The following is a 72,089-nucleotide window of genomic DNA, read 5'->3' on the forward strand; positions in this document are numbered from 1 at the left end:
TTTGTTCCATTTTTTCCCCTCCTTCCCCCACCCCTTCCCACAGATGGCAGGTTGACCAATACATGTTAAATATATTAAAGTATAAATTAAATACAATATAAGTAAACATGTCCAAACTGTTATTTTGCTGTACAAAAACAATCAGATGTGAAGACCGTGTATTTTTAAATCAGCAGGAGTCAGAAATTCAGGCTAGAGGAAAATCGTCAGTCTTTATTCTCAGTGAAGAAGGATCAGAGGTGGAAGAGAATCGGCGATAGCAATGTGTGCAGCTTAGTCAAGAAGCTAGCTGGATCAGCAGCCACATGACCAGCAGCTAGGAGAAAGGACCCCAGGCCCAATCTCTCCCAGCTTCCCTTCCTGTCTCTCTCTCTCTGCCTCCACCCACCAAAATCATCATTTCTTCTACAACACATCAGGACTTGCACGGAGAGAGGGCAGGGACCATTCTTTATCCAATCATGTATATTAATAGAGTATAGCCCAATTACTATTTAGCCTCACCTACTTGAGACCTCAGTGCATCAACTCAAGCCTCAGCCCATTACATCTCCTGCTTTCTTTTGTTTTAGAACACAGGTGGTCATGCCATCCCTGACTCCTCAGGGAGGTCAGAGCCCCCAAGGGGAGGTGATCACAGCCTCCCTAACTTCTCAGGGAAGGAAGTGAAAGCATCGAAAGGAGGGATCACAGCCTCCGGACTTCTCAGGAAAGGCAGAAAGCACTAAAAAAGGAGATGATCACGCTCCCTGACATCTCAGGAAGGAGATGAAAAGCACCAAAGGGAAGTGGGGTTGTAGGGGTTTCTGGGCTGAAGGCTTTATGCCCAAACCCATCAGCATTGGAGATATTACTGAAGCAATAACGCAGGGCTATTAGGGTGACTCTCCCAAGTCAGTACAGGCTCGATGTGGTGTAACAAACATGAAATTGTACATGCAAGTAGTGGCATAGCAACAATATAAATCAACATGGTGTTTAAAGATCACCAGAAGTCCTAGAAGGAGGGTATGTAAACAACAGTCACACATACCCTTCTTCAGCAGCAAGAAGATAGTCCAAAATCAATCTATTGTCCATTGCTTCACATGTCAGGGAATCCAATGATCCCCCTGAGTTTTTGAAGTCCTGCAAAAGTCTTTTTATGTGTTAGGGAATCCAATGATTCCAGCAGATTTTGAAGTCCTGTCACAGTCTTATCATTTCTCAGAGAATCCAATGTTTCCTGAGAGTTTTCAAGTCCTATTTCTCAGAGAATCCAATGATTCCTGAGGGTTTCAGATCCTATGTCTCAGAGAATCCAATGATTCCTGAGGGGTTTGAAGTCCAACAATCTTTGATGTCCATGAGTCAAACGCCATAACTGCCACACTCTTTCAATGGTGAGCACAATCAGCAACAGAACCATCCGATATTTCTTGGGTCTTCTCCTTTGTTTCAAGGGTCTGCTCTGTCTCTCTGCAATGGACAAGGCAAATAGGCTCATTGGCACCCATCTGATTCCTTCTCCACCTGTAGAGATACAAACAAACCCTCTCCCCCAAACAGTTAGCCTATCTGGTCCTTTCCATTCACCACTTTCTGGGTCTCTCCACATCACCTGGCGATTATCTAATGATAGTGGAGCTGCTCGCACTGGATACTGACCTTCTGTGGTTATAAAACCTGTCTTCCGAGCCAGTGCATCTTTTGTCAAAAATCAAGAAGTTAATACTATAAAGGGTTAGATTTAGAAGTTCTCTAAGGTTACCTCTGGCTCCCCTTTCTTTTGTTTTGGGAGTGTCTTAATATCTCTGTTTTCCTCTCCACTATTGCCTATCCTTGAGGATTAAAAGGTATGCCTGTGGTGTGTAAAATTTATACTGTGCACAAAAGTGTCAAATGTTTCGAAGTATAAGCAGGACCATTGTCTGTTTTATTGCTTGTGGACACCCATAATGGCAAATGCTTGTGTGAGGAATTCAGTGACACTTGGACTGTCTCTTTTGCTGCTGGTATTGCAAAAGTAAATCCGAAAGGTGTCCTACCACAACGTGGATGAAAGACAGACGACCAAAAGATTTATAATGGGTCAATCAATTTGCCAGATTTATTGGGTCTCAAACCACAAGGGTTCTTCCCTGGAGGCAGGTAGAGCATGGAAAGGAAGGCAAGCCATACAGGCTTTTACTATGCTCCTGGCTTCCTCTCTTGTTATTCCAAATTGTAAATGTAAAGCTCGAGCAGCCTGTAGATATTTAAAATGAGATGCCTGGGCTTCTTGGAACAAAGGGATATTGACCAACATAGTTAGAAGGCTATCTGCCTTTGAATTGCCATCAAATATGGGACCTGGAATTCCAATATGAGATGGAATGTATTATAGATCTTACCTGGATGTTTTTCACTTGCTCTTGAAGTTTCTTAAAGAGCTGATATATATTAGAGGCTGCAAATTTTATTTGGGCTGTGGCAATTCTTTGTACCACTCTTACTGAATAGGCCGAATCAGATATTATATTTATGTCTCCTGGATAATAAGTAAGAGCTAGAATGATCCATACAATTCATTCTGCTGAGTGGACTGAAAAAGTTCTGACTACTCTTTTATAGTTAGATCATGAGAGTAACAGCACAAATATTATGTTTGTATGCATCCATAAGATAGTTGGTCCTTTAAGAGGAATTTAAAAACTTTTCTTGAAGTAACCATCACCAATTATGTAATAGTCAGTTATCTTTAATGGAGACCATGTAAAATTTGGAGCCAAGTAAAAATTTGCCACTTGGCAAACATTAATTGTGTATTGGTATAAAGGTGTATATCTTGTCAGGTCTTTTCCCAGATAATTGTACTCACTTAGTGGCCTTTAATAAAATTCTAGCCACAAGCACTGGTAGGGTGTAAGCCTTTGTTCTGGCTGTGCCGGGAGGTTCACCCACCTCTATCACACTGTCTCCTTGATGAAGGACTGCTGTGGGTGCCTCTTGTGTGGCAAAACTGATATTCCAAGGGTTTTGAGTGACCAGTTCAACTTCTCCAAGCCTTTGAGCTTCTTTGTAAGCTGGCGTGGTGAATTTAAAGCACTATCTCCTTAAATGTCATATAACGGTTGTAACTGATAGGTAGTCAAACCTAATACTGGTCGCATCCATTGGATATCTCCCATCAATTTTTGAAAATCATTCAATGTGTTTAGCTTTTCTGTTCTTAAGGACAGTTTTGAACTGTAAGCACCTTAGGGTAAACTTCATATCCTAAATATTGAAAGGAGCATGTCTTTGAATTTTTCTGGTGCTATGTATAATTTGTAATTCCTTAGTGTTTCTATGGTCTTTTGTAGACATGCTTCTAACATTTGTTCCTCAGGTGCACATCTCAATATGTCATCCATGTAATGTAATAGCATAACTTTTGGGAATGCTTTTCTTACTGGAGCAAGAGCAGCAGCAACATACATTTGACACATAGTAGGGCTGTTTTTCATTCCCTGTGGCAAAACTGTCCATTCATATCTTTTATAAGGCTCAGCTAAGTTAACGCTGGGCACTGAAAAGGCAAATCTTTTCATATCCTCCCTTATCCAGAGGATAGAATAGAAACAATCCTTAATATCTATGACCCAAAGAGGCCATTCTCTAGGCAACTGAATAGGAGATGGAAGTCCAGGCTGAAGAGTTCCCATAGTTTCCATCTGTTCATTCACTTTTCTTAAATATGTTAACATCCTCCATTTTCCAGATTTCTTTTTCACAACAAACACTGGGGAATTCCAAGGATTTAGAGAAGGTTTTAAGTGTCCTTGTTCAAGCTGCCCCTGTACTATATCTAATAAGGCCTGAATTTTATCGTTACTTAAGGGCCACTGTTCTATCCACACTGGTGTATCAGTTTTCCATTGGATAGGAGCACGTGAAAATGTTGGCAGGCCTTCAACAGCAGCCCTGCTTAAAATCCGAAGTACTCATTTTAACCTAATTGCTGTAAACGTCTCTTCCCCACAGATTGATGAATTTTTCAACTATAAAGAGTAAAACTCCTGTTTTGCCTTCAAAAGCCCATCTCATAGGGGCAGCACTAACTTCAGCTGATATTGATCCTCCTACGCCAGAAATGTAGGTGTCTGCTTTAATCTTTGGCCAGTGACTGGGCCAATTGGCACCTCTAATGACCATCCGATCTGCACCAGTGTCTACCACTCCTTCCAATGGAAGGCCATTTATATAGATCGTGAGCATAGGTCAGTCAGTTGTTACAGCTGCTGTCCAATATATTGCTGGATTTTGTGATCTGAAATCGGAATCTGGGTGAGTATCACCAAGCTGCTTATTAGGATTCTGTATGAGTAAATCTGATGCTACTATTTCTCTGGGGTGATAAGTCACAAATTGTCTGCCTGTATTGGTGACTGGGATATTATCTACACATTCCCCAGTTTCCCACATCAGTGTGTGGATGGACACTGTTTTGTACGTACTCTCAGGAGGTGAAATGATCAAGCCTACTGTGCCTGGAGGCAAGGGATCCATAGGCTGGCGAGGAACATATTTCACCTCTCCAGGGGTATCTCAGTTGTCTCAGCTGCATACAACTCTATTCTCCCTAATTGTAATCCTTTTCTCCCATCATATGGCTTCCTGGCTGATTGATCATGCCTGGGTATTGGACTTCTAGGCCCTCTCTGGGTCCACCATTGGCTGCCATCATGCCCCAAGTGTTTTTTGCCTGGGGCCCTGGGGCTGGGCCCTCATCCCGTTTCCCTGAACCTGTCTACATTCTGAGGCCCAATGGAAGCCTCTGTTGCATTTTTGGACATGGGTGCTGGGTCTTGTTCTCCCACCCTGCTTTCTCCTCTGCCTCTAACCAACATTGAGCTTTCAGATGCACTACTTTACCACACGAAAGCATTGACGTGTCTCTCTAGAGTCCCTTGCCAGAAGGACCCTGTCTACCATGTTGGGATCTTGGGAAGTCTGCATCATAAGTCTGGGTATAAAGGCATTTGTGCCCACTGGGGCACAGCGTCTTATGAACTCCTCTAAAGGAGCATCCTTGTGCAGTCCTAGTATAATCCTTCTGCACACCTCATTAGCATTCTCCTTAGCAAGTTGCCTTATTAAAACATCTGTTGATGAATTTTCCCCATTAGTTCTTGTGATAGCAGTCTGCAAACGTCCCACAAAGTCAGCAAACGGTTCATCTGGCCCTTGTTTTATTTTGTGAGGCCTCACCTTTGTCATTTTTATTGTGAATCGAAGTCCACGCTTTGATAGCATTAGCAGCATTGTCATATGCTGCTACTGAATTAATCTGTGCTGTGACATCTGCATATGGACCTATACCTGTTAGTAGGTCATAGGTGATCGCAGCATGAACAGCATTTTGACCATTTTGTTGGGCTTGTATCCTACAGAGCTCACGATTTTCAGAAAGACACATGTAATGTTGTCCAGGTTCTAGGCATACCCTTGCTATAGATTTCCAGTCATTAGGAGTCAAGATTTCAAAAGCCAAATTCTGTAATAGCATCTTAACATAAGCTGATGTAGCCCCATAAAGAGTGTAAGCCTTTTTCAGGCCTTTGATGATTTCTATGTTAAAAGGAGCGTATCTTCGCCTTTCTTGACCGGAGACATTAAACTGGGAAATTACAGGAAAGATATGTGGCTGGAGCTCCCTGATGTCCATGCCCTTTTCTTTGGCATTCATTAAGCCCTCTTGTAATCTACTCATAATTGGATACTAGGGATGCTGGGGGAGTGCTGGTGCTGTCATTGCCCCACCCCTGCCCCTCCTCCCATCCTGGAGGGTGGAGTTGATAGGAGATTCAATCACTTGCTCTGAGGTGGGGCTGAAGCTGCCTCCTGAGGTGAAAAGTCACCACACCCTTGCTCACTTAAGTCTCCATGCCCTGTGGGGATATGGTCATTAATCTCTTCATTGCCTTCCTCCTTAATATTAGGCCTCCCTCTTTGGCTACTCTGAGTGGGAGCAATGGGTTTTTCCTTTTCTAGGGATAGGGTTTCTTAATGCTAACTGAATTATATTGTATAAATAAAATACCTCGATGGAAATTGAATGAGGACTGTTTTCATTGTAATATGCAGACACTGTTGTCCAACCAGGGACCAGATCTCTCAAGAGATCTGCTCCTGCTCTACGAACCAAGGGGAGATGTGGTTTAATGTACCCAGAAGGCTAGCTACCTGTTCCCAAGTTATAAGTAGCCCTTGTCCTTCTATCAGCTTAAGCATGCTTTCTATAGCACCACTCATGGGTGGGGTTGAAGGGGTTGAAGTGGTCGGGGGCGGGGATGGAGAGTCTTTAGCTAGCATTTGTCTCATTTAGCCAAAAAAAAAAAAAAAAGATTACTGGTTTAGTTTTTAAGAAAATAAGTTCCCTGTTTGTCTATTAACAATACTCACCCAAGTTCCTGGTCACCAGGAGACTTCTTCAGTCCTTGGTTCCCACCGTTGGGCACCAAATGTGAAGACCATGTATTTTTAAATCAGCAGGAGTCAGGAATTCAGGTTAGGGGAAAATTGTCAGTCTTTATTCTCAGTGAAGAAGGATCAGAGGTGGAAGAGAATTGGCGATAACAATGTGTGCAGCTGAGTCAAGATGCTAGCTGGATCAGCAGCCACATGACCAGCAGCTAGGAGAAAGGACCCCAGGCCCAATCTCTCCCAGCTTCCCTTCCTGTCTCTCTCTCTCTGCCTCCACCCACCAAAATCGTCATTTCCTCTACAACACATCAGGACTTGCACAGAGAGTGGGCAGAGACCATTCTTTATCCAATCATGTATATTAACAGAGTATGGCCCAATTACTATTTAGCTTCACGTACTTGAGACCTCAGTGCATCAAATCAAACTTCAGCCCATTACAATCAGACTTTGAAATAGTGTACAATTAGCCTGTGTAGTGGTGCATTTTCATCTATCTCCCAGAGTTCTTTCAGTGGGTATAGCTGGTTCAATTCATTACTGCTCTATTTGAACTGATTTGGTTCATCTCATTGCTGAAGATGGCCATGTCCATCAGAATTGATCATCATATAGTATTGATATTGAAGTATATAATGATCTCTTGGGCCTGCCCATTTCACTCAGCATCAGTTCGTGTCTCTCCAGGCCTTTCTGAAATCATCCTGTTGGTCATTTCTTACAGAAGAGTAATATTCCATAATATTCATATACCACAGTTTATTCAGCCATTCTCCAACTGATGGGCATCCACTCAGTTTCCAGTTTCTGGCCAATACAAAGAGGGCTGCCACAAACATTCTTGCACATAGAGGTCTTTTTCCCTTCTTTAAAGTCTCTTTGGGATATAAACCCAGTAGTAACACTACTGGATCAAAAGGTATGCACAGGGAGGAAGAGAAGTGGGAAGGGCAGTGACACTATCAGCACCACCCATGCAGCAGCTTTGTCCAGCCCCATGACATGATTACAAAAGATACTAATTAAAGCTACATCTGATTTGAGAATAGAAACATACCCTGTGTTTAAAGAGTTTGACTCTTCAAGTCAAGAAAAAAGAAAATACACTCCTTTAATCTGGAAATTATCAAAGATATGTAAAAGGCTTATATTCTTTATGGGTGTACATCATTTTATGTTGAGATGTTATTGGTGAATTTGGCTTTTGAAATTTTAACCCCTAATCATTGGAAATCTATAGCAAGGACATGTTTAGAATCTGGACAAAACTTGTTGTGGCTTTCTGAATATAGTAAACGCTATAGAATACAAGACCAATGAAATAGGCAACCTGGAGTTAATACATCAGTCACCTTTGACCAACTAACAGGTGTAGGTCCTTATGCAGACACTTTAGCACAGATTAATTACACTTTGGTAGCATATGAGCAAATTGTTGTTGCTGCTATCAAAGCATGGGACACCCTCCCAGGAAAACAAGATAGAGAGGAAGCCTTCATGAAAATAGCACAAAGTCCAAATGAAAATTGCTGATTTTATGGGATGTCTGCACACAGCTGTCATACGAACTATTGGTAAAAAATATAGCAACAAAAATTATAAGAAAACTTGCTAAGGAACATGCTAATGAGGTCTGTAGAAGAATTATACTAGGACTACACAAGGATGATCCTTTAGCTGAGCTCATAAGACGCTGTACCACAGTGGGCACAAATACCTTTTATACCCAGGCTAGGATGCAGACTTTTCAAGTACTGAACATGGAAATTCCAGGGTCCCTTTTGGCAAGGATCTTCCAGAGAGACTTGTTAATGCTTTCAGTGTGGTAAAGTAGGGCATTTGAAATCTCAATGTTGACAAAAAGATAGAGTGAAAAAACAGGTTGGGAGAACAAGACCCAAAACTCCATGTCCAAAATGCAACAAAAGTTTCCATTGGGCATCAGAATGTAGATTGACTCAGCGAAACAGGAAGCGGGCCTCAGCTCCAGGCCCAGGCAAAAAAAAAAAAAAAAAAAACTTGGGGCATGGCGGCCTTTAAATGACTTTCAGAAATTGATAGGAGATGTCCAGTGTTAGGCTTAACTACTTATCAATTACAGCCATTGCATTTTAAGTAGAGATACTGCTTTAAACTCACCACATCAGCTTACAAAAGAAGCTCAAGAGGATTTGAGAGAGATTGCACTGGCTTTATTCAATTTAATTGAAAGAGTTACTCAAAAACCCTTGGAAATAACAGTTTTTGCTACAAAAGAGTCACCCTCAGCAGTCCTTCATCAAGGGCACAGTGTGATAAAGTGGATGAACCAGAACAAAGCCTTATTCCTTACACAATGCTTGTGACTAGAATTTTATTAAAGGGTATTAAATGAGTAGTACAATTATCTGGGATAAGACCTGACAAGATATATACCAATGCACAAATTAATGTATGCTATAAAACCACCCAGAATGGCATATTTTATTAGTTACAGATGCAAATTTTACACACAGGTCTCCATTAAAGATAACCCTACTATTACATAATTGGCAATGGATTTTTTTTTTTTTTTTTTATTTAATAGCCTTTTATTTACAGGATATATACATGGGTAACTTTACAGCATTAACAATTGCCAAACCTCTTGTTCCAATTTTTCACCTCTTACCCCCACCCCTCCCTAAATGGCAGGATGACCAGTAGATGTTAAATATATTAAAATATAACTTAGATACACAATAAGTATACATGACCAAAACATTATTTTGCTGTACAAAAGAATCAGACTCTGAATTATTGTACAATTAGCTTGTGAAGGAAATCAAAAATGCAGGTGTGCATAAATATAGGGATTAGGAATTCAATGTAATGGTTTTAGTCATCTCCCAGAGTTCTTTTCTGGGTATAGCTAGTTCAGTTCATTACTGCTCCATTAGAAATGATTTGGTTGATCTCGTTGCTGAGGATGGCCTGGTCCATCAGAACTGGTCATCATCTAGTATTTTGTTGAAGTATATAATGATCTCCTGGTCCTGCTCATTTCACTCCGCATCAGTTCGTGTAAGTCTCTCAGGCCTTTCTGAAATCATCCTGTTGGTCATTTCTTACAGAACAGTAATATTCCATAATTTTCATATACCACAATTTATTCAGCCATTCTCAACTGATGGACATCCATTCAGTTTCCAGTTTCTAACCACTACAAAAGGGCTGCCACAAACATTCGTGCACATACAGGTCCCTTTCCCTTCTTTATAATCTCTTTGGGATATAATCCCAGTAGTAACATTGCTGGATCAAAGGGTATGCACAGTTGGATAACTTTTTGAGCATAGTTCCAAACTACTCTCCAAAATGGTTGGATTTGTTTACAACTCCACCAACAATGAATCAATGTCCCAGTTTTCCCACATCCCTCCAACAATCATCATTATTTTTCCTGTCATCTTAGCCAATCTGACAGGTGTGTAGTGTATCTTAGAGTTGTCTTAATTTGCATTTCTCTGATTAATAATGACTTGGAGCATCTTTTCATATGACTAGAAATAGTTTCAATTTCTTCATCTGAGAATTGTCTGTTCATATCCTTTGACCATTTTCAATTGGAGAATGGCTTGATTTTTATAAATTAGAGTTAATTCTCTATATATTTTGGAAATGAGGCCTTTATCAGAACCTTTGACTGTAAAAATATTTTCCCAGTTTATTGCTTCCCTTCTAATCTTGTCTGCATTAGTTTTGTTTGTACAAAACTTTTCAGTTTGTATAATCGAAATTTTCTATTTTGTGATCAGTAATGATCTCTAGTTCTGCTTTGGTCATAAAGACCTTCCCCTTCCACAGGTCTGAGAGGTAAACTATCCTATGTTCCTCTAATTTATTAATAATTTCATTCTTTATGCCTAGGTCATGAACCCATTTTGACCTTATCTTGGTGTACGGCGTTAAGTATGGATCAATGCCTAGTTTCTGCCATATGGCAATGGATTTTTGAAGAAAAGGTTTCTAAGGTTCCTCTTAAAGAATCATCTGTCTCTACAGATGCATCCAAACATAACATTTATGCTGTATACTCTCATGACTTAACTATAAAGAGAGTAGTCAGAACTCCTTTTCAGTCCACTCAGCAGAATGAACTCTATGCGATCATTCTAGCTCTTACTTATTATCCAGGAGACATAAATATAATATCTGATTTGGCCTATTCAGTAGGTATGGTACAAAGAATTGCCACAGCAAATACAATACAATTACAAATAAAATTTGTAGTTTCTAATATATATATATATATCAGCTTTTTAAGGAACTTTAAAAGCAAGTGAGAAAACATCCAGGTAAGATTTATATTTTGCATGTCCACTCTCATAATGGACATCCAGGTCCTATTTTTTATGGAAATTCAAAGGCAGATAGCCTTCTCTCCATATTAGCCAATACTCTCCTATTTCAGGCAGCACAAGAATCTCATTCTAAATATGATTTCCTTTCCATGCTTCATGAGGCGAAGAACCCTCATGGTTTGAGACCCAATGAAATTTCACAAATGGATGAGACCCATTATAAATCTTTTGGTCTACTGTCTTTTATCCATGTTGTAGTAGACACCTTTTCAGGATTTACTTTTGCAGTACCAGCAGCAAAAGAGACTGCCTGAGTAGTTACTTAATTCCTTATACAAGCTTTTGCAATCATGGGTTTGTCAGAAGCAATATAAACAGATAATGGACCTGCATATACTAATAAACATTTTGCATATTTCTATGCACATTATCAGATTTTACACACCACTGGCATATCTTTTAATCCTCAAGGACAGGCAATAGTAGAGAGGAGAAACAGAGACATCAAGACACTCCTACAAAAACAAAATAATGGAGGAACCACAGGAAACTCTAAAGAACTTTTAAATTTAGCTCTTTATGCCATTAATTTTTTGATTTTTGATAAAGATGCACTGTCTCTGGCAGACAGATTTATAACCCATCTGGAAGTGTAGTGTCCAGTGCAAGCAGCTCCATTATCTTTAGATAATCATCAGGTGATGTGGAAATATCCAGAAAGTGATGAATGGAAGGGATCGGATATAAAGTATAGGCTAGCTCCTGGAGAGCTTCAGGGTCAGCCAAAATCAGGATAAATCAAAGACCTTGGTCTTTAGGGAGAGAAGAAAAGGAGGCAGGAAAGCTGCCACATGGCTTGCCAAAGATATATCCTGTATTCTGGAGTCCAGAGTCTCTAGCCTCTCTCCCCTTTATCTTGCTGCCAAGTGACTCTGGCTTCTCTCCTGTGAAGACCGCGTATTTTAAAATCAGCCGGAGTCAGGAATTCAGGCTGGGGAAAATCGTCAGTCTTTATTCTCAGTGAAGAAAGATCAGAGGTGGAAGAGAATGGGCAATAGCAATGTGTGTAGCTGAGTCAAGAAGCTAGCTAGACCAGCCGCCACACGACCAGCAGCTAGGAGTATGGAACCCAGGCCAATCTCTCCCAGCTTCTCTTCCTGTCTCTCTCTGCCTCTACCCACCAAAATTGTCATTTCCTCTACAACACATCAGGACTTGCACAGAGAGTGGGCAGGGGCCATTCTTTATCCAATCATGTATATTAATAGAATGTAGTCCAATTACTATTTAGCCTCATGTGCTTGGGACCTCAGTGCATCAACTCAAGCCTCAGCCCATTACATCTCCCACTTTCTTTTGTTTTAGAACACAGGTGGTCATGCCATCCCTGACTCCTCAGGGAGGTCAGAGCCCCAAGGGGAGGTGATCACAGCCTCCCGGACTTCTCAGGAAAGGCAGTGAAAGCACTAAAAAGGAGATGATCATGCCCTCCCTGACATCTCAGGAAGGGAGATGAAAAGCACCAAAGGGAAGTGGGGGTTGCTAGCGGGTTTCTGGGCTGAAGGGTCTTATTATGCCCAAACCCATCAGCATGGAAGATATTACACAAGCACATGGCAATAACGCAGAGGCTATTAGGGATGACTCGCCCCACAGTCAGTACAGGCTTGATGTGGTGTAACAAAAATGAATTGTACACACAAGTAGTGGAATAACAAACAACATGGTGTTATAAACGATCACCAGAAGTCCTAGAAGGAGGGTATGTAAACAACAGTCACACATATGCCTTCTTCAGCAGCCAAGAGATAGTCCAAAACCAATTTATTGTCCATTGCTTCACATGTCAGGGAATCCAATGATCCCTTTGAGTTTTTGAAGTCCTGCAAAAGTCTTTTTATGTGTTAGGGAATCCAATGATTCCAGCAGATTTTGAAGTCCTGTAACTGTCTTACCATTTCTCAGAGAATCCAATGATTCTTGAGAGTTTTCAAGTCCTATGTCTCAGAGAATCCAATGATTCCTGAGGGTTTTCAACTCCTATGTCTCAGAGAATCCAATGATTCCTGAGGGTTTTCAAGTCCTATGTCTCAGAGAATCCAATGATTCCTGAGGGGTTTGAACTCCAACAATCTTTGATGTCCATGAGTCAAATGCCATAACTGCCACAATCTTTCAATGGTGAGCACAATCAGCAACAGAACCACCCGATATTTCTTGGGTCTTCTCCTTTGTTTCAAGGGTCTGCTCTGTCTCTCTGCAATGGACAAGGCAAATACGGCTCATTGGCACCCATCTGATTCCTTCTCCACCTGTAGAGATACAAACAAACCCTCTCCCCCAAACAGTTAGCCTATCTGGTCCTTTCCATTCACCACTTTCTGGGTCTCTCCACATCACCTGGCGATTATCTAATGATAGTGGAGCTGCTCGCACTGGATACTGACCTTCTGGTGGGTTATAAAACCTGTCTTCCGGAGCCAGTGCATCTTTGTCAAAAATCAAGAAGTTAATACTATAATGGGTTAGATTTAGAAGTTCTCTAGGGTTACCTGTGGCTCCCCCTTTCTTTTGTTTTTGGAGGAGTGTCTTAATATCTCTGTTTCTCCTCTCCACTATTGCCTATCCTTGAGGATTAAAATGTGTGCCTGTAGTGTGTAAAATCTTATACTGTGCACAAAAGTGTGCAAAATGTTTCGAAGTATAAGCAGGACCATTGTCTGTTTTTATTGCTTGTGGCACACCCATAATGGCAAATGCTTGTGTGAGGAATTCAGTGACCACTCAGGCTGTCTCTTTTGCTGCTAGTATTGCAAAAATGAATCCCGAAAAGGTGTCTACCACAACATGGATGAAAGACAGACAATCAAAAGATTTATAATGGGTCACATCCATTTGCCAGATTTCATTGGATCTCAAACCACAAGGGTTCTTCCATGGAGGCAGTGTAGGAGCATGGAAAGGAAGGCAAGCTGTACAGGCTTTTACTATGCTCCTAGCTTCCTCTCTTGTTATTCCAAATTGTAAATGTAAAGCTCGAGCAGTCTGATGATATTTAGAATGAGATACCTGAGCTTCTTGGAACAAAGGGGTATTGACCAACATAGTTAGAAGGCTATCTGCCTTTGAATTGCCATCAAAAATGGGACCTGGAAGTTCACTATGAGAATGGACATGTAATATATAGATCTTACCTGGATTCTTTCTCACTTGCTCTTGTAGTTTCTTAAAGAGCTGATATATATTAGAGGCTGCAAATTTTATTTGGGCTATGGCAATTCTTTGTACCACACCTACTGAATAGGCTGAATCACCCTTGGTTCCCACCATTGGGCGCCAAATGTGAAGACCATGTATTTGAAAATCAGCAGGAGTCAGAAATTCAGGTTAGGGGAAAATTGTCAGTCTTTATTCTCAGTGGAGAAAGATCAGAGGTGGAAGAGAATGGGCAATAGCAATGTGTGTAGCTGAGTCAAGAAGCTAGCTAGACCAGCAGCCACACAACCAGCAGCTAGGAGTATGGAACCCAGGCCAATCTCTCCCAGCTTCTCTTCTTGTCTCTCTCTGCCTCCACCCACCAAAATCGTCATTTCCTCTACAACACATCAGGACTGGCACAGAGAGTGGGTGGGGGCCATTCTTTATCCAATCATGTATATTTATAGAGTGTAGTCCAATTACTATTTAGCCTCGTGTGCTTGGGACCTCAGTGCATCAACTCAAGCCTCAGCCCATTACACTCTCCCCCCACCCTACAATCCTTGCCTACAATTATCTCAACACCAAATATTCAGCAAGCACCAATGGTGAAGAGAGCCATCGCATCACTATCTCATCTAAATATGTGTATAGAGTCATGGTCTCACATAGAATAAGTAATTAGTTCCAGTTGTCGGATTCACATATACTTTTTGGAATTTCAGCCCTCAACAACCAGATAAGTTAACTGTTTGGGAAAGAGGGTTGGTTTGTATCTCTACAGTTAGAGAAGGAATCAGATGGGTGCCAATGAGCCATATGCACTCTGTCCATCAGAGAGAGATGGAGAAAATCCTTGAAACAAATGAGAAGACCCAAGAAACATCGGGTGGCTCCATCACTGACTGTGCCCACCACTGAAAGAGCATGGCAGTTATGGCAATTAACTCATGGACATCAAAAATTGTTAATGAGACTGATGCAAGACTTCAAAAACCTCAGAAATCATTGGATTCCCTGAGACATGATAAACTACTACAGGAAGTCAAAACTTGCAAGAATCATTCAATTCCCTGACAAATGAAATAATGGACAATTGATTGGGTTTGGACTATTTCTTGGCTCCTGAAAGAAGTGTATGTATGATTGTTCTTTATATAACCTCCTTCTAGGACTTATGGACATGCCTTGTTTGTTATATCACTATCTTTATTCATGTTGTTTGTTACATCATTACTAGCTGTGTTATATTACTATGTGCTTGTATAATACCTCCCATGCTGATAGATTTATGTATACCTGTTTCAAGTAAGACCCTTCAGCTCAGAGGAAACCTGGTAACAATATCTGGTTTAACTCCCTATTTCCCTTTGGTGTTCTCACCTCTCTTCCTGAGAAGTCAGAGAGGGCATGATCACCTTCTTTTGGGGGTTCTCACCTCCTTCCTGAGAAGTCAGGGAGGGCATGAATACCTGTGTTCTAAAACAAAAGAAGACATAGAGGGCCAGAACTCTGAAAAAGTATATTTGAATCAAGGATAGCATGATGTTTATAGTACACCTACTCATTTTGTGAGATAATGGTTCTCTAAACATATACTTAATGTGATTTGGTTATATAATGGTTGAACATGCTCAGTGTGTTGTAGTAATGTAATCATACTGGAGTATTTAAGGACTGGGAAGACTGGGAATGAGCCTCTCAGCCACAGACACAGAGAAGACTCGAGACTCCAGATTCCAGATTCCAGACTCCATCTTTGTCCAGCCTCATGGTGGCCCTCCTCTCTCCTTTACTCCTCCCCTAAGACCAAGGACTCGGGCTAATTCAGAGGTCCTCCAGAGAGGTATTCTGGACATTGCATCCATGGGTACAGTGGAATTAAGTAAAAGTAAGATAAGTTAAAGGGCAGAATTAAAGGAGAAGAGTTATCAGGAATAGTAATGAAGAAATATCCACAAACACTACAATAAGAATCAGAAGTAGAATTTATTAGAAAGAAATAGTATGGCTAGCAATCATTGATCTTAGACAAGTTAAACTTAAAGAATCAATAAAGAGAAATCTTCATTATATGGAAGCCATACTAACATTGTTTTAGATGCATGTTTACATGTGGGTAAATGTGTATCTAAGTATATGTAGATATGTATTCATGCTGCTCTGTGTATATGTAGACATGTATAAGTAAGTCAGTGAGTACATATGAATGTGTGTGTGTGTGTATGTGTGTGTGTGTGTCTAACCATTGTCTGTTTAGGAGAAGTGGGGGGATAAAAGTAGGAAAAAAGGATAAAGAAAAATGCCCAGCAGAAAAAAATGAGCAATTTACAAGTAATCAAAGATAGACAATCATGAATATACTTTCTTTTACTATTATATATCTTTTCAAGAAAATTAACTGATAATTTATTGTTCTATATTTTGAATCTTCCCCTGATTATCTGCTAGGAAATTAATAATGTTTTGTTTTGTTTTCCTTTTATGATTTTCTTTTTTAGTTCTGCTTTTTAATAAAAATTAATTTTTAAAAGAGAAAATACAGTTTGGTTAGCTCAACCTATTCTTGTTTGTTTTCAGTGAATTTTTTGTTTGAGTTTGAGATTTGTTTTGTTTTGTTTTGTTTTGTTCTCACAGGAAAAAGAGGGCCTTTATCTCTCCGTCATCCTCATTCAAATTTATTTTCCTCCACTAACACACTTCACTGCCAGTTTTGACAATGACACCACTTACCAGTAGATCTAATTTATGTTTGGAATGACAAATGTCATATTAATACCATATCAACTGGTAGTACAGGAAGCCAAAATCAGAATTGAGGCAAATGACTTGTCATAGATGATAGTAAATTGTCTGCCTGTCATTTAAATAGGCAAAATCATTCCTGGCAGTTTTGGTCTCTGACACTTTTCAAGTAATTAAACACATTCTTTAGCTTTCCAATAGTATGTAGTCTTCATTCTGGTGTGAATGTGACTGTGCTGGTGCTTATATAGAAGCAATATCCCAGAACGAATATGGTACTGCAATTGCAAATCTATATTGTCTATGCAAATTTAATACTCAAAGTAGATTCTTGTTGTCAACTCATATCATTCCTGGAAGACACAAAAAAGCCTTTTTCATCCCCTTTCTTCATAAATTTCCATTAAAAAGTAGAGTGGAGCAGTAGAAAGAGTAAGTTTAGTTCCTTGACTTTTGACCATATGACTTTGAACCAATACTTGATCTCTCTGAGCTCAACATTCCTCAACTTTTAAAATCAAAATCAATGTAGCTCAGTGGGTATTTTTGAAACCAGGGGGGAAAAATTGGTTCAAGTGCCACTTCTAATATATATTTGCCTTATGACTCCAAGAAGCCACATTCTCTCTTAGTACTTGAAATAATATTTTAAAACTGTAAATGAAAAAAAAAAGTTACTGATCTTCATTGGTAGAAAAATTCTACTCACCCAGAAGTTCCCTACAGCAAAAAGTGGCAATCTATTCCCTATCACACTATCCATTCATATAGCTAAATGAAGTATGGCTATAGAAACCCAGAGGAATCTTGACAATATAGGAAAAAAAAGGGAAAAATAATTCTATTAAATAAACATTTATTAAATGCTGACTCTTCCAGACTGTGCTAAACTTGTCTATACCATCAACTGTTATCACTAAGTCTATGAAGGCTCTGATACAAAGGCATTTTTGTAAATTTATATTTGCCAGTAGTTGGCATTGGTATTCACTGTATTGGTTTTGCTTACTAGGAAGGATCATGCACTTGAGGGTATCAGAATTACCAACTGTATAGCCATTTTTAGGCAGAAGTACTGAGGAAACATATTGCTGCTTGTTTCTCTGTGGTTCTTACCCAGTGGACAAACTTTATTACATCAGGCTCATATCCCTCCATGACAAAAGATATCATCTATAGCTCAGGAGACATTTCATTCCAAGACAACCTAAATTCACACATCCTTGAATTCATCTTGTGGGCCTGACCAACAATGCTCTTTTTCTATCTCACTGATAACTCAAATTAGATTTTGCCAATAAAATTTAAAACATAATATTGCTTATATTTAGGTTTTTTTCAAATGTAAGTAGCAAGTTTTCTACATGAAAAACTAACTGTAAAATAATAGATATTGGGATTTTAAAAATTTATTCTGCAACAACTTATTATTTAGAACTGAAGTTTTCTTGAGGTTTATCATCATACCTTATTTCAATAATTGCATTTCAATAGAAGAGAAAGCTATATGATTCAGTGGACAAAGCACTGGCTCTGGAGTCTAAAAGACCTAAGTTAAAATCTGCCCATAGATAATCACTAACTATGGGACCCTAAGCAAGTCACTTACCCTCTATTTGCATTACTCCACTAGAGAAAGTAATAGTATGTGATGACTGCGTTTAGCACTCAGAGTATTTTAAAATCAGCCATAAGGGAACATCCTTCTTCTTTATTCTTTGTGGAAGTGAAGGGGAATGGCAATATGAAGTGAGAGCAATCACAACAGGAATCTGGCCAGCAGTGCCTCTGTTTCTCATACTCCACCCACCAAATACTCTACTCAGTTTCCTATACAACACATCTAACTTGCACAGAGAATGGGCGGGGCCATTCTTTCTCTAAGCATATATTAATAGAGTATTGTCCAATTGCTAATTAGCCTCAAGTGCTCAGGACCTCAGTGCATCTGCTCAGAGATTCAGCCCATTACAATGGCAAACCACTCCAGTATTTTTGCCAAGAAAATGCCATGTGGGTTCAGAAGAATCAGATATTATTAAACAACTGAACAGCAAGCTGTTATGTATTAACAATATATTTTTATTCTGATAAAGAATCCATAATTTTCAACAGGCTATAAATGGGATCATACTCCACCCAAAAAGATTTAAAACCACTTATGTGAAGTGGGTTATTGTAGATTTACTCACTTAAGCATGCACCACACTGTTTTTTGATTTACATTATTTCAAAACTCTAGATTTGTAATCTTGATATATTTGAATCAATTGCTGATAAAAAAATTAAAATTTTTGTTAATATTGCACTGTATTTTGTCATGAAATCAAATAAATAAAACATAATAATAATAAAATAATATATAATTGAATGTCCAAAGTTTGACTGTAACTTATCTACAACTTGTGCTGTCACTTAACAATATATTGGCCTTTGTGGATTTGAGAGGTCTAGGAAATGCTATTTTTATTTGGCTTTGGGCTCATGGTCACTCTCTTCTAGAAGGCAAATGAATCTAGACACTTCATCAGAGCTAACAACTGATAGTCAACTCACACACTCAGCAAAGTCAATTATCAGTTGAACATTCAGGTATAGTACAGGACCTGCCCCAGGATCCAATGGCAAGTTAAACTTTAAAATGTTTTGCTTTTGGTATCCTGAGCAAATACTTTTGAGTAATTCTTGCCCCAACTACCTGTTCATTGACAATAAAACTCCAAATTTCCCATATCTTTAGTATCAACATTTTACAAGTCAACCTTAAGTGCAGAATTCGATTTGTTTAGAATATAGATGCCTTCCACTATGCCCTTTCCCCATCTCTTTTCCCACTATTTTTTTTTTCACATATTACTATATCTCTATACCTGGAATACTTAACTTTGTCACCTGAACTTTTATTTATTTTTATTTTTATTTTCTTTTGTATATTGGCAAAAATATCAACAGTTACAATTGTAACTATACAGTACGTTAATTTACTTTGTAAATATATGCATTTTATTTTGTACATTTAAAAGCATTATTTTGAGGAGGCAGAGCCAAGATGGCAGAAAGGACACACAATTTCTTCTAACCTTCTTCCATGACCCTCAGAATAATTAGCAAATCAAGCCTCTGAATTAGTTCTGGACTGGCAGAATCCACATCTCACAAAGAGGCAAAGAAAATTTATTATAATTGAGGGAAAGAAGGGAGGTGTGAATCTTATTCTCATCAGATTTGGCTTAAAGAGAGAATGTTAGACATATTTGGTTACATAAACAAACTTCTCACATATTGTAGAGAGTTGGGAGGAAAAAGACAAAAAGGGAAGGAACAGGTTAATAGCGAAAACAAATAGTAGGGGAAAATGTAAGAAAGGGAGAGGAACTCTAAAAGGGTTTGGCTGCTTGAGGTAAATGGTACTCATAAGCAAAATACTGGGGAGGAGGGAAAGGGGAAAAGGAAAGAGAAAAGTTTAATTTGGGGTAAATAAGATAGTGAGAAATAGAGAATTTGTAGTTTTAATCATCAATATGAATGGGGTGAACTCTCCAATAAAGCACAAGCAGATAGCAGACTGAATTAAAAACCAGAATATTGCAATAAGTTGTTTACAAGAAACACATTTAAAGCAGAGTGACAATGCAGAATAAAGGTAAAAGGCTGGAGCAGAATCTATTATATTTCTGTTAAAGTAAAAAAAAAAAAAAATCAGGGATAGCCAAACTGATATCAGATCAAGCAAAAGCAAAAATAGATCTAATTAAAAGAGATAAGGAAAGAAACTATATCTTGCTAAAGAGCACAATACATAATGAAGCAATATCAGTACTAAACATATATATACCATATATATACATATATATAACATATATATACCATATATATACCAAGCGGTATAGCATCTACATTCCTAAATGAGAATTTAAGAGAGATGCAAGAAGAAATAGATATAAAAGTTGGAGATCTCAAACTTGCACTCTAAGAAATAGATAAATCAAATCACAAAATGAATAAGAAAGAAGTTAAGGGATTAAATAGAATACTAAAAAAACTTAGGTATGATAGATCTTTGGAGAAAATTGAATGGATACAGAAAGGAGTTCACTTTCTCCTTGGCAGTTCATGGAACCTATACAAAAACTGACTATATATTAGGTCATGAAGATCTCAAAATCAAACGCAGAAAGACAAAAATAGGAAATGTATTTTTTTTAAAGATCACGAGGCAATAAAAATTGCATTCAATATAAGGCCAAGAGAAAATAGACATAAAATAATTTGAAACACAATAATCTTTTCCTAAAGAAAGAAAATCTAGACATAATAATTCAATGCAAGAGACTGACAATAATGAAACAGCATACCAAAATTTGTGGGATGCAACCCAAATGGTAATAAGAGGAAATTTCATATCTCTAGATCAGTGGTTCTTAAAGTATGGTCTAGAGAATCCTGGGAATCTCTGAAACCCTTTTAGAGGGCCTACAAATTCAAAAATAGTTTTTGTTTCCAATATGGTAAATGTCTATAAATATAATCCAGATAAGCAAAAACTCTTTGGAGAGATTGTCAATAATTTTTAATAGGATAAAGATACTGAAAACAAAAGTTTGGGAGCCACTGTTCTAGATGCTTACTTGCATAAAATAGAGAAAAAGAAAATCAATGATTTGACCTTACAACTAAAAAAGATGGAAAAAGAACAAATTAAAACCCTCAATCAAATACCAAACTTGAAATTCTAAATAAAAGGAGAGATCAATATAATTGAAACTAAAAAACAAAAAAAAAAAACAAAAAAAAAACTAATTGAATTCAACTATTGAAGAATTGGTTTGATGAAAACAAATAAATAATCCTTTAATTAATTTGATTAGAAAAAGGAAAGAGGAAAATCAAATTGTTAGTCTCAAAAATGAAAAGGGAGAACTATCCACCAATGAAGAGGAAACTAGAGCAATTATCAGGAGTTACTTTGCCAAACTTTATGCCAATAAATTTGAAGTGAAATGGAGGAATACCTACAAAAATATAGATTACCCAGATTAACAGAAGAGGAAATAAATTACTTAGCCCCATTTTAGAAAAGGAAGTAGAACAAGTTATTAATCAACTCCCTAAGAAAAAATCCCCAGGACCAGATGGAATTACTATCCAATTGAATGGTACCAAACATTTCTACCAAACATTTAAAAAATAATTAACTCAAATGCTATATAAACTATTTGAAAAAATAGGGAAAGAAGAGCTCCTATCAAACTAATTTTATGACACAAACATGGTATTGATATCTAAAGCAGCTAGGATGAAAAAAGAGAAAGAAAATTATAGACCAATTTCCCAAATGAATATTGATACAAAAAAGTTGAGTAAAATATTGCCAAAGAGATTACATAAAGTCATCCACAGGATAATACAACCTGATCAAGTAGGATTTATACCAGGGGTGCAGGGTTGGTTCAATATTAGGAAAACTATTAGCAAAATTAACTATATCAATAACCAAACTAACAAAAAAAAAGTATAATCATTCAATAGATGCAGAAAAAGCATTTGAAAAAATCCAACACTGATTCCTATTAAAAAGAGAATATAGGAATAAATGGACTTTTCTTTAAAATAATCAGTAGGATTTCTTTAAAACCATCAGCAAGTATCATATGTAATGGGGATAAACTGGAACCATTTCCAATAAGATCAGAGAATGCGAGGTTGCCCACTATCACCATTACTATTCAATATTGTATTAGAAATGCTAGCCCTGGAAATGAGAAGAAAAAAACTGTTAAAGTAATTAGAGTAGGTAATGAGGGAACCAAATTATCAATCTTTGCAGATGATATGATGGATACTCAGAGAACCCTAGAGAATCAACTAAAAAACTATTAGAAATAATCCACAACTTTAGCAAACTTGTAGGATACAAAACAAATCCACATAAATCATCACCAATTTTATACATCACTACCAAAATCCAACAGCAAGAGATACATTGAGAAATTCCATTTAAAATAATTGTCTATAGTGTAAATATTTGCAAATCTATCTGCTGAAAGTCAAGAACTACATGACCACAACTACAAAACACTTTCCACACAAATAAATTCCGATCTAAAAAACTGAAAAAAAATGTAAAGTTCTCTTGGATAGGTCAAGTGAATATAATAAAGAATTAGAGTACTACCTAAACTAATCTATTTACTTAGTGCTATAAAACAATCAAACTCCCAAGAAACTATTTTATCGACTTAGAAAAAAATTTAAAAATTCCTCTGGAAGAAAAAAAAAAGTCAAGAATTTCAAGGGAATTAATGAAAAAAAGTCAATGAAGGTGGCCTAGCTGTACCAGATCTAAAACTATACTATAAAGCAGTGGTCATCAAAAGTATTTGGTATTAAGAAATAGAACAGTTGATCAGTGGAATAGGTTAGATTCACAGGACAAAATAGTCAATGACTATAGCAGTCTACTGTTTCACAAACTGAAAGACCCTAGCTTTTGAGACAAGAACTCTCTATTTGACAATATCTTGGAAAATTGGAAATTAGTATGGAAGAAAGAAGGCACTAACCCACACCTAAAACTATATACCAAGATAAGATTGAAATGGGCTCATGATCTAGACATAAAGAATGATATAAACAAAGTAGAAGAACATTGGATAGTTTACCTCTCAGATCTGTGAAGAAGGCAGGAATTTGTGACCAAAGAACTGGAGATAACAAAATGGATAATTTTGATTATATTAATTTTAAAAGGTTTTGTACAAACAAAACTAATGCAGACAAGATTAGAAGGGAAGCAATAAAGTGGGAAAACATTTTTTACATTCAAAGATTCTGATAAAGGTCTCATTTCTCTGAGCAGAACCAGGAGATCATTATATGCTTCAATAAGAATACTGTATGAGGATATATTCTGATGAAAGTGGATTACTTTGACAAAGAGAAGACATAACTTAGTTTCAATTGATCAATGATGGACAGAAGCAGCTACACTCAAAGAAAAAACTGGGAAATGAATGTAAATTGTTTGCATTTTTTTCTTCCTGGGTTACTTTTACCTTCTGAATCCAATTCTTCTTGTGCAACTAAAGAACTGTTTGGTTCTGCACACATATATTGTATCTAAGATATACTGTGACATATTTAACATGTATAGGACTGCTTGCCATTGGAGGAGGGAGTAGAAGGAGGGAGGGGAAAAGTCAGAACAGAAGTAAGTGCAAGGGATAATGTTGTAAAAAATTACCCAGGCATGGGTTTTGTCAATAAAAAAGTTTTAATTATTTAAAAAAAAAGTCTCATTTCTAAAATACATAGAGAACTGACTCAAATTCATAAGAATTCAAGCCATTTTCCAATTGTTAAATGGTCAAAGGATATGAATAGACAGCTTTTAGATGAAAATTTGAAACTATTTCTAGTCATATAAAAAGGTGCTCTAAATCACTATTGATCAGAGAAATGCAAATTAAGAATACTCTGGGATACCACTACACACCTCTCAGATTGTCTAAGATGATAGGAAAAGATAATGATGAATGTTGGAGAGGATGTGGGAAAACTGGGACAATAAAAGATTGTTGATGGAACTATGAATGGATCCATCCCTTCTGGAGAACAATTTGGAACTATGCTCAAAAATTTATCAAACTGATGTAATTAGGTGGCACATGGATAGAGCACCAGCCCTGAAGCCAGAAGGACCTGAGTTTAAATGTGGCCTCAGGCACTTAACACTTCTTAGCTGTGTGACCCTAGACAAGTCAATTAACCCCAATTGCCATAGGAAAAAAAATGTTATCAAACTGTGCATATCCTTTGATCCAGTAGTATTGCATAACCTTTGACCCAGAAGTGCTACTATTGGGCTTCTATCCCAAAGAGATCTTAAAGAAGGGAAAGGGACCCACATGTACAAAAATGTTTGTGGCAGCTGTTTTTGTGGTGTCAAGAAACTGGAAACTGAATGGATGCCCATCAATTGGAGAATGACTGAATAAATCGTGGCATATGAATGTTATGGAATATTATTGTTCTGTAAGAAATAATCAGGAGGATGGTTTTAGAGAGCCCTGGAGAGACTTATATGAACTGATGCTAAGAAAAATGAGCATAAGCAGATCATTATAAAAAGCAACAAGAAGACCATACAATGATCAATTCTGGTGGACATGGGTCTCTTCAACAATGAGATGATTCAAACCAATTCCAATTGTTCAGTGATGAAAAGAGAAAGGACTATGGGAACTGTGATTCATAACATAGCATTTTCACTCTTTTTGTTGTTGCTTGGTTGCATTTTCTTTTGCTTTTTTTTTCCTTGTGAAGCATGATAATTTATAAATATATATGCATATATTAGATTTAACATATATTTCTATCATGTTTATCAAATATTGGACTACTTGCCATCTAGGGGAAGGTATGGTTGAAGGGGGGAGGGGAGATTGGAACACAGGGTTTTGCAAGGGCTAATGTGGAAGAATTGCCCATGAATATGTTTTGAAAATTAAAAAGCTTTAATATTTAAAAAAAACATTATTTTGAGTGGTACTTCATATACCATTAGATTAGCCAATGGACCTATGAAACAGATAAAGTTTACAAACCCTGTTCTATACCATATAATCATTTAACACATTCTTACATCTCACAGAAAATTCAACTCAGATACATCAATATGTGATCAGTTCAAAATCCAAGATCCTGGTATTTTCTGACATTTCATTTAGATATCATTCAGTGCTTAAATTCCTGTTTTCATTTCTTTTCTCTTTAATTCATATAAAATGAGATTCCAAGTTCACCATCTTCTACCTTTTAGATTACTTTTAAAATCCATTTTTATTATATCTTTATTTTCATGCTTTCAATATTTCCACATTTTCCCATTGTCTTGTCTCACTTGCAAATTTTCCATTCTTCAAAAACATAACACCAAGATCATCTGTTTTCATTCTCTCTATGATCTCATTCTACTCAAATGACTTCAGTAGAATTTCACTGTTTCTAAATTACACTTAAATGTATCATCCTTTATTTCAAAGACTACTTATGTACACTGACACTCTCCTATTTACTCCAGTCTCTCCACACAATCCTTTCTCATTATTAACTCTATCCTTACCTGCAAGAGTAAAACGAATCTTCTGTGATATGGGTGAATGCCTATATGTAGATGAATATATTTGTATGTGGATATGTATATTGTATATACATATTTATGACAGAAGATTTGCATAGAAATCAATCTATCTATACAAATGTATAGTTACCATTATAAATGTGTGCATAGTATGTATATGTGTATTTAAACAAGCACAAATATTTTATATATATGCATATAGCATATGCATGTGATATGTGTATCCATGTATAAGTTTGTGATTATATACATATATAGTTTTATACCCTCGCCATAGTAATTATCTATTCTTTAAATTTCTTTTCAAGACCTATTTCTTAATTTGATAACTCTCTTGGGTTATAGCTAAACTTTCCCTGATATTAACATTAGATCAATAAATCTATTTAAAATTTAGTTAATTTGAATAATTGATAACAAATAATAAAGCATTGGTTTATTGACTCAAATATTTCACTTTCATGTATTTGTATAAACTTTCTTTCTGCTTTCAACACCCTCCATTCTTCATATTGGTTCTTTCTCAGTAGTATAACTCCAAGAAAAAGTGCATTTCATGAATTTCTAATTACCCACATATACAAACCATATACTGATATTTATTTAGTCTACTTTTGTTTAAAAGTCATAAATTGTTTAAAACTATTTTTATATTTGTACAGATGTGATCTTATCAGGGTAGGAAACCCATAACATGGGGGGGAAAATCTTTCTATGGCATTATATTTATAGAGACAGAAATATGAAGTTGTCTATGGCACTGAGAGCAACAACAGCAACAATGACAATCACTAACTTTGTATAGTACTTAGAATATGCCAGGAATACAATACTAAACATTTCACAATTATTATCTTATTTGATCTCACAACCCTGCAAGATAGATTCTAATTCTCACAATTAGGGAAAATGAGATAAGCAAAATTTAAGTGATTTCCCCAATCCCACACAGCTAGTAATTCTCTAAGGTTGAATTCAACTCAGTTCTTTCTGAATCTACTCCTACTACAATATTAACTGGGCAATATAACTGCCCATGATCATACAACTTGTCAATGTTGTAGGCAGATCTTAAATCCATGCTTTCCTGACTGCTATACTGATTCTATCCATCATACTATGCTGTCTTAAATATTATGTTTAATATATTTCCATTGGATAAAATGTCATTTCATTTGTATATTATTGCATGTAAACCTTGTTAAATAGGTCTATATCTGTTGATAGTATCTTTTATTATTATTATTATTATAACTTTTTATTGACAGAACCCATGCCAGGGTAATTTTTTTACAACATTATCCCTTGCACTCACTTCTGCTCCAATTTTTCCCCACTCTCCCTCCACCCCCTCCCCTAGATGGCAAGCAGTCCTATATATGTTGAATATGTCGCAGTATATCCTAGATACAATATATGTGTGCAGAACCAAACAGCTCTCTTTTTGCAAAGGGAGAATTGCATTCAGAAGGTAAAAATAACCCAGGAAGAAAACAAAAATGCAAACAGTTTACATTCATTTCCCAGTGTTCTTTATTTGGATGCAGCTACTTCTTTCCATCATTGATCAATTGAAACTGAATTAGGTCTCTTTGTCAAAGAAATCCACTTCCATAAGAATACATCTTCATACAGTGATGTTGTTGAAGTATATAATGATCTCCTGGATCTGCTCATTTTACTTAGCATCAGTTCATGTAAGTCTCTCCAAGCCTCTCTGTATTCATCTTGCTGGTCATTTCTTACAGAACAATAATATTCCATAACATTCACATACCACAATTTACCCAATCATTCTCCAATTGATGGGCATCCATTCATTTTCCAGTTTCTAGCCACTACAAACAGGGCTGCCACAAATATTTTGGCACATACAGGTCCCTTTCCGTTCTTTAGTATCTCCTTGGGATATAAGCCCAATAGTAGCACTGCTGGGTCAAAGGTTATGCGCAGTTTGATAACTTTTTGGGCATAATTCCAGATTGCTCTCCAGAATGGTTGTATTTGTTAACAACTCCACTAACAATGCTTGTTAGTATCTTTTTGTGGCTAATATATATGAAATGGAAAAAGTAGGAATAATGGAAAACTAATGGCACAATTTAACTCCACTCTGTTAAATTCTACTCTAATTTAATATGTTCCTTCAATGTGGTCAGTTTATTCACTTCCCAGATATAATAAAATCCTCACTTAAATCTTTGTAATTTCCCTTCCAACAGCTCTGTTTACATGCATTTAATTCTATTCTCCCATATATCTCATGCCAAATAATGTTAAGGAAATAAAAAAAAAAAGCATTGTTTATCTTCTTTATACTCATGTTGAACAATTACACCTATTCAAGTAAACCTGAGTTTTGATTCCTAATTAGCATAATGAAATATTTGCAAAGCTAATGTTAGCAGGATATGTATGGTATACAAGCAAGCATTTATATAGTACTTACTGTGTGCCAAGCACACAGTTAATGGTTTTAAAAGTATAATATTCTTAACAAGCCCTATCTTGATATATATATATATATATATATATATATATACAATATATATGTATATATGTATATATATATATCTACAATATATATGTGTGTATATATATATATATATATATATATATATATATATACTAAAACAAGCACTTTAGAAAGTGCTATTCTTATCTCTAATTTACATTTGAGGAAACTAGCCAAACAGTGATAAAAAAATGACTTGCCAATGAACAGATAGCTACTAAGTGATCTCAGGCCATCTATGACTCCAGATCCTGACTTCTATCCACTAAATTGCATAGATAGAAATGCAAAGTACAGAAGCAAGTAACTTCTATAGAGAAATGTTTGTTTCTCTGGGAGATTCTCTCATAAAAACATGTAATCAATGAAAGTCATGCTCTCAATGTACATTAGGATCCATCAACAATCCATTTCATATCCATGGTGCTAGAAAAAAAAGCAAACAAATAAAACAAATAAACAAATTGAAAAACCTACTCTTCTTCAGTTCCCATTATTCACTTCCCAACTAATTGTAATCTAGTTTTTATGAACTCTAATCAACTTAAATTCTTCTCTCAAATGTTGTCAATAATCACTTGTCAGTTAACAATTATTTACAAAGCAAATGTTATGGTCCAAGAAATGTGCTAAGTCATACAATGAAAGGTAAAAACAATCTTTGCCTCATGATCTCAAAAAGTATGCAATCTAATAAGTGAGACATGGAAATAACTAAGTAGTATAGTGTTGGTACAGAGTAAGTATAATCTCATAAAGAAACATGTTAGCAGGTAGGGGAATTGGAAAAAAAAAAAAAAGCAATTTGTTAATGATATGACTTAAGCTGTGCCTTGAAGAAACTCAGAGTGGAAGGGGAAGCAAAGAAGGGTTGGAAGATAAGGGAGAGATCCAAGGCTCCAAGGCAGGGGTGGGGGAGAGGGGGAGAGAGGTTAAGTAATAGCAATGTAAGTAAAGGAGCAGAATTAAAGCAAAGAGTTAGTAGGGATAGGAAATATATGTATGTGGGGGGGTAAATATATGTCTATATGTATATCTTTATATGTATAACTAAATATATCTTTGCTTAACTATAACTTACTTGGGGGGGAGATGAGGGCCATGAAAGAGGTAAAAATAATAAAGTAAAAAAGTGCGCAGCAAAGAACAAAAGAACCACCTACAAGAAAGTAAAGACATTTATTTTACTATTATATGCCCTTTCTTGAACTGATAATTTATTGTTGTATATTTTGAATCCTCCTTGATGTTCTGCTGAGCACATAATAGTGTTTTGTTTTGTTTTCCTTTTCTGCTTTATTTTTATTGTTTTTTAAATAAAAATTTAAAAAAATGATAAGATGTTCTCAGAAAAATGTAGATTTTCATGAGCTCATTCAGATTGAAATGTGTAAGTGTCTGAAGAGGAACCTAGCATGGCACAACAAGGAAGTAAAAAGGCCTTAGTCCCTGAGGCACCAGATGTGACTTCTGTAGCTAGCAGGAACTGCCATGAGTGCAGAAACTCTGGCTACATTGAGGATGCATCATTAATGGGACATGTCTCCTCTTACTGGCTGTGTGTGTGACCTCATAGACCCAATATAAGGGGAATATAATTCCTGGGACTAGTAAATGGGGTAGTGCAGGATGTAATCGCATAAATAAAGACTTGTGCTCACAAGCTTCTGTGTCCAGGTGCTCTGTTGAACAAAGAACTACTGCTCAAAGAGGCAGTGACTAGAGATATCCAAAGACCTGAGATAAGGTAAAACTGTTGACCAGTGACCTGGGTGGTCACAGAAATGCATTGTATACAAATTAATGGCAATATTATATGATGACTAGCTATGAATGACTTTACTATTCTCAGAAATACAATGATCCAACAACAACTATGAAGGATTTATGATGAAAAATTCTATCCACACCCAAAGAAAGAACTGGTTATATCTGAATACAGATTGAAGCATATTTTTTTTTATTTTTTTTTTGGTGGGGGGAATATATGTTTCCTTCACAACAAGACTTATGAAAATGATTCACATAACTTTATATATGCCTTCTCAATGAGGGGGCAGTAAAGAGGGAGGAAGAAAAAATGTAGAATTCAAAGTTTTAAAAGCATATGTTAATTTTTTTACATGTAATTGAGGAAAAATAATTTTTAAAAGAAAATATTGTCAATTTCAGTAAACAGCACTCTTCCCTCAAAGATGACATTGCATTGTTTACAAAACCTACAATAATGGAATCCAGGCTACATGGACTTCCCCATTGATATTGTGAATGGACTGAAATTACAATGACCTAGAAGAACTTACCAAGAAAGGGTCAATTAAAGTTCTTCTTATAACCAGACTCTAGTGCAACTTTTCTTTTCACATTCCATGTAATAAAGCCATTTTATGTTCAAATTTCTTAGTAGTAGTCCCAGTTAATTATAAAAGCAGCATTTAAAAAGAGCTAAAATAAAATAGCAGTCTAATGGTCCTGGAAAAACTCTGTGAGACCAAATATAAGTTATAAAAAATAGTTATTGAATAGCCTCCAAGATATGACTGTACTTCTGAGTTCACTGCTTTTAACCATAGTAAATACAAATTTTTTGGTTACAAAGACAGAGAATATTACTATCTGGAGGCTTGAACTATTAGCCTTAGAAAAAGCTAAATAGCAGTTTATCATTGCCATTATTTCAGTCTCTCACATTCAAAACCAGGGGAATTCTTCATCTTTTCAATTTTGCCCATTTCTTCCCCACCTCATCTTCAGGATCCAGTCCTGAAGTCAGCAGTCAAGTCTTCTCAAGTGCTTCCACTGTATAGTTTCAATCTATCTTTAAATTATTATTTGAATCACTTTGTCTGAGGATTATTTTTTCTCTCCTCTTCAATGAATCTTCTTACAATCATTAATCAGCCTTTTCCCCCCACAGCTAAATGAGATTCTAAGATCAAATTTTATTTTCAGTCATTAAAAAAAAATTACTCTTACATTCAAAATTAGAAAAAAATGTCATGTACCCAGTATACCCTAAGAGAGGATTCAATATAAAGCAATAAGTTTCCATTTCAAGGAAAATTATATAATTTATATAATAAATATTATACATTGTTTTCAAAGCTGTTCTTTTTGTTTCTTTGTTGTTTTTGTTGTTCCATGCTGTGTTTTTACTTTATGTTTTCCCTTTCTGCTCCTTCCCACTCTAAAGAAATTTTCAGCTGAGTGTGGATACACACACACACACACACACACACACACACACACACACACACACACATTGTACTATGCTTATTTCCTTCTATTATCTCTTTCTCTGATCCAAGTTTTTCCTTTTATCCCCCTCCTAAATCAACCAGCTCATCATTTTCTACACTACAACAACATTTATTTCTGGATTAAAGAAGCATTTTCCTTCATAGGGTCTTTGAGATCAATTTGGGTCTTTATAATAATCAAAATTATTCAGCTCAAAGTTGTCTTAAAATAATACTGCTATTATTGTATTCAACATTCTCTTGGTTCTGTTCATTCCACTATTATTGTCTGAAACTCTCTACATGCTTTTCTAAAAATCATTGAGCTCATCATTTTTTATATCAGAGTAATATTCCATCAAGAATATATAACATAATTTGTTTAGTCTATCCCCAAATGAAAAACATATCTGCAGTTTCCAATTCTTTGCCACCATAAGGGGAGCACTATAGAAATTTTAGAGCATGTAGATTCTTTTTTATTTTCGCTAATCATCTTGGAAAATAATAATCGTTTCCTGGGTCAAAGGGGATAGACAGATCAATAATTCTTTGAACATAATGCCAAATGCCAAATCTCTCTCCAAAATGGTTGAATCAGGTCACAGATGCCAACAAAGTCCCAATTTTTCCACATTCCCTCCAACATATGTCACTTTCTTCTATCATTTTAGCCAATTTGATAGGTATAAAATGATCTCTCAATGTGGTTTTAATTTTCCTTTCTCTAATCAACAATAATTTGGATTATTCTTTCATATATGTATATGTGTATATATATATATATATATACATATATATATACACACACATATATAAATTGCTTTGATTTCTTCATTTAAAAAAAAACTTCCTGTTAACACATTTTGACCATTTATTGATTGAGAATAACTCACATTCTTACAGATTTGACAACATTCCTTATGAATTTGAGATATGAGAACCTTATTTGAAAAAGTATCTATAAAAACATTTTTTTTCCTTCTCACTTTTTTGGCTTTCCTTCTGATCTTGGCTACACTTGTTTTTTGTACAAAACCTTTACAATGTAATGTAATCAAAATTATCCACTTTACATCTTGCCATACTATCTTTTATTTTTCATAAATGATTTACCTATCAATAAGTCTGATAGGTAATATGTTCTATATTCTTCAGATGTTCTTGTAATATCTCCCTTTATATCTGTCATGTATCCATTTTGATATTTTATGGTAAATAATATAAGATATTTGCCTATTCCCAAATTTTTTCATACTGCTTGCTACCTTTTCAACAAATTTTACCAAATAATATAATCTTATCCCCAAAACTTGTCTTTATACTCATCAAACATAGAGTAATTATATCTGTTTGCTGATGTAAATTCAGTGTCTATTTTGTTTCACTGATCGACCTGTTAGTCTTAAAACACAGGTAAAATCATGTCACTCCCTGACTCAAGAGGCTTCAGTCATTTATCATTAACTATGATAAAATAATTTTTCTGGGTCCTTTTATTAAAACTATTCACCATTTCAGTCTAACCTTTTTTGAGATACCTCTCATGGCACAGTGGAACAAGAGTAGTGATTTTGGAGTCAGACGACCTTTGATTCAAATGGTAACTCTTACGTTTATCACCTTTGTGACTTTGATCAAAACACCTAACTTCAATAGGGATAAACTAGAAGCATTCCCAATAAGATCAGGAATGAAACCAGGTTTCACACTATCAATGTTACTATTCAGTATTTATTAGAATACTATTCAGTATTGTTTTAGAAATGTTATCTTTAGAAATAAGAGAAGAAAATTAAATTGAAGGAATTAGAGTAAACAATGAGAAAACAAAATTATCACTCTTTGCAGATATGGTAGTATACTTAGAAAATTTTAGAGAATCAACTAAAAAACTACTAGAAACAATTAGAAACTTTAGCAAAGTTGCAGGATATAAAATAAGTCCACATAAATCATTTGCACTTCTATATGTTGCCAACAAAGTCCAGTAACAAGGTATACAAAAAAAAACCTATTTAAAATAAATATAGATAATATAAAATATTTGGGAATCTATCTGCCAAGACAAAGCCAGGAACTATCTGAATACAAATACAAAACACTAGCCACACAAATAAAGTCAGATCTAATCAACTGGAAAAATATCAAGTATTCATGCATAGGCCAAGTTAATATAATAAAAATGGCAATTCTACCTAAATTAATCTATTTATTCAGTACCTTACCAATCAAATGTCAAGAAATTGATTCATAGAACTAGAAAAATAATAACAAAATTCATCTGGAAGAACAAAAGTTCAAGAATTTCAAGGGAATTCATCAAAAAAATGCAAATGAAGGTGGCCTTGCTGTATCATCTAAAGTTATAGTATAAAACAATGGCCATCAAAACCATTTGGTACTGGCTAAGAAATAGAGTAGCTGATCAGTGGAATAGATTAGGATCACACAATACTATCACAACTAGACCCTCATTGTTTCTAGGGAATCCTACTTATCTCCCTTAACCGTGCCACTCACTATACCATTTCTTCCATATTTTTTTCATCCCCTTCTCAAACCATGCTTGACCCCTTCTTCCCCACTCTCACATATGAGAATTTTGCCTCATATTTAAAAAAAAAAAAAAAAAGAATCATTTCCCATGAACTCCCTCTTTTTTATGCCATATCACCTACATGCTTTCTTCTATTATCTCTTCCTTCACCCCGGTCTCATATGAAAAGATGGACTTATTCTTTATCAAACCTAGCTTATTTACCTTTATAAGCAATGCAATTCAATTCTCATCTCCTCCAACAGATAGCTTCCTTTATCATGCCTGCTTTATCACTTATCTCCAATCTCTCTCTTCTAGTGACTTCTACTATTCTCCCACTAGATATCATCTCATATCTCTTCAGGCTTTTGTAGCTGCACTCCTAAAATGTACTGTCAATAATAGGCCTCTCTACTATCTTTCTTCTCAATTTCTTCTTGCCCCTAGTAATCTAGCCTTCAAACTCATCATTTAATGAAAATTCTTTCTCCAAAATGACCATTAATCTCTTAATTGTCAAACCAATATCTTTTTTCAATCCTCAATCTCCTTGGCCTCTGGGCACACTTTGACACATTCTATTGGACTGCTCCCTACTACTTTTTTTTCTTTAGTTTTTGGGATACCAATTTCTCTTGGTTCTATTTCTACCTATCAGACACCTCATTCTCCTTTGTTGGATTCTCATCTAAATTGTGCCTTCTAACTGTAGATGTTCAACAGAGCTCTGTTCTGGGCTCTCTTCTCTTCTCTTTATTACTACATTTAATGGTTTCATTATCTCCTATAGATTTAATTAAAATCTTGATGCTGATGATTTTAAAATCTATTTTGCCCCAACTTCTTTGATGTGGTCTCACATCTCCAATTACCTTTCACACATTTAGAACTATCTATCCAGTAGACACCTTAAATTCATCATATCCAAAATGGAACTGGCAAAGACCTACCAAATTCCCCTTTGTGACACCTTTTGAATATGCTCCCTGACACTGCCACCATTCTGGTGCAAGCCTTCATCACTCTATACCTGGACTGTTGCAATAGTCTGCTAGTGGATATATCTTCTTCAAGTCTCTCTCTACTGCAATCTATTCTCTATTCAGTTAACAATGTAATTTTCCTAGAGAACAGGTCAAATCATTTCATTCCCTTACTCAATAAATTTCAGTGACTCATTATCTCCAGAATCAAATAAAAAATATTCTGTTAAGTATTCAAAGAACTTCATAATCTAAAACCCTTCTTCCTTTCTAGTATTTTTACCCCTTACTCTTTTCTTATATCCAGTGACACTGGCTTTCTTTCTGTTCCAAGAAAAAGATTCTCTTTCAGCTCCAGGTATTTTCTCTGCTTGCCTCCCATCCTGGGAATTCTCTCTTCATTTGTGCCTACAGGCTTCTCTGGTTTCCTTAAAATCCCAAATAAGATCCCATCTTTTCTAGGAAGACCTTTCTAATCCCTTTTAATTTAAGAGCCTTTCTACTTTTAAATTACTCTCCACTAGATAGCTTGTTTATGCATATTTGTTTACTTGTTATCTCTCTCAATAGATTGTGAGCCCTTTGAGGGCAAATATTTTTTTTTTTTTGTCCCCAGGGATTTCTAGAGGGGTGGTTAGGTTTTAGTAAATATCTTTGGCAGACTAAATCACTGTTAAAACCCATTGGAAGTTAATTTAATATTTCTCTTTGTTTACTCTCTCTCTCTCTCCCTAGGGTCTAGGGTCTAAATTTCTAGATAAGAGTGAAACAGATTCTACTTATAAACAAAGTAAATTATTTATGCAATATAGTGGAAAGAATGCTGAATTTTTTTTTAAATCTATAAAATTGACTGTTCTCTTCACTATCTGAATGCTATGATTCACGTACTTCATCTCTGTTGTCCTCAGTTCCTTCATCTGAAAAAATGGGGACTTTGACTACATGACTTCTAGGTTTGCTTATAATTAAATTTATGATGCTAAAGAGATAATTTTGAAATACAGAAAAGATCACTTTATTTTCTAAATTAGTTTGATTATGTGAATTAAAGAAAAGAGACAATAAAACATTCAATATTAAACAATTAACAATCATTATTAAGCACCCATGTGATAGGAATCATATAGACACTGGTAAAGCAAAGACAAAATGTAACAGTCATTTCCTGAAAAAAAAAAATATAAAATGTATGTTTAGTGGAAAATAGTACCTGCACATGTAAATATGTAATATGAAAGCAACTAAGTGGCACATTGAATAGAGTGCTAGGTTTGCAGTCAGCAAGATATTAGATGAATTCCAAACTCTGATTAACTTTAACAGTCACTTAACTTTGGCCTACTTTTGTTTCTTTATTGTCCTCATCAGTAAAAATGGTGACAAAAATAATATCTATCTCCTAGAATATTGTGGACATAAAATGACATGACATTTGTAAAGTGTTTTACAAATCTTAAAGCACTTTGTGCATGTTAGTTACTATTAGGTTTTATAGGTTGTTATAACCATTTTGCATAGTGTCCAACTATTTATGACCCCTTTTGTGGTTTTCTTAGAAAATATACTAGAATGATTTGTGATATCGTTCTTTAGCTCATTTTACAGATGAGGACCCCGAGACAAACAGGCTTAACTGACAAAGCCAACAAGTATCTGAGACCAGATTTCAATTTAGATATTCCTGGCTCCAAGCCTGGAACTTTATCCACTGTGCCATCTAGCTGCTCATTATTAAGTACAATAAGAATCACTGCAATGTACGGTAGTGGGGCACTAATAGCTGGGAGAGAGCATCATTTTTGGTCCAACTTTTCATAAAAATATTTGAAATCAGGGTTCTCATAAAGGCCTCATTTCTAATATACATGGAGAATTGATTGAGTTTATAAAAATTCAAGCCATTCCCAATGGATAAATGGTCAAAGGATATTGAATGAAGTGAACTGTGAAAGCTGTCTCACAAGATGTAGAAGGTGTTCTAAAGACTGAGTGGAGGTCTGTTGTGCCCCAGAACCAGTTTTCTTTCTCTAGAAATCATGTGGTTTACAAGGAGGGGGACCTTTTCTTTGTGAGAATAATTTGGGGCAACTTTGGAATTGAAACTCCTCTATAAGGTAATTTATTAATCCTAAAGATGTGGTTGGGTTGAAAGATTTTCCTCATTTCTGACATAGAATGTGAGGTCATTTCTCCTGGCTAATCAGAGCAAAGATCCAGCCTATAGGGAGTGTTAGGCTAGATCCCTATATAATTCTTGTTTGTTAACTGGGCCTTGCCTCTCCATGATTAACTGCTAATGGAGAGGGAGAAGCCCTTTCTCTCAAGCTCATGATAAGATTCCTTTCTGTTTTTGCCTTGAGAAATCTCCTTAATTTATTTGAGCTGGTGGTCTTACTCCACATAATATGTACACACAATTTTCTGATGAAGAAATTAAAACCATTTCTAGTTATATGAAAAGGTGCTCTAAATCACTATTGATCAGAGCAATGCAAATTAAGTCAATGCTAAGGTAGCACTATGTACTTCTCAGATTGGCTAAAATGACAGGAAAAGATAGTGATGCATTGTGGAAGTGATGTGGGAAAACTGAGACATTAATACATTGCTGGTGGAGTTGTGAACTGATCCAAATATTCTGGAAAGCACTATGCAACAATGCCCAAAGGACTATCAAACTGTGTATATCCTTTGATCCAGCAGTGTCTCTACTAGACCTATATCCCAAAGAGATCATAAAAAAGTGAAAAAGGACATAACATGGTGCAAAAATGTTTCTAGCAGCTCTTTTTGTAAAAGCAAGGAACTGGAAACTGAATGGATGCCCATTAGTTGGGGATTAGTTAAATGTTATAGAATATTAATGTAATGGAATATTCTATAGCTTACATGAACTGATGCTAAGTAAAGTGAATAGAATCAAGAGTATATTGTACATAGCAACAAGATTATTTGATGATCAGCTCTGATGGATGTGGCTCTTTTCAACAGTGTGGTAATTCAGGCCAGTTCTAGGAGACTTATGATGAAAAGAGTCATCAGCATCCAAAGAGATGACTGTGGGGACTAAATGTGGATCACAACATCATATTTTCATCTTTTTTGCTCTTGTTTCTTTGCATTTTTTGCTTTCTCATTTTTTTTCCTTTTTGATCTCATTTTTCTTGTGTAGCATGTTAAATATGGAAATATGTTTACAAGAATTGTGCATCCTTAATATGTAATGGATTACTTGATGTCTAGGTGAGGGAATGTGGTGATGGGAGGGAGTAAAATCTGGAACACAAGTTTTAGCATTGGTGAATATTCGAAAAGGTTATAGAAATAGAAAAATTAGAAGGTTTATAAAAGAATTAAAAGGTTATATAAATAGAAAAAAGTTTCTGTTTGCATGTATTTTGAAAACAAAAAGCTATTTTTGAAAAAATTATAATAAAAATTAAAATTCGTACACGCAAAAAAATCTAACCTCTCTGAGCATCAGTCTCTTATCTGTAAATTGCCTCTTTTTTTTGCATTTTATCGAAAATTATATCTCTATGCTTCTTTGTCAGGATAATTATATATTACTTCCAGTCATTCAATCTAGAATCCTACCAAATTTAACTACTTTCTGGTCTCAATATAGTACATTTTATTTCTTGCTTCAGTGCCTTAGTCATGGGTCAGTTACCAAACACAAAAAGCTTCTCCTGATTCCTGGAGTTATTAGCATTACCTTGCATTTATTTTATTTATATGCTGAGTACCCTCAAATAAAATGTAAGAATTTTGAAGGCAGGGATAATTTAGTTTTTTCACCACATTTGCACAAACTGCTTAGTACACAGTAAATTGTTAATAAGAAACATGATATATAATAAATAATAAATAAATTGTTAATAAAACCTTGCTAAATTTTAATCAAACTTTTTACTTTATAAAATGCATTTAACTGAAGGGTACAAATGTATATGCATTCATATAAATATATACAATTTTGAACTACAATAATTCACACATCTTGAAATTATGAGATTTCAGAGATAATTTGGTCAATCCCATACTTGAACAAAAACCTCTCCTTTATACTGTCAATAATCTTTGCTTGGAAACATCCAGGGAGGTGCATTTCTTATGTATGATAGCAGCTAGTACAATTCTCTATGAGATGTAATTATTAGATGCTTTTCCTTTTAGAAATGGCAAAAATCTAATCTTCAAAAATCATGAGTAATAAAAATGAATATACCCTGAAAGTTGCATTTAATTTCTATAAAAAATAATTCTTGAAACAAAAGACTGAAAGTTGAATAAAACACACACACACACACACACACACACACACACAAGCATGTATCCACAATTTAAGATATCAATGATCTGACATTTCATCAGTATAAGCACTCCTTCCACTGATTAAGATCATAACACCTCTTTGCCTTATTGGAGTATTTCATGAATTGAAAAGGTCAAAATAAATTTGTCACCTGGAGGCCAATCACCTAGTAATGAATCTCTTCACCTTTAGTGGGACTGGTCCTTCAGACAACAGACATACACTCATTTCAATATTTATACTTGAAATCTTTTCCAGCTTGACATGAAGTGGTAAAATTTTAATCCTACTGACATACGCCATGAATCAAGAGAAATGTTATCATAACATGATGAAGGCATCAAAGGAGGAATTCAGTGAAAAGGAAGATAGGATGTGACAATAAAGAAAATTAACCAAATCTACCTAATTTCAAGTGTGTCATATTGTAAGATTCCCTTTAAAAACTTTATAGTCCTAAAAAAAAACAGCACAAAACTTTGAAAGTGATGTAAAATAAAGGTCAACATTCACTATTCTTGTCATCAACATTATCTTTTTTTTTTCCTAACTATTTTGATGGCTAGTTCAATTCACCATTTTGGGAGATGTAAAAATTGCTATTTTATGTACGACTCTGTATTTTCACATATTTGCTATAGTTTTCCGATTAGTCCTGTCTGTTCAAACCTCTTTCTAGCCAATTCAGATTTTTAAAAAAAGTTTGAAGTAAAAAAGAATCCATTTAGGAAGATGTTTGCTGACAAGTGATTTTATTATTTTTTTTGTACACAATCAACTTTTAATACAATAGAGGTAGAGTCTATGGAGTAATCTGAAAATAAAGGTTAGATTGATCATTTTTTTCAAATTTTCAAATAATAACCAATATTTCCATGAAATTTTAAGTTATCTAAATCATTTTATTCATAATTCCAATTGTACAAGTGTTATTATTCTCATTTTTCATAAGGGCAAACTAAGATATTGAGAGTTTAAGTCTATTGTTCAAGATTATAGAGTTTGTCAGTTTTGATGAATTCTAAATTGTCAGAAAGGAAGTAATTTGTAACAAGTGTGGAAAGGTAGATTGGGATCATGAAGTAAAAGGTCTTAAAAGCCAAAGGTGTTTATATTTGAACTTTGAGGCAATAAAGTTTCATTGAAGTTCACAATAAAATGACTTATTCAGACCCATGCTTTAGAAGAATTGAATCACTGTGAATGATGTATATGGCAATTGTATTGCAATAGAGAAAGTCAGGGAGTCAATTCCATATTGTCATAGTCCAAATGAGCTCTAAAGAGGAACTAAACTAGGATAATAACCATGTAAATGAAGAGTTTACATAACATGTAAGACATGTTATGAAACTAAGAGGAAAAAATGACACATGTCATTTCACTTATGAGTGGTAAGGGAAATTGAATGATTAATTCAAAACCAAGAGGAAATAGTTACTGTCTTCATAATATAATGTTACCATCTCTCTTTTCAATCCAAATTATTTTCATTTATTTCTGCCTTCTCCTTTCTAACTTATCCATTCCTGCAATGTCTAGACCTCACCAAAGACTTGTAAAACTTATTGTTACTATCAACATGATAATAAGAACTCACTATCTAAGAGAAAGATTATTTAGTATTGAGAAATCATTGGAGATTGAGGAGGCCTACTTCAACTGATTTTACATGTTCCTTCAGAGACAGCCATCAAAACTACCAAATTGGTTAGAGTTGTGCTCTACTAGTTTTCTGTAATCCTAAATAATTCTCTTAAGATCCTTTATTCTCAATCATCATAGTCCATCAGATGGGCAGCTAACATATATTAAATACTTACTATGTGTCAAGCTTATTCTGCTAGGTTCTTGGAATACAAAGAAAGGGAAAAATATGTCCTTCCCTAAGTTCACGATCCAATGAGGGAGACAACATAACTATGTACAATTGAGCTATATGCAATATACATTGAAGATAGTTTTAGGAAAAAGTTACTAAAATTGAGGAAATCTTAGCAAAATGCTAGAAGATGAACTCTTAACTGGAAATGGGAATGCCAGACAGATGAAGAGGGAGACTATTTCAGGCATAGATAACAGTCAGTGAAATCCCTGAGATCAGGAAATAAATTGACATTTTCAAGGAACATCAAAAGAGGTAAGTCATAAAGTAGATCATAAGTTGGAAGAAGCTAAGATGATGTCAGCCTATGAAGGACTTTAAAAATCAAACAAATCTGGAATTAATAGGAAAACAATGAAGTTTATTGAATAGAGAGGTGACATGATCAAATGTATTTTTTGGAAGTCTACAATGTCCAGTGACTTGATAATTGTTACATTAAGTACTAGGTCTGAGTCACAATTTGAACCCAATGCCTCTCATTTCAAATTCAGCATTTTTGTTTTCCCTGTACCAGTTGGACAGTTAAGTGAAGGATGGACTGAAGCAGGCTATTGCAACAGATGAAGTGAAAGGGGTCTGCACTAGTGTGATAGCTGTATCAAGAGTATAGAAAGAAATGCATATTGGATGTTCTGAAGGCAGAAATCATGAAATTTGACAACTGATTGGATAATGAGAGGATAGAGTAAGAAGGAGTAGTCACGGAGGATACTTGGGTTGTGAGTCTAGGTGACTTAGAGGATTGTGGTACCTTTGACATTAAAAAGCAAATTAGAAACTGGGAAGCCCTTCAGTAAAAGGGAATATAATGAATTCAGTTTGACACCTTTGTTTTGTTTTGTTTTGTTTTAAAGACTTGGAATAGGAGGTAAGGAAAAAACTTTAACTAACTGAACAAAATATAATCCTTAAAGCCTGAGAATTGTGAAATGTTATGAATGACAAATTATTATAGATTTAAAGTTAGAAGAGGCTTCAGAGGTCAGCTGGTCACACAATTAAAGAATGACAATGTACTTTATTCCAACTCATACATGAAAAACATCCCCAGTATAATAAGACAAGGTCATTTTACAGACAAACACATTAAATTCTAAATGGATTAAATAATGTACCCAAGGTCACAGATGTAATAAGTGGAAAAGAAGAGATCTAATCCAAATCCTATGATTTCATATCTATCACTCTTTTATGGCAGCATCATAATTAAGGTTTCATTTAAAATCCTTTCAAATACAGATAAGTAACCTAAAAAGTAAAGTTGATTAAGTATCCTTATGTCTCATTTTTAAAGAATGAAGTAAAATCCTTAAAATAATCAATTTGTTGAAAATTCTGCTTTTGGCATACATTGCTACATATAGTCAATGAATTAACAAATACTTATAAACTAGCATATGCAGGTAAATGCTTAACAACCATTTCTCCAGAAGAAAAAAAAAGAGCCCTTGAAAAATTTTTTAAAGTCAATTTATATTATTAACATATTATGTCTCACTTTCTTATATCTGGGCAATCAACAAAACAATAAATAAAGTCCAGATTTTCAATGATTTCTGAAGTATCAATGTTCACAATGAAAATTTAGCAATCAGCTTTTATGAGTCCACTTGATTTGGTACTGGAATGCCACTGTTTATAAAGTTATTGAATATTAATATATTTTTGTAAGGAATTATCTTCTCTTACTAATCCAGTCTCCTGTGAATGAAAAAAAAATCAAATTTGCAATTATGTCAATGCTTTTTTATTGAGAAAAATTAAATATTGCTGCTACAGTGCTTACTTAGTTGGAAAGAAATCACAGTTTCCAAGACAAAACTAAAAGGGATCCATTCCATACGTCTTCATTTTGTAGTTCAGAAAACTAATGCCCAAAATGTTCAGTGACTTGATAATTGCTACACAGATATTATGTCTTAAGTCACAATTTGATCCTGCTGCTTCTGATCTCAAATTCAGCACTTTTGTTGTTGTTGTTGTTGTTTTCTCTAAATCATACTATTTCCTTAGAAAGGTATCACTAAATGGACAAAGAATGTGATGAGACAATTTTCAAAGACATTAAAGTCATTTCTAGTCATATGAAAAATTATCTAAATCACTATTGATTAAAAAAATGAAAATTAAATCTACTATGTGATACCATTACCTACCTCTCAGATTGGTTAAGATGACAGGAAAAGATAATGAATGTTGGAGGTGATGCGGCAAAACTGAGAAATTAATATATTGCTGGTGGAGTTGTAAATTGATCCAACCATTTTGGAGAACAATTTCAAACTGTGACCAAAGGGATATCAAATTGTGCAAACTCTTTGATCCATCAGTGAACTCTATTGGGCCTATATTCCAAAGAGATCATTAAAATAAGGTTAAAGGTCCCACATGTGCAGAAATGCTTGTAGCAGCTCTTTTTGCACTGGCAAGGAAATGGAAACTGAGTGGAAGCCTATCATTTGGAAAATGGCTGAATAAGTTATGGTATAGGAAGGTAATGGAACATTATTGTTCTATAAGACGCCATCAGTAGGATGACTTCAGAAAGGCCTGGAGAGACTTAGGTGAACTAATGCTAAATGAAGTGAGTAAAAACAAGACATAGTACATAGCATGACTGTGTGATGATCAATTGTGGTGGACTTAGCTTTTTTCAGTACTGCAGGCCAATTTCAGTGGATTTGTGATCGAGAGAGCCATCTTCATCCAGAGAGAGTACTATGGTGACTGAATGTCAATCACAACATAATATTTTCACATTTTTTGCAGTTGTCTTCTTGCTTTTTTTTCCCCTTTTCTCTTTTTGATCTTATTTATCTTGTGCAGCAGGGAGGCGAGTGGGGGGTAAGAGAGAAAAAAATTTGGAACACAAGTTTTGGAAGGATGAGTGTTGAATATTATCTTTGCATATATTTTGAAAATAAAAAGCTATTATTAATTTATTTCTTAAGTATCATTATTCAGAACATTTGAAAAGAAAGGGGATGGGAGAAGCAACTAAGATGGATTGAGCCAGAGCCTCCACAATGGTATTTAAATATCTACAGCAACCCATTAATCCAAGTGCCATGTTTTTTTAAGAGTAAAAGTGTTCACTGATATGGTAGGAAAACATACACAAAAAGAATACATAAATCCTGCCATGTCCTTTATTCCTACATACCTGAAGGTTGTCTAATGTTCTATTTTAAAATGATAAAAAGAAAAATAATGTACTATCTGGCAACCAAGAGGAATGATTCTCAAAGCTTAGTCCAGTGAAGATTGCAACCAAATCATTTAAAATAATTTCCATGGATTTTTTTTTAATAGAGAAGCTTGAATGTTTATTACTTTTCCAGTTATGTATCTCATTTTGCTCTGGCAGAATGCAAACACTTGATAAGTATGTGAATGAAAATAGTGAGTCAATAAGAATAGGACTATTTTCCCCTCAATTTGTTCACACAATGCCCAAGTAAACAAAAAAGGTTGGTCTTAAATCTCCCCAACAGCAGACTCCTTCATACAGTGAAATTTGAAAGAAAGATGTGCTGAATGATCCAGTGATAACCCAGATTACTAAGAAAACAGGTCAGCTGTAGCAGAGTTCACTCCCCATAGGTATTCTGAAAAAGTTTAAGTGAAACACACATTGCCAAGATGTTCGTATGAGGCATTTCTGGTGTAAAGAAAATATATTTCCTTATAAATTCAAGTTTTAAAAATATCTAATCCTAAATAACATTGCAAATCAAATAGAACTTTATCTGACACTATTAGTAGAGAGAATATATTTATTTTAGGGGGCAAAAGGAATTTTTAAAAATATGATGCTTCCACCAAATTCATTTTCTTTTCTTTTTTTTTGGTAAAGTGAAGAGTTATTCTCAGTTAAAAATCAATATGGTTATTATGGAATTATGCTTGACTGAATGCTTTACATATAACAAATATAATCAGATTGCAGCTCTAGAGCTCGACAAGGTGGTACATGTTTTTCATGTTACAGAGAAAGAATATTATGCTCTAGAAGGTTAAGGGAGCATGCCCAAGGTCACATCATAGGTTTTAAGTGTCAGAAAGACTTTAATCTAGGTCTTCTAATATCACTTAGCATTCTTATCACTTTACTATAATGTTAAAGCATCCGTTTTTCTTTTGTTTTATATTTAAACATAATCATATTATAGTCTTGATTTCATTCATCTTCATCACTGTGAACACGTTGAAGATACAAAATTTTCATAATGTCATATGCTAATGGCAACCTAATGTTCTAACCATATCCATTTCATGTTTAACATTTTTTTAATGAATTTAATATGTTCATAGCACCTAGACACTGGAGAATAGATAGAAAAATAAACACATGTTGAGAGATACACACACACACACACACACACACACACAGAAAAACAGACACAGAGAGAGGAAGACAGACAGAATGAAACAGAGACAGAGAGGCAGAGAGAGATAGAGATTGCTAACTAGTTGCAGAGGTAAACCACCACTCAAGGGAAAATTAAATGATGAACTAAAAAATGTTAGCAAGTTTATCTTAAAAGTTCACTTTGGTTTCATCATCTTGGTTAAATCTTAATCCTAAGAAAATCTTTTTTATTCTGTTTAAATTCATTTTTTTCATTCATCTCTATTAATTAGTAACTAGAATTTTTATTCATTTCTAAGGGAAATTTTTCCAGATTACCATTTTAAACATTTTGGAAACATAACATGTAATGAAAAAAAAATTAGTAATCACTGTGTTCCCATTCTTCAAATGAAGCTTTGGTATAAACTATATAAATTCTAGTGAAGATAAAAGAAGCTTTCTAAGCTGAAGGGCACAATTAGTATACTAAGAGAATCACTAAACATTTTGACTTTCTACTTCTTTTCATTTTTATTTTCCAGGAAAAAACTCCTAGATATAAAGACATAGTTCTATCCCTTTCTTTCAATCTCTGGATAAAGGCTGGTAAATCTTGTTTTGACTCATTTGTGAGAGTCTCTGGTAAATCTCACACCTTTTTGCCCAAAGCAACAGATCAGGACACCTCTCCCTCCCTCCTTATCTTTCCCTCTCCCTCTCCTTCCATCCCTTGCCCCCCCCCTTTCTTCCCTTTTGATTTCATTCTTATAGTATTCTCTTTATATCCTTCCTGTCTCATATCTAACCCTTCTTTCTCACTGCTCAGAGCATTTGGTGGAATTGTGACTTCAGTTATTATTAAACAAATTTAATAAAAAGAGGTCTCCTAACGCTATTTTTTTATAAAAGTGTTTATTTCCATACCATTGGAAATATTTTCATTAATTATTTACCAAAGTCATTTTTGATAGATTTGCATGTTTTTATTCAACCAGAAAATTCCCTGAAGATAAAGTTGACTGTTAAATTTTATTAAATATGTGTCTTGGGGGAAAAAAAAAGACTGTTTTATTGACTTAGATTTAACCTTCCATAATACTTAGTGTTCATTACTTTTACAAATCTCCTTTTGGCTGTGAGTAAAAATTAATAACAATCTAAAATTTCTTCATGGGATATTTTTATAAGGATAAGAAATGGGGCAGAGAGAATTGACCATTAAAGGTAAGGGTGAGAAAATGCTGCAAGATAGAAGTTCAGATAAATGAAAGCAACTTGACTGAGACTTAGTGTCTATAGGAGTCTATTAATAGTAGTTAAAGAGCATTTGCCAAGAACTAAAACACTGTCTTCTGAAAAGAAAGCAGAAAGCAATAAGACTTTTATAAGTTTTTTTAAAAGACTTCTAAGAAATATCATATGATATAAGTGGAGATGGTGAAGGAAAAGAAAAAAGAATAAAAAGAGAAAATTATCTAGGCAGCCAAATGAGTCCATCACACTGAGGCCAGTATAAATACCTCTGGAAACTATGGTATCAACCTTCTCAAAACAATTCAAAGCATTATGTAGTAGACCCAGAGTCAGGATAATCTGGTTTCCAATATAGTCTCAAACAATTATTGGTATAGTGAGATTAAGCAGGTCATTTACCTCTCCTGGGCCTTCAACTGTAAAAATGAGATTTCTTTATCTATAAAATGAGATATTTGGATTTCATGGCTTCTATTTTCTAGTTCTAATTTTTTATCTTATGATTCTATAAAATGGACTAGATCATAAATCTCCAAACTTGAGGGTTCTACAACTTCCTCATACTGAGGGAAAAACTAAGATAAGCAAATTGGGAGTGGAAAGGCATAAAACCACAGATGATATCAGGAACCCAAGAAATGATGTTATTCAGACCATTAAGGTAAAAGGACTCCAGACCTTCAGAATCAGTGTCAGTATAACAACTGACTTGAAATAATAGAAAGAAAAGAGAAACAGATAGGAGAAGGGGACATCTTTACAGAATAGACAATGGATTGAACAGAAAAGATCATATCAAAAAAAAAATACCCAAAAATGTGTATTCTATGTACAACAGAGTCTTGGATATTAGAAGAAAAGAAAGGTTGGCATCAGTGTTTGTTCATTCTGAGGCACAAAGTTGTTATATTTGTTGGGGAAATCTGAAGAGCTTGAAATTTCCCAACCTACTCTGCCACCTTCCCAGAATCCTTTCTCTTTAGCCCTACATCTTAAGCTTTAAATTATTTTAGAAACACTTACCTTGAGACTGTGCTTGTGGTTTTGATGATTGTGGGCAAGAGATGGTAGGGGAAGGAATGAGCAGTTCTTTCCCTGGTTTTGCCAACATTTACTAGGTGACTTAGAAGTTTGCTTTACAACCAGGGTCCTAACTTTTCTTAGCCAGAAACTGACAGATTGTAATGAGTGATCTTCAAAATTCCTTCTAATGCTAGCATTTTATTTTTCTACTATTCTTAGAATGAGAATGTTAGAGGAATTCCTTCTAGATTTCCTCATGAATAAATCAACCATATATACTCTATTTCTCTGTTTTTGTTCTTCTTTTTCTTCCTGCATGATCCAGATAATCCAATTATGTGGTTGGATATATTTAACTCAACTTTTCTCATTCTGTGTTTGAAAAGTCATTTGGCAACCATTTATTAATTATTAAACTCCTTTTTATAACATACATTACATGGAGTTTTCTTCAAGACCTTAGCAAATAGGTACCAGATCTTATAATTTCTATTTTTAGGAAACTAAGGCTCAGAGAATTTATTGGGTTTAGGTTTGTTTGTTGTTTGTGTTATTTTGTTTTATTTAGAAATTGCAGTTAGTATTTGAAATCTATTATGATAAAAGTCTAACTTTAATGTCTTATGTTTCTATTCTGTTTCATGAAAACCTTCATAATAATAATAATATTTACATAATTGTGCCTTAAACTAAGGTCAGGATGGAAAATATTTACATGTATACATATATGTTTCCATGTATGTATAAGTATTTAAGTATATATATATATATATATATATATATATATATATATACCAAAATGAAATAATTTCCATTACTTTCTTTGAATAACCCTCTTATAAGCCAAACAAGTCAGTAACAACCAGAACAATCAACTATCTAAATAGAAAAAAATTATTTACAATAAAATACTAGTTATAGACATGTAAAAATGTGCACACGTAAAAAAAAAACATTTCATTTCTTATCTATAATTTATATTCTTACCAAAATCAGATTTTAGAGCAATTTTAAGCTTTAATGATTTAAAATTGTACACACAATTTTCTAAGTATGATGCATACATAGCTAAATATTTATATTATGCTAAATATAATATATGCATAATAATCATTACATAATATATGCACACATATTTTAGCTTACAATATATTATAGAATTGCAATCAAATATGCCATGATCTATATATTCATCAATAGAACAATAAAGTACCACCATAAACAACAACAACAACAACAACAGCAACCACAAAAACTGCGAATCAAGTTTGTTGGTGAAGTTCTATTGTAAAGGTCTTGTGTTATAGTCAAGCTGATCTAAAATGAATACCTAGCATGCTCACTGAAGGCTAATATGTAATTTTAGAAATGCTTTGGTCAAATTCCAAAAAACTTAAAATGAGTCATGTATTCCCTAAATCAAGAAAAAGTCACTTCTCAAAGAAATAATTTTCACTGTAAATTTGATTAATAGTCATGTAGCTTAATGTTTAATTCTAAATTTTAAGAACATTCTTAATGTTTAAATGGCATGTTTCCATGTATATGAAGATATTGGAACCTAGAAGAAGGCATTTTACCTATAACCTTGAGAATTTTGAATATTCTGACAAGTTTAAAATGAGTTTCATATTTACTATTTTAGAATTTATTTTTAAAGTTTGTTTGTTTGTTTGTTTGTTTTTAAGGGAAAAGAGCACTTAACAATTTTCAAAAGTCAAAACGTATTTCTTACATCATAGTCACTATGCCAGGACTGAATACTATCTGTTAAGATGGAAGCAAATGTGAAGCATATTTAAAGCACTATACTAGCAAGAGTTCAGGATATTTCCATCTTTATGGAAGTGACCATTTCACAGTGCATAAGGAAGAATAAATTGAACAATGGCCTGAAGAATCATGCTTAATTAGATAGATAAATGGATAGATAGATAGATAGATAGATGAATAAATCATCATGTTAAGCATTTTTTAAGATTATAGTTCCAAATCCTTTCTCTTCCCTTTCCTGGGATGGCAAGCAATTTGATATAATTTATACATGTGTAAATACACAAAATATATTTCCATTTTAGTCCTATTGCAAAATAAGAAACAAGAATCATTAAAAAGTAATGTGAAAAATATACATGCTTAGTCTCACATGCAAATTCCATCAGTACTTTTTCTGAATGTGCAAAGTATTTTTCATTGGGAGTACTCCAGAATTATCTTGGATCATTATATTGTTGAGAATTGCTAAGTCTTTAACAATTCATCACCAGAGAAAACTTCTGTTATTGTGTACAATGTTCTCTAGATTCTGCTTACTTTATTTTGCATCAATTCATATAACACTTTCTAAGTGTTTCTGAAATCATTGCTGCCATCATTTCTTTTTTTTTAATTAAAGCTTTTTATTTATAAAAAAAAAAATTCATGGGTAATTTTTAAACATTGACCCTTGCAAAACCTTTTGCTCCATATTATCCTCTCCTTCCCCCTCCTGCCCTTCCCCTAGTGCAATACATGTTAAATATGTTAAAATGTATGTTAAATCCAATATGTGCATATATATTTATACAGTTATTTTGCTGCATAAGAAAAATCAAATCAAGAAGGAAAAAAATGGGAAAAAAATAAATGCAAGCAAACAACAATAGAAAGAGTGAGAATGCTATGTTCTGGTTCATACTCAGTTCCCAGGGTCATCTCTTTGGGTGTAGATGGCTGTCTTCCTCACTAAACAATTGGAACTGCTTTGAATCATCTCATTGTTGGAGAGAACCATGTCCATCAGAATTGATCATCACATAGTCTTGTTGTTGCCATGTATAGTGATCTCCTGGTCTACTCATTCCACTCAGCATCAGTTCATGTAAATCTCTCCAGGCTTCTCTAAAATCATCCTGCTGGTCATTTCTTACAGAACAATAATATTCCATAATATTCATATATCATAATTTATTCAGCTCTTCTCCAATTGATGGGTATCCATTCAATTTCCAGTTTCTTGCCATTACAAAAAGGACTGCCACTAACAGTTTTGCATTTGTGGGTCCCTTTCTCTCCTTTAAAATCTCTTTGGGATATAAATCCAGTAGAAACACTGCTTGATTAAAGGGTATGCACAGTTGGATAACTTTTTGAGCATAGTTTCAAATTGCTCTCCAGAATGGTTGGATCCATTCACAGTTCCATTGATAATGTATCAGTGTCCCAGTTTTCCCACATCCCCTCCAAGATTCATTATTATCTTTTCTTGTCATCTTAGCCAATGTGAGAAGTGTGTTATGGTATCTCAAAGTTGTATTAATTTGCATTTCTCTGATCAATAATGATTTGGAGCACCTTTTCAAATGACTACAAATAGTTTCAGTTTCTTCATCTGAAAATTGTCTGATCATATTATTTGACCATTTATCAATTGGAGATTTAGTGAAATGAGAAAAGCATATAACTTTTTATAAAATAGATTTGATGGAATGGAAAAAGAAAACAATTCTTTGACAAACACAGTTTGTGAAATGGAAAAAAAAATAATGAACAAAACAACTCATTTAAAAGTTTTTTCTTACTGCAAGAAGATACTGCAAGCAGGCAGTAAGAAAAAATTCAAATTAAAAATAGGATCATCAATCAGGATTATTCAGAGCTAGCAGCTTTAATTTTAATGGATCAAAAGGCCTACAGCATGAAAAAGTTCGACATAAAGAGTAAATATAAAAGACTAGAACAGAATCTATTATACTTCAGCTGAAGTAAAAAAAAAAAATCAGGGGTATTGATCATGATCAAGCAAAAGAAAAAATTGATCTAATTAAAATAGAAAAGGAAGGAAATTATAATTTCCATACAAAATGAAGCAATAATAATACAAAAGTTATATGCACTAATTGGTATAGCATCCAAATTCCTATAGGAGAATTTAAGAGAGATGCAAGAATTAGATAACAAAACTATGCTAATGGGGGTTCTCAACCTTGTTCTATGAGAACTTGGTAAATTAAATGACAAAATAAATAAGAACATAAGAAGGTAAACACAACTTTAGAAAAGTTAAGCTTGGCTGATTTTGGGGGAAAAGAGAATGGAGACAGAAAGGAACATACTTCTTTCCTAGTTGTACATGAAATCTACAGAAAAATTGACGATGTGTTAAGGCATTAAAACCTCAAAATCAGATACAGAAAGCAGAAATAGTAAAGGTATCTTTTTCTTACCATGATGAAATAAAAATTACATGTAATAAAAGTCCAGGGAAAATAGATCAAAAGTTAATTGTAAAATAAATAATCTAATCCTAAAAAATGTGGGGGTACAGCAATAAATCATAGACAAAATCAATAATTTCATCCAAGAGAATGACAATAATAAGACACCATATAAAAATTTACAGGATACAGCCAAAACAGTTCTAGGGGAAGCTTTATATCTCTAAATAGTTACATGAATAAAATAGAGAAAGAGAAGATCAATGAATTGGACATACAACTAAAAAAAAAAAAAACACTAGAAAAAGAACAAATTTAAACCCTCAATTAAATACCAAATTTGCAATTCTGAAAATTAAAGGGGATTAATAAAACTGAAAGTAAGAAAACTATTGAACTAATAACACTGAGTTGGTTTTATGACAAAAACCAACAAAATGGATAAACATTTAGTTAATTTGATTAGAAAAAGAAAAGAAGGAAATTAAATTGATAGTATCAAAAATTAAAAAGGTGAACTTTCCACCAATAAAAAGGAAATTCGAGCAACAAATAGGAACAATTTTGCCCACCCTTATGCCAATAAATCTGATAATCTAAATGAAATAGATGAATACTTACAAAAATATAGATTTCCTATATTAACAGAAAAGGAAACAAAGTACTTAAATAGTCCCATTTTAGAAAAAAAGAAATTGAACAAGCTATTACTCAATTCTCCAAGAAAAAAAAATTTCCAGAGTCAGATGGATTTACATGTAAATTTTCCCAAACATTTAAAAAGCAATTAATTGCAATAGTATGTAAACAATTTGCAAAATAGAAAAAGAAGGAGTGTTACATATACCAAAACTTATTCAGCCATTCCTTCCACAATATCCTATTCTTTGTCACCACTAAAGGAATTATTAGAAATATTTTTGTATAAAACAGGTCCTCCACCCTTTTTATTTTTTATTTCTTTGGTATCATAATCATATTGTTGCATTAAAAGGCACAAACAGTTTTATAAGCCTTTCGGCATGCTTCCAATTTGTTTTCCAGAATGCACTTCTTAAAAAAAATACTTAAAAGAGGAAAAGAAAAAGAAGAATGAAAGAATAAAAAATATAAACCCTACTATGTGCACATCAGAACATAAGAAAATTCAAAATATGCATCAATAAATTTCCATTTCAAAAACGCACATATAATAAATGCTGTATAATATATTTAAAATTGTCCATTTTTTCTTTCTTACAAATTTTTTTGTTCTCTGTTGTGCACTCTTTTTTTTCACCTTGTATCTTCTTCTCCACCTTCTCCAAGAAGGCTACAATTAAGCATAAATATATTTATATATACGTACACAAGCACACGTACATGGATGTATATATATATATATATATATATATATATATATATATACATACATACATACACACATGTACATATATTATATGCATATACAAATATATACATGTAGACATATATCTGTAATTATACACATATACATTCCTCTATATAAAATTGTACTGTTTGTACTGTTTCTCTGAAGATCAATAACAACTTGCAAATTTTTCCATAGTTTTTTAAATCTAACAACTCCTCATGTCCTACACTACAGCAACATTTCAGTTATGTATTATCTAGTTATTTTAGAGTCTAAAACAATACTGATTAATGGATCTGACATATAATGTAATTATCCTATTTTCTCCTATTTTACGTTTAACTTTGTCTGAAATCAATGATGATTATTCCTTATTTCTCAAATAAATTCTATTCCTGATCATTATTATTGTTTTTATTTATCTTTTATTTTCTATCCCTGCTGACTTTTCCACTTTACTTCTACCTGCTACCTTGACTTACTATTTTTTAATTTACTCCACATCCAAGGATACCTCCCTTGTCCTCACTTTCCTCAATTTTAAAATCCCATTTCCATTTACCTATATACCCTGTCCCATTCTTCTTAATATACATAGCTTTCTATATACCCCTCATTTCTTTATAAATTTGAAAAACCTTTATATCCTTGTATATATATATATATATATATATATATATATATATATATATAGTTTCCCTTTAACCCATTTCAATGTGAATAGGATTTCAGAACTACCAGTCCTCTTTTCATATCTAAATTCTCTGTGTCAGTTCTTGCTTTCCTGCCTCATTTCCTAACCAACCCTAAAGCACTTATCTTTTTTTCCAATGAAACATTCCACATTTTTGCCTATTTTTTCATTCTTTTGATTTTCTTTTGTCATTTCTTGATGTTCCATGGAGTTATTAGCTTTCATTGACCCTTGGTAATTTTTTTTTTCTTCATTGAGCTTTTGTAACTCCTTTTTCATTTGTTCAATGGTGCTTTTTAAGGATTTCTTCTCTTCAGTGAATTTATGTGTCTTTCTTATCATTTGGCCTATTTTGTTTTCTACGATGTTATTTTCTTTATTTCTTTTGTGCCTCCTTCACAAAACTTTTGAGTCTTTTTCATGATTTTCATGCATCACTTATTTCTTTTTGCAATTATTCCTTTACCTATTTTATTTTGTTTTTAAAATCATTTTTGAGCTCTTCCTGGAATTATATTAGGGCCTGAAAGAAAGTTTTATTTTGTTTTGAGAATTTGGATGTAGTAGTTTTGATGCTGTTTCTTCTGAGCTTATGTACCACTGCAGCAACTTGATATGACAGTTCTTTTTTGTTGTTGTTGTTTGCCCATTTTTCTATTTTATTTTCTTTACTTTTAACTTAATATTAAAGTTGGATTCTGTTCCTATGGGGTGGGAAGTGCAGCTGATTTTAAAACTAATTTTGTGCATCTGTAAGTTTTCATTCTTCCATAGTGATGTGATCTAAGCAAGGATGTGTTTATTTACCTGTCTTGTATTCTTCTCTGTGAGTGATCACAAGCATTCATTTTTTGCCTTGGAATATCCAGGATCCTAACTCTCCTGAAGCTTCATGGTATGGTATGCTAGTTCATCTGCTTAACCTGGGACTGTGGTCCAGTACTATAATACATATCTTCATATGATCAAAGCTACAATTCTGTAGAAAGTACCAGCAAAAGGATTCCTGGTATCTCCTTCTGACCAATTGTATGAGCTCCTAATTATATGTGATCTTAGAGTTCCAGAAGCCCATACCACTTTATTTTTACCCAAAAATAAAGTCAGTTTACCCAAGCCAGCTACTTGCTTGCTAAGTCTTACCTAGGCACTGATGGGAACTATACTCCTCTTTTACCTCACTATGACAGACATTTTCTGATGATCTTTTTAGTTACTTAGGATTAAAAATTGTTTTATACCATCATTTTGTGGGTTTTCCCACTCAAGAATTCATTTTGAGATATAATTTTCTAAATGTTTGGAGGAGAATTTCAGAACTCAAATTAGGCCTTGCCTTTTTTGTCATCTTGGATCCACTCCCAGACTTGATATATTTTAAAGGCAGCCAAATTAAAGGTCTTACATATATGTTCATATCTCACCTTGGTCACTAACTATATATAATATAATATAAGACAATTTATTTCTACTCCTTATTTCCCTCATCTATAAAGTGGAAGAGTAGTATTAAAGTACCTCTAATACTCCAGCTATAAATCTGTGATCTAATAATCCTATTACTTTGAGAAAAGTATGATCTAGAAAATATCATTATTTATCAATCAATATGATTATTTTATTATTTATGAAAACACTTATAAAAATGATTTATACACTCATTAAGGACATCTTTAAAATAACTATGAAAAGGAAAACTGAAAAATCTTTTCAAATGGTTTCTTTCAGCAATTTATTCCCCTCCCCACATAGGCTTATGATTAACTCAAAAGAGTTTCACCTATGAATTCACATAGGAAAAGAAAAAGCCCTAAATAAATGAAAAATATCTACTTTCCAGACTATAACATTCAGTTTCAAGGCTAGCCAATTATACAGTAAATCAATACACACATCTGGGAAAGAAAATAAAAAGAGACAGTAAGTTGGGCCCAGAAATGAAAGAGAAGAAAAGAATCCTATGTGCTTTGATCTCATGTTACTCCTAGTAGAGAAATCCATTTTTTTAACACAAATATTTATTTTTCCCCTGGTGAAACTAAGTAGGAGGCTGCCTAAGGCAACGCTAGGTTAGAATACAAACTTTTCTATTAAATCTTTTGAAGCAATGCCAGGTGAGATCAGTATTATGCCTTAAAGGTGACAAAAGCAGTGGAGGACAAATCCACTATAAAGAAAGCTTGGCCAGATAAACTAGTAAGTTTATTCCCAGGACACCAAAAGATGAAAATAGAAAAGAAACTATGAAGAGAGGGAAAATGGAAAAGATTTGCAAAAATCATTTCAGCAAACCATTATTTTATTTTTCATCAAGAATAGTAAAGCTAATACTCTCAGATCACTATATCATTTCAGACCTGCTTATAGTAGTAGAGATAAAAACAATAAAACAAAAAAACTATAAAAACAAGTAGAAAAATAGACTTATTAGATCAAGTATATAGAGAAGGAATCTGTACCATAGATGATATAATCATGAAGGAGAAAAATCACAAATATACAACTTTTCTAAAGGAAGGGAAGATACCAATGGTGTGGGAAAACATTTGATTTTGTTAATACATAAAATCTCTTAAAGAAAATAAACAACTACAGACTTATAAGATTAAATTTCCATCTATAGAGAAGATTGATGAATTTCACCTCTTTGATATTTTAAGGAGTTATAAGTAGACACAAACTTTTAAAATGTAATTCAACAATGGACTCAGTTTTTTATTATTTTATAACTGATAGAAGAATGCATATAAGAAAGGGTTGTGTTTATCTAGTTTTAACCTTTAATGATAACATTATAATTTATGAGCAAAAATAATTCACCATTATTTGAATGACAAAACAACAGAAATAGTCTTATTCAATAATTGTTTGATGATATATATCAGGTAAGGCATAAACCAAGGAGAAACACGTATGCTCATCAGAATGATCTGCCACTATGATGGAAAAGATTCCAGAGCAGATCCCAGATTGGAAAAAAAAATTCTTTTTGGAATATATGATTCTTCAAATTCTATTTTCAGTTAATCCTTTGTTGAATGAATCAAACCTTAAAACACTGCAAACTTCCTTGGATGAAATATGTAATCACTCAAAGGAGTTTGGCCTTTCCACTCACCCAGGAAAGCCAAAATAAATGAAGAATGCATTGTTCTAGTTTCTACATGCATTTGATGGACACACAGTGGATCCTGTACAACAGATGCATCTAAGACAAATTGTATAATTAGTCTATAAATTGGATCCAGAGTTGAAAAAACAAGAACAAAGTAGGATGGATTGCTTTGAGGTAATTTGAAAACATTTTTATTAATGGCCAAACTTGCCAAAAGAGACACTTTTTTTCAAAATATTTTTTTATCAGTTTACAGTGTGGTAGAAGACATAAGACATCACTGCTGCTGAAGAATTAATGATTAATATCAAACAAAAGAGCATTGAAGATGCATGATGGGTGCGATCAGGCACTAATACATAATTAATAAAGAACTCCAAAAAATAAAAATAAATAATGTCTTCAGTGGTCTGCATGAAAGGTGGAGATGAGCTGTTCCCAAACAAAAGTAAGGGCCCGCAGATTGATAGGTAGAACAATTTGGTAAATCTATGATCAATAAACTAGATAGATTAGCTATTTAATGCATTGAATAATAACATATGGATAAACTCGAGCTTTCCATGAAAAACTAGAAAATGGTCTTCAAAATAATTAATAGGATGATGTAAAATATGTAAATGTAAAAAAATGTAATAATATAAAAAAGGATGATACAAAGAAAAAACCCACAAAGAAAGGCAAGTTGTTCCTCAACTGAACTTTGAATTAATGAAGGGAATTTCCATGATGATAAGATCATGTATTGAAATAATAGAAATATTGAAATAAAATTTGCATGTAGTCCCTTAAGATTTGAATTTGTGTATTCCCCCATTTGCTAATATAATGTCTTCTTGACCCTTTCATCAAACAAATTTTTACTAGACATATAGACTATATTCAATACAAAACAGTGTGATACTTTATCTATTGTTTTAAAACACTAATTAAAAATGGAATATTTCATGTGAAGAGAAATTGGTTCATTCCTATAAAAATACTAGAGAGTATTGGAATAAATGACTTTTCCTCAAGATGATCAGTAGCATTCATTTAAAACCAACAGCAAGCATCATATGTAATGAGTACAAACTAGAACCATTCCCAGTTAAGATCATGGGTGAAACAAGGTTGCCCATTATCATCATTACTATTCACTATTGTACTACAAATGTTAGCTTTGGCAATAAGAGAAGAAAAAGATATTAGAGGAATTAGAGCAGGTAATGAGGAAACAAAATTATCACTCTTTGCAGATGATATGATGGTATTCTTACAGAACTCTATAGAATCAATTAAAAAACTACAGAAACAACTCACAACATTAGCAAAGTTGCAGTATACAAAATAAATCCACACAAATCATCAGAATTTTTATATATTACCAACAAATTTCATCAGCAGAAGATTAAAAAAGAGAAATTCCATTTAAAATAACTGTCAATAGTATAAAATATTTCAGAATCTATATTCCAAGGTAAAGTTTGGAACTACATGAACACAACTACAAAATATTTTCCACGTAAATAAAGTCAGAGCTAATCAGTTGGAGAAATATCAAGTACTCATGAGTGGGCAAAGTGAATATAATAAAGATAACAGTACTACGTATATGAATCTATTTATTTAGTGTCATACCAATCAAACTCCCAAGAAATTCTTTTTTACAGCTATAGAAAAAAATAATAACAAAGTTCATGTGGAAGAAAAAAGGACAAGAATTTGAAGGAAATTAATAAAAAAAATTGCAAATGAAGGTAGCCTAGCTGTGCCAGACTTAAAACTATATTATGAAGCAATGGTCATCAAAACCATTTAGTACGAGTTAAGAAATAGAGTAGTCAATCAGTGGAATAGGTTGGGTTCAGAGGATAAAATTGTCAATGACTCTAGTAATCTAGTGTTTGACAAACCCAAAGACCCCAGCTTATGGCATAACTCACTATTTAACACAACCTACTAGGTAAAATGGGAGCTCATTATTGAACACCAAATAAATAATTTTGATTATATTAAGTTAAAGAGTTTTTATACAAATAAAACTAATGCAGACAAGATTAGAAGGAAAGCAATAAAATGGGAAAACATTTTTACATTCATGGATAAAGGGCTCATTTCTAAAATATATAGATAATTGACTCAAATTTATAAGATTTTCAGGCATTCTCCAGTTGATAAATGTTCAAAGGATATAAACAGGCAACTTTTAGATGAAGAAATTGAAACCATTTCTAGTTATATGAAAAGGTACTTTAAATCACTATTGATCAGAGAAATGCAAATTAAGACAACTCTAAGGTAACACTATATACCTCTCAGATTGGCTATGATGATTGGAAAAGGTAATGACAAATGTTGGAGAGAATATGGGAAATTTGGGACACTTATACATTGTTGGTGGAATTGTGAACTGATTTAACCATTCTGGAGAGCACTTTGGGATTGTGTCCAAAGAGTTATTAAACTGTGCAAACCCTTTTATCCAGCAGTATTTCTACAGAGCGTATATCCCAAAGAGATCTTAAAGGAAGGGAAGGGACCCACATGTGCAAGAATGTTTGTCATAGCCTTTTTTTATAATGAAATGAAACTGGAAACTGAATGGATGCCCATCAGTTGGACAATGTCTGAATAAGTTCCATTACTATGCAATGTTGTATTAGAAATGATAGCTTTGGCAGTAAGAGTTGAGAAAGAGATTAAAGGAATTAGAGTAGGTAATGAGAAAACCAAATTATCACTCTTTGCTGATGATATGATGGTATAGTTAGAGAACCCAGAATTTCTAAAGCTAATGAAATAATACCTTACAAAGGGGATAAAAATAAACCCACATAAGTCATCAAACCATTCTAATATATCACTAAAAAAATCCAACGAGTTACAAAAGAAAAATCCATTTAAAGTAATTACTGATAGTATAAAAAAATTATCTGCCAAGGAAAAACAAAACTAATAAACAAACACAAAACACTTTCCACAAAATAAAATAAACCTAACCAATTGGAAAAATATTAAATGTTTGAATAGGGTGAGCAAATATAATAAAGATGACAATACTAAAACTTATCTATTTATTTAGTCTTAAAACTCCCAAAAAACTATTTTAATGACCTGAAAAAATAACAGCAATGTTCATATGGAAAAACAAAAGTCAAAAATTTGAAGTAATTTAAAAAAAAAAAATCAAATGAAAGGTGGCCTAGCCCAGATCTTAAATTATATTTAAAAGCAGGGGTTATAAAAACATTTGGTATTGGCTAAAAAAAGACTAGTTGATCGTGGAATAGATTGGTTCAAAGGACAAAAGCAGCCATCTTTAATTATCTAGTGTTTGAAAACCAAAGATCCCACGAGATAGGAACTCACTGTTTGACAAAATTGGGAAAATTAGAAATTATGAAGCGAAACTGGGTTTGACCCACTTAACAACATACACCAAGATAAGGTAAAAATGGGTTCATGACCTAGGCATCATAATGAGATTTAAATAAATTAGAAGAACATAGGATAGCCCACCCTCTCAGACTTGTGGAAGAGGGAAGGAATTTATGACAAAAAGACTAGAGATCATTATTGATACAAAATGAAAATTTGATTATATCAAATTGAAAAGTTTTTGCAAACAAAACTAATGCAGAAAGTTTGGAAGCAAAAACTGGGAAAACATTTTTTTCAAAGGTTCTAAAAGGCCTCTTTAAAATATAGAGAAAATTTAATTTATGAAATCAAACCATTTCAATTGACAAATGGTCAAAAGATATGAACAGACCATTCTCAGATGAAGAATTGAAATATTTCTAATATGAAAAGATGCTCCAAGTCTTATTAATCAGAATACAAATTAAAAGCAACTCTGAGATACCACTACATACCTTGATTGGCTAGAATGACAGGGAAAGATAATCACAATGTTGGAGGGGATATGGGAAAACATGGACACGAACATTGTTGGTGGAATGTGAATACACCACCATTCTGGAGAAACAATTTGGAACTATGCTCAAAAATTATCAAACTGTAACACTTTTGATCTAGCAGTGTTACTACTTGGCTTATATCCCAAAGAGATTTTAAAGAAGGGAAAAGGACCTGTCTGTGCAAGAATGTTTGTGGCAGTCCCCTCTTTGGGTTCCAGAACAACTGATTATGCCCCACAAGTGAGGAATGGTAAAAATTGTGGTATAGAATGTTATGGAAATTATTGTTTCGTAAGAAATGACCACAGGATGATTTCCAGAAAGGCTTGGAGAGACTTAATGAACTGATGCTGGTAAATGAAAATGAAGATCATTATATACTTCAACAAAATGCTATACGATGACAATTTGATGGACGGACCCTCTTCAACAATGGGGATAACCAAATGTTCCAATCGGTAATGAACTGAACCACTCATCCTCAAAAAGAAATCTAAAATGACTAATGAAACACTAATAGAATTCCCAATCCCTTTTATTTTTGTCCATGCATTTTTGTTTTTACAGTCTAATTAACTATTTAAAGTCGATTTTTTTGTCAACAAAATAACTGTTTGGACATGTATACATATTATTGTATTTAACTTATACTTTAATATATTTAATATGTATTGGTCAACCTGACATCTGGAAAAACGGGTGGGGGGAAGGAATGGAAAAGTTGAAATAAAAGGTTTTGCAATTGTCAATGCTGAAAAATTACCCATGCATATAAAAAGCTATAATAATATATATATTAGCTCAGCTTACCCAGAACAATTAATATTTCTCCACTTGTTTAAATCTGTCTTTATTCCTGTATTTTATTTGCTTTCATAAGTTTCCTAGATTATCTTGGAGGAAATGTCTAGTTATCTGAAAAGGAATTTCTCTATCTCTTCCAGCTAGGTTTTTAATGTTAATATGAAGAAGTGCTTATGATTAATTGTGGGTTTAATTTAGATGCTACAAGTTTGTTGAAGCTGTTAATTGTTTCAACAAGTTTTTTTTCTTCCTTTTTTTAGTTGATTTCCAATGGTTTTCTATTTATATCATCATATCTTTTAAGAGTGATAGTTTTATTTCCTCATTGTCTATTGTTGCTCTTGCTAGCAATTTTATGTGCAATAGTGAATAACAGTAATAATAATCGACATTTTCCTTTCACCACTGATCTTACTGAGAAGCTTTTGACCTTATTGCCACTATAGATAAAGCTTGCTAGTACTTTAGAGACAAACTCCTCATGTTAGGAAAGATGCACTTATTCTTATGTTTTCTTCCATTTTAAATAGGAAAGTGTTGTATTTGTTAAAAAGCCTTTTCTGTATCTATTGAAATAATCATATGATTTTTAGTGTTTTTTTAAAATCAATATAGTCTATTATGCTTATTGTTTTCCTAATATTGAATTGTCCCTGAATTTTTGGTAAGAATCCCCTCATCATAGTGTGTTTACTCATGATAATTTTCTGTAATATCTTTGTTAATATTTTATTAAAATATTTGCATCAGTATGCATTAGAGAAATTGATCTATAATTTTCTTTCTCTGTTTTTTCTGTTTTTTTGTCATAAAAGAAATTTGATAGGACTCCTGCTTCATTTACTTCCCAAATAATTTATATCATACTAAAATTAATTATTCTTTAAATATATGGTAAAATTCATTTGTAAATCCCTCTGATCTTGAAAATATATATTTTCTAATTATGGAGTTCATTGATGGCTTCTTAAATGTTTTTTTTTTTTTTCAAAATGGAGTTAAGTATTTTATTTCCTCTTCTGATAATCTAGGTATTTTATATTTTTATAAATATTCCATACTTTATTCATATTGCCAGGTTTCTTGTTATATAGTTGGACATACCTTCTAAGTACTGATTTAGCTTCTTTTTTATTGATGGTGAATTCATTATTTTTTTGCTATAATAATTTGTTTTTCTTCTTTTTAATAAATGTAATCAAGTTCACTTTTTTACTTTTTTCATAAAACTCTTCATTTTATTTATTAGTTCAATAGTTTTCTTATTTTAAAATTTATTATTCTTACATTTGATTTTCAGAATTTCAAATTTGATATTTAATTGGGGGGTTTTAATTTGTTCTTTTTTGTAGTTTTTGTTGTTGTGGTTGTTGTTGCATGTCCATTACATTTATCTTTCTCTATTCATGTAAGTATTTAGAGATAGAAATATTTCCCTAAGAACTATTTTGGGTGCATTCCCTAAGTTTTCATGTATAGTTTCATTATTGTTATTCTCTCAGATAAATTTTATTCTTTTAGTATTTTAATCCCCTCAGTGATATGTAAAATAGTTTTAACATTTATTTTTCAAATTTTGAGGTCCAGATTCTCTCCTTCCCTCCTTATTCCCTCTCAGTGAGAATTCAAGCAATTTGACATAGGATATACATGCGTAGTCATTCAAAACATCCCCATAATATTCATGTCATGAAAGAACCCATAGACCAAAAAAATTTAAGAAGAATAAAATCTGCATTTCTCTAATCAATAGTGAGTTAGAGAATTTTGGGGGGCATGGCTATATGAATCTATGATTACTTAATGTGAAAACTTCATATCTAGCTCTCATTTTTGATCATGACATTCAAGTAGTCCAGTGCTTATTTTAAACTTAACAAGTTGTTCATTTTTTTTCTTTGTAAGCATCATACTAATGCAACATAATTTAACATTGTAGTCATAGTTTAATTGCATTGAAATTTTTATCCTTATTTATTGGAGGTATACCCATGGTTCCTTGTCAGATATATTCACAATGGTAATATCTGAGCTGTATTGGTTAAGATTAACAATAAGAGATTTTAGTAATTTATTTTAATATATTTAATTATTACTTAACATTATATTTCCTCTCAGTTACATGTAAAATGATTTTTTCCCATATTGAGTCCCAGATTTTCTTCTTTTCTTCATTCTCACTACTCCCTCATTAAAAAGGCACAAATACAGTTATGCAAAACACTTCCATAAAAGTCATGCTGGAAAAGAAAGCTTGGTTTCCTCCCTTCCAAAAAAAATCTCAAGATAAATAAAGTTTAAACATATATTTTAGTCTATTTTCAGACAAAATCTATTCTTTTTCTTGAGTATAGATAGTATTTTTCCTCATAAAACCTTCAGAATTGTCTTGGATTATTGTACTATTGAAAATAGCAAAACCATTCACAGCTGATCATCTTATAATACTGCTGTTACTATGTAGAGGATAGTACTTAACTCATTTTGCATGAGCTTGTGGAAACCTTTCCTGTTTTATTTTTCCTAAACATACTGCTCATCATTTCTCATAGCACAATAGCACTCCATCATTATCATATATCAACATTTGTTTAGCCACTTCCCAATTGATAGATTTTTTTCTAATTTCCAATTATTTGTCCCCATAACAGAGTTGCTATAAACATTTTAGACATATTGTTTCTTTTCTTTTTAAAAAAAAAGAGATTATGGATACATGCCTAATTGTGGTGTTTTTTGGTTAAAAGTTTTGTATGGTTCTATATACCTTTGAGCACACTTCCAAATTGTTCTAGAAAATGAGTTAAAAATTATAACAACAATTCATTAGTCTCTTTTCCCCCACATTCCTTCAAACATTTGTCATTTTCTTGTTATTAGTCAACATAATATGTATGAACTACCAACTCAGAATTGTTCCATTTTGTATCCCTTCAATCTATAGTGAGTTATAGTGCTAATAGCCACTGACTGTATATGTTATTCCCTCCTTGAGTCAAATTTGAAAGATTTAAACAATTCTCACCCCCTCCCCTTTTTCCCATTATTATAATAGGTCTTTTGTTTCTCTTCATGTGATGTAATCTCTTCTATTCTGTCTCCCCCTTCTTTTCTCCCAGTACAATTATTTATTTCATCACTTAATATTTTTATAACATCACATCAAAAATAACTTATAGCTACACCTTCTGTTGATATTCTTTAAAACTTCCCTAATGGAGATACAGTTCTTAAGAGTTACAATGATCATCTTCATGTGTAGGGACATAAACAATTTTGTCTTATTGAATAGAATGTTTTGTTTTGTTTTCCTTTCATGTTTATTTTATTTTGCTTATGTTGAAACTTGTTTTTGAAAATAAAACTTTCTGTTTTGCTCTAGTTGTTTCATGAGGAATATTTAAAAGTCCTTCATTTCATTGACTAATCATCTTTTCTCATGAAAGATTATGCTGAACTTTGCTTGGTAGTTTACTATTGCTCTTTGCCTTCAGGAATATCATATTCTAAGATATCTGTTCAATTAGTATAGAATCAGCTAAGTCCTATGTAATCCTGATTGTAGCTTCTTGATATTTAAATTGTTTCTTTTTGGCTGCTTGCAGTATTTTATCCTTGAACTGATAACTCTGTAATTTGGTCATGATCCTACTTGGAGCTTTCATTTTGGGATCTCTTTCAGGAGGCGATGTCAATTCTTTCAATTATTTTATTTAATACTGTTCTGTCAATATTCACTAGAGAAATTTATCTGTATATTTTTGCTTTACATGGTTATGGTTATGGCATCAGAGTCATATTTGTGTCAAAAAGAGAATTTGATTGACATATATATTGTTTCTTACAAATGTTTCTCTTTCATCTGGGGCTTTTGAAATTTGAAAATTATATCCTTATGTGGAAAATATTCCACAAAGAATCTCTTTGAGGAGTGATTGCTGTAATTTTTTCTTATTTCTACTATACTTAGGTCCTATTGTTGCCAGCATATTTCTTGCCTTTTAAGGACTATCTTCCTATACTATTTCTCATAATAATTGTTTTAGATTTTATCTGTATATGTGTATACACATATACACACATACATATTAAAAATAAACACTATTCAGTTTACTCAAAACGTAAATAAGAGAAGCCTTAAAGAAAAATAATTATATGCTCATTGTTATTCACATATAAATATGACACTATCAACTGTTCTGTTTTTTCTTTTCATTTCCTCTTTCCACTCCTCAGAGGTAGAGGGTTTTTAATGACCAGTTCTTATTCTCTTATTTTCTTTTCCCCATTTTTCTTAATTTTTCTGGTTATACATGTACATTATTTTTTAAATACACATTTCTTTATGAATCATGTTGAGAGAGAAAAATTAGAACAAAAGGGAAAAACCATGAAAGAGAAAAATAAGATGGAACAAAAGTGAACATAGCATGCATTGATTTACACTTATTCTCCATAGCTCTTTCTCTCGGTTCAGATGGTGTTTTCTGTTCAAGTTTATTGGGATTACCTTGGATCAATTCACTACTGAGAAGAACCAAGGCTTTCATAGTTATTTGTCTTAAATCTGGCTATTACTTTGTACAATGTATTCCTGGTTCTATTACTTATTCAGTAATGGAACAGGAATTCAGTAATAGTAGGCAACCTTGTTTCACTCCTGATCTTATTGGGAATGGTTCCAGTTTATCCCCATTGCATATGATACTTACTGATGGTTTTAAAAAGATGCTACTGATTATTTTAAGGAAAAGAACATTTATTTCTATACGCTAAAGTGTTTTTAATAGGAATGGATGTTTGATTTTATCAAATGCTTTTTCTGCATCTATTGAGATGAACATATGGTTTTTGTTAATTTGGTTATTAATATGGTCAATTATATTAAAGTTTTCCTAATATTGAACTAGCCCTGCTTTCCTGGTATACTTGATCATAGTGTATTATCCTGGGGATGATTTTCTGTAGTCTTTTTGCTAATATCTCATTTAATATTTTAGCATTAATGTTCATTAGTGAGATTGGTCTATAATTTTCTTTCTCTGTTTTCAGCCTACTTGGTTTAGGTATCACTACCATGTCTGCATCATAAAAGGAATTTGGTAAAAGTCCTTTCATTCCCTCTTTTTTCAAATAGTTTATATAAGCTGAGCTAATATAATAAAAGTAAAACAAATCTTCTTAGTTGCTTTATTTATTTAATGCCATAGCAATAAAATTACCAAAGCCAACTTTATAGAACTAGAAAGAATAGCATAACTACTTTAGAGGAATAAAAAAAAAATAAACAATAAAAACATGAAGAAAGGTCACCTAACAATAACAGATTTCCAACTATATTATAAAGTGGTAATCATGAAAATAATCTAGTGCTGAGTAAGAAATAGAGTGATGAATTATTGCAGTAAGTTAGGCATAAAGAGTATTAACTGACCATAGGATTAGTGTTTGATAAACACAAACATCCAAACTTTGGACACAAAAACTCATTATTTGACTAAAAAAAAACAGTTTGACAGAAACTAGGCATATATCAATAGCGTGTACTGTATTTTAAGAATAAAAATGGGTGAATGCTTTAGTCATAAAGTGTGATATCATAAATTAAGGGAGCATGGAAAAATGTACTTGTTATGTCTATGGAAAGGACAGTTTATCATCAAACAAGAGATAGAAAAGATTATGAGAAGGTAAATGGATATGTTTTATTATATGATATTTAATGTATTTACATAAATCCAAAATACACTGAAAATAAGAAGGAAAAGAGGAAACTCTGGGGAAAATATAGCAAGTTTCTCTGAAATAGGACTCATTTCTCAAATATATATAGGGAATAAAGCCAAATTTATTGAAAAAGAGCCATTTCCCAGCTGATAAAAGGTCAAAAGATATGAATGGGCTGTTATGAGAAGAAGAAATCACAGCTATCAATAGTCACATGGAAAAATACTTTAAATCATAATTAATTAGAAAAATACAAATTAAAAGAAGTCTGAATTGTCAGCTCATATACATCATATTGGGGAACATAACACAAAAGAACATGCTAAATGCTGGATGGGATTTGGAAAATTTGAACACTAATGCATTTTTGGTAGACTGAAAATTCTAATCATTCTGGAGAACAATTTGAAACTATACCCTAAGGACTGTACAAACTAGGACCAGATCTTGACTCAAAAATACCAGTAAGATGTCCATATCCCAAAGAAATAAAATTATAGGGGGAAAAAGAACGATTTTTGCAAAAATATTTATAGATTCTCTTTTAGTAGCAACAAAAACAAAAGAAAAGAAAAACAAATTGAGATTTATATCATTTGGACAACTGATGAACAAGTTCTGCTATGTAATTATCATGAAAGACTATTGAATTCAAGAAACTTGGACAGGCATACATGAAGTTATACTAGATGAAATCAGAAGACTCAGTACAATATTTCACATAAAAATAGCAATACTATGAGAATAATAAGCTGTGAAAGATATATCTATTCTGATCAAGACAATGATTTAAGACAATTTAAAAGGACCCATGATGAACTGCCATTCACTTCTAGAGAGACTTCTGATGAATTCTGAGTGCAAATTGAAGCACTGTTTTTTACTTTATGTTTCTTGCTCTTTTTGCAATATTTGTGATGTGAAAATATGTTTAGAATACCTTTACATGTATTAGTGATATGTTTCTTGGATTCTCAATGAATGGGGATGTGGTGGAAAAGAAAAATTTAAAGATTATTTTTTTCAAAGAATGCCAAAAATAAAAGTTAAATGTAAAATTGTATGTTCATTTAAAAGGATTTGGAGATATAAATATAACAGTCATGCTTTAGTGAAGACTGAGAATGAAAGAAGAAATTAAAGCCATCTATAGTCATGAAAAATATTCAAATAATTACTGACTGGAGAAATGCAAATTAAAGCTACTAATGTACCACTTCACATCTATCATATGTGCTAAGATGACAAAAAAAAAAGTGAGTGATGAATATTGGAAAACTGGAACACTAATGAATTGTTGTTGTGAACTTATCCAACTATCCTGCAGAGCAATTTGAAACTATGCCTAAAGGGCTATAAAACTGGGCATACTCTTTGATCCAGCAGTACCACTACTGGCTTTGATTCCAAAAGAAATTGTTAAAGATAGAAAAGGACCAATGTGTTCAAAAATGTTTATAGTAACTCTTGGTATAGTAGCAAAGAATTAGAAAATGATTAGATGCCCATCAATTGGAAAATAGCTAAATAAGTTACTAGATTATGAAAGTAGTGGAATATCATTGTTCAATAAAAATAATGAACAAGTTGATTTTTAAAAGCATGGAAACATTTATATGAACTGATGCTGAATGAAGCAAGCAGAACCACTAAACCACTGTATATCTAACAACAAGATTGTGTGATGATCAACTATGATAGATTTAATTCTCAGCAACATAGTGATCCAAGATAATCCTGACTCAGAAAGAGAACTATGGAGACTGAATGTGGATCAGTGCATACTATTTTCTCCTTGTTTTTCCTTTTGTTGTTTTTTTTGTCATGGTTTTTCCCTTTTGTTCTGATTTTTCTCTTTGGAAATATGTTAAAAATGAATGTGCATGTATAATCTAAAAAAATGAAAATTAAAATAAAAACGATTTCAAGTTCAGTTGAACAATGAGCTCCTTTATCCACTCAGACTTGGAAATGTCTAGTTAAGTAAGTGTTGAGGAACATATCAAATACAGAAAGCATGAAAAATTTCTATAAAAAGTGTTAGTAAAAACAATTATAAATTGAAAGATATAAAGGATAAAGTTCATTAACATCAGTAAAATTACTGGTAGTCAAAAAATCTCAAAAAGCAAGAGACTTTGTATATAATAATAACAAAATCTATGTCAAAATAGAAATACAATACTCTTATTCCAAAGAATTATAAAATTCAGAAAATGTCTGAGAAATCCATAAAACATACAAAATGCTTATATAGACTCAATTACAAAACATTCCTAAAGAAATAAAGAACAACTTAAATAGCTGACAAAATATTTGGTGCCATGCTAATATAATTTTTGAAATGTCATAACCATCAAAGATGAATTGAAAATTTAATGATATATTTATCACACTCTTAAAGGGATTAGACACCAATAAAATCATAACATAATTCATTAGGAGAAACTGAAGTTCTAGAATATCATTTGTGGGGGAAAAAGATATAGAGGAAAAAAAAAAGAATAGTACTTCTAGATCCCTATGTTTTAAAGGAGAAAACAGGCATAAAAACAATTTACTAATAATTTTAAAATAAGGAGTTAGGACAACAGGCTAGAGAAGGGAAAGTTAAAAAATAATAATGCAACACAAATCTTTGATGTTTACATTTACAATGAAAATAAATTCCACAAAAAAACTCCCCATTTTATTTTATTTTATTTTTTTTGGAAAACTGATAATCAATCATACAGAAAATAAATGCAGGTTAATTTCATTTGTCATAGTGCACAATAAATCAAACTGTAAATTTTATGACATTAGGTATCATACCCCACAAAAAGCAGATTGTATCTCTTTCCCAGATGTATGGAGAATCATTATTCTTAACTTGGCAAAAGATAGAGATCATTTCAAAGCACAAAATGGATAACTGATTATATGAAACTGAAAATTTTTTGCACAAATTTAATTCATTCAAAATAATAAGGGAATAAAAAAATCCAATTTTTGAAATGGGGAATAGGTGTCTAGGGAATAAAATAATTATCATGTGTATTTACGTATTTGTACATATATTCTATTCACATATATCTACACATGCTCACATATTCATATGTATGATTATGTCCTTTTATTATCTTTGGTATTTGCTGGATGCAAGTTAAAACTTCAAGGTTTTGTTTATTTACTGTTATGATATGTATTTCCCTCAGTGATTTATAATATTTTTCCACAAGTTTTGCAATTTTTTTGAAAACTGTTTATGTCACTTGAAAATAGCTCTACATAGGGCATTATATTTTGTTTTGTTTATGTATCTTCATGTTTGTACTTGTGTGCACAGCTGCATACTTGTTTTACTTATGCATTTATATATAAGCATAGTTGTCTTTTGTATACCCACACATATGCACATATATACATCTATTGTATACTCATATAGGCATTGCCCTGGGTCTTGTGTACATATAATATGTGTGATACATTTATGGATTTTGTTTTACACACACACAAACACATATCATTTGCATAGTTTATTATATTGTACAACCATTTTGCAAAGCAATTTAAAATGAAGCAATTGTTGACCAAAATATCTATAAACCTTGACCCAATTTCTACTTTTAAGCTAAAAGATTATTGAAAATGGGAAACTACCAATGTATAAAACATTTAAAGTAGCACATTTTGTGGTAGCAAAGAATTATAAACAATATGTATGCCTATCTACTTGGAAATAGCAAAATAAATTTAATAACATGAATGTAAAATTATTTCACTGGGCTATAAGAAATGACAAATGCAACAAACATAGGGAAATATTCCTCTTTTGAGACCTTACATATTTAGATGAACTAATGCAGAATTAAATGATCTGAATGAAAGAAATAATATGCACAATGAGTAAGAAGACATAATGGAAAGAAAAATCATAGCACATTAAATTTGACTCCATTAAATTCACAGAACAAGCATGGCTCCCTCACTTTATTTTTTAGCAAAGATAGGATGTCCATAAGTGTAATGCATTCAATATCTTAAAAGGTGTTTAATATGTTGATTTTTCTTTCTTTTTTATCTCTCCTTGATATAAATGTGTTATTTGCTATATGTGTTAGCTTGATTAGAAATGGATGGAACAGATATCATAAAAAAGCTTGGTGATATAAAACAAAACTAATATACATCAATAAAAATTTGTTAAAATTGAAGTGTTGCACCTTTATAAGTCTTTTTTTTTTGAATAAATGAAGTGATACATTAGAAAGACCACCATAATCCCCAACACTCATTTTTCAGATGTGAAAACTTGCTTTCAAAAGCTGAAGAATTGAAATGTTCC

The sequence above is a fragment of the Sarcophilus harrisii genome, chromosome 4 (genome assembly GCF_902635505.1).
Source record: "Sarcophilus harrisii chromosome 4, mSarHar1.11, whole genome shotgun sequence".
In the NCBI taxonomy this organism is placed as follows: Eukaryota; Metazoa; Chordata; class Mammalia; order Dasyuromorphia; family Dasyuridae; genus Sarcophilus; species Sarcophilus harrisii.